Source organism: Miscanthus floridulus, chromosome 19 (assembly GCF_019320115.1).
Source record: "Miscanthus floridulus cultivar M001 chromosome 19, ASM1932011v1, whole genome shotgun sequence".
Taxonomy (NCBI): domain Eukaryota; kingdom Viridiplantae; phylum Streptophyta; class Magnoliopsida; order Poales; family Poaceae; genus Miscanthus; species Miscanthus floridulus.
The window spans coordinates 113,629,338-113,701,426 of NC_089598.1; positions in this window are offsets into that span (position 1 = coordinate 113,629,338).

The window sequence follows — 72,089 nt, forward strand, 5'->3', positions numbered from 1 at the left end:
ACACTTGTAAGACCATGGTAAGACGTTTGAGAGTTGAGTATCTTATTTTTTCTTGTCCACAACCTAAGTAGTTGATAGGAATAATACTATTTGTGTTGTCTTTTCCTTTGTACTAACCATGTCAGGAAAAGCCAGAGGCAGCGGCCAAGGAAACGAGGACGTACCTACAGATTTCAATGACTGTGTTTCTAAGAATGAACTTTGTGCCGTTCTTGATGACAAGTTCAATGAGATCCTTCAACAAATCACCAATTTAGCCAAGAGGATTGAAGATGTTGAACAATGACATCCTGAACCATGTCCTGAAGATGATGATGATGATCTCTCTGAGGAGGACGATGGCGACGCGGAGGCTAAAGCCGAAGCTCACCGACGTGCTGAGGATGCACGTAACCGTAATCGGTTGAACTTTAACTGACGTGGTATGGGAGGTAACAACCAAGGTAATAATAATCCTTTCTCTAAAACTAAGTTTAAGATACCTCCTTTTTCTGGTTCTGCTGATCCTAAAGCATATTTAGATTGGGAGATGGTTGTAGATCAAAAATTTAGCTCCCATCAAGTACCTGAAGAATATAGAGTTAGACTTGCTACTAGTGAGTTTACTAGTTTTGCTCTTTTCTGGTGGAATGATATTTGCAATAATGCTAATGCTAATGCTCAAATACCTCAAACCTGGACTATACTTAAACGACGAATGAAATCAAGATTTGTTCCTCCATACTATCAGCGTGATCTACGATTAAAACTGCAACGTTTAAATCAAGGTAGTAAAACTATTGAGGAATATTATTAGGAGCTTTTAATTGGTCTAGCACGTAGTAACATATAAGAGAATGATATGGATAAGTGTTCTAGATTTTTTGGAGGTTTACATCGTGAAATACATGATGTTCTTGACTATAAAGAATGGACTAGATTTTCCCAATTATATCATTATATTATTAAAGCTGAAAGGGAAGTACAGGGACGACAACCTAGGTGATCCATGACTCCATTCGCGACTCCATCCATTCCTTCACGTCCAACCGAGGTGAGTAAATTTTCCAATGTGCAGACACCACCAGCGCCTGTAAAGAAGAATTCTCCTATCACACCTTGTTCTAGTGGATCTGCTACACCTTCCTCTAGCAGCTCTTCTAAAGTTGTGTGCCACCGCTGCAAGGGCATGGGACATATTGCTAAAGAATGCCCCAGCAAACGCGCATATATTGCTACTGATGATGGTGGGTATGCTAGTGCTAGTGATGAAGAGAATAAATTTGCACTTGCAACTGATCTTTATGCAGATAAATTTGCAGATAGTGCTGAAGATCCTGATGAGGTAATTGATAGTGTGGCATGCAGTGCATACTACAAATCAATCCTTATTCAGCGTGTTTTGAGTACACAAGTTGAGCCAGTAGACAAACTACAACGCCATAATTTGTTTCAAATGTTCCTCATTGTCAATAATTTCTGTGTCCATGCTATAATTGATGGAGGGAGCAGCAATAACTTGGTAAGTTGTGAGCTTGTCAAGACTCTTAGTTTATCTACATGTGCTCTTCCATATTCATACCATGTTCAGTGGTTCAACAATAGTGGTAAGGCAAAGGTAACACAATCTGCTCGTGTGCAATTTTCTATCGGATCATACCATGATTATGCTAATTTTGATGTCATGCCTATGCAAGCTTATTCACTTTTGTTAGGCCACCTTTGGCAATATGATAATAATGTTGTACATCATGGCAGGCAAAATAGATATACTTTTATGTTTAAAGGAAAGACCATTGCTTTACTTTCTTTAACACCTGCTGAAATTGTGCAATATGAAAAGGAACTTGCTGAAAAGAAAAAGAAAGGCCATGATAAAGACTTTAGCAAACCAACAAATGAACCATCAAGTAACATGAAAGACGTTTTATTTGCTCTTAAATCTGTTCTTGCTGATCATGATGAACCTTGTTATGCTTTAACTTATACATCGCCTATATGTCCACTTGGTCCTACTCCTAGTGCTATGCCTCTTGTTGGTACTAACCTTTTGTAGGAGAAGGAGGATGAATTCCCAATAGGGAAGCCACCTTGGCCGCCACCTTTGCGAAGGATGGGGCGCCAAGATGAACGTCTTCTTTCGGAACCATCGTTGGTGTCATCCAATGGAGGAGACGATCTACTTCAGTCGAGGACAACTTCAATTCAAGAAAGGGAGGATGATGAGGACATCACTACTTCATCGCATACAAGCCAAGGAGAGGAGGAGGTCCAGCATGGGCGTCCAATTCATCTTTTTCATGGTGGAAGTCCAGTCCAACTCAAGTTCGAGTCTGGCTCGGGATCCAGGACCAGTCTGTCTTAAACTGGTCACCCAGGACGCATCCGGATTCCGTTTTCGACGATCCACATATGGTTGGAAAGATAATTTGATAAGGAAGCCAATCCAAGTGGTTTCACATGAAAAGACCTTCGGAATCAACAGGAATCGTCGAAACAAGTCAGCGTCCAGAATCTGTCAAGGTGCTGCGACACCCTCTTTTGGTCCGTTGGACCGTGTATCGTGTTTGGGCCCATTAGGGGGCACATCTAGGGGGGTGACGCCCAAGACTCTATAAATAGCAGCCATCGCTCTCCTTAGGGTTTGGGTTTTGTTTAGTTCTTGATTTCCTCATGAAACAGACGTCATTTTGCTGCAACTATCGTCGCTAAGGCCGCTTGCTGTGAACCAGGGCCCCAATTCTTGATCTTGTTCGCCTATGGCGATTAGTCCTTTTGAATAAAGACTTGAACTCCTTCTCGTTATCATAAACCTCATATTTATTTGCAATTTCAGATTGCGTTCATCCCGTTCTTGCTTGTGTTCTCGATTCGCTTGCAGGAAAGCCTTCTTGGCAAGGTTAATCGCGTTCGCGTGGTTGATAACCAACGGAGCAGTGGTGTAATGGTTGCGGGGGTCCGAATTAGTCTTGGTTCGAAGCCTAGATCGTGAACGTCGAGTCTCCACCAATCGACTCTATCATACATTTTGAAAGATCAGGCCTAGTCTACATCAGTATAGCCGCAACATGATAGTCCTAAGTGCACATCAAACCAGTGGTTCCCTAGAGTTGACTCCTAATCTTATGCCTATTCAATGCTTATCACTGTGTGGAACCAAAACTTCACTTCTAAAATAGCTACCTACTTCTTTCTGCAATTATTAACCTAACTTTAGTGGAGTACTTCTATATTGCATATTGAAGCAAATTAACTTTGTTTGGCCTGTTTTAAGTGACTAAACATTATTTCTGCCAAAGGTAAAAACATAGGTGCACATTTTTGTAACAACATGCCAAAACCTTCTTGAACAACTTTAACAAGGGTCCAAATCAGTTGGTGTGCGCGACTTTTGTTTTCTGATGAGATATTCATCTGTCCTCATCATATGCATTTGTCAACATAAATCACTTTCCTCCCGCAGGAATGCATGTTCTCTTCTCGAACCCGGCTCCGTGGATTGGAGCTAACACCTTTTCAGAGCATCTTCAATAGATTAAGCATCCTCAAAATACTAAAATTCTACCATACAGCAGATCGATGAGGCTGCAACAGATTTCTTATTCCATTACCAATATCCAAATTTTCTAGTTAATTAACTCACACCCCTCTCCTTCTGATGTAGGGGATGCCGAGCGCTCACCTGTCCAATGGTTAGTGCTGGCACCATGACACGAAGGGTAAGGCTGGGGCTAAGGGCCCATGGTCGTTGCTATGCTATCTCGGTGGAACGAAAGGGCTGCACGCGGCAGCATCAAATAAATAGAAGGTTGGCGCCAGATCTGGCCCACGGGGACTCGCCATTGCCGGCCATAGGGACCAACTGAGGAAGAAGGGCCCATGCACTCGATGAGGCCTCCTCCACCTTGCCTCGCCCACGATCTATGAACCGAGGAAGAAATGGATGGAGGCCAACTGGTTCAATCTTGTGACGGAGTGAGGAAGTCGCGGCCGATCAACGAGCGATGCCAAATAGAAGGTGAACCATCGGCAGCGGCGGCGGTTGATGGGCGTCGTGCGATACAAGAGAGAGCAAAGAAAGAGATGGGGTGGGACGGGTGTAAATAAAAATAGCGTGCCATTTACAGGTGGCCCATAGGACAGGAAATATATATATTTTCTAACGACTCTTGGTTTATTTCTTTTCTTTTTGAATTTTGAACCGAGTAAAAGGTATGTTATCCTGCTCCATGATGTTTTTCTCATCCAACAAACCTACGTTGAGAAGTAAAGTTAGCAGCAAAGATTACTATACCATATAGATTAGATTAGTATTTGAAATTGCATGTATATTTCCTATGCAATTTCATACTATGCCCTTATCAGTGGCGGATCTGCCACCGGGCCTGGGGGGCTCAAGCCCCCCTACCGTGGCCGCGCCTGTGGAGCCCCCCTCAGCCCCCAAAGAATTTTTGGTCAGTGGACTGGCAATGGAGGAAGGAAAGGAAGGGCTAGAGACCTAAAACACTCGAGAGGTCGACGGAGGTCGAAGACGACGTGTCGGGTGTTTCTCCATCACTTTGTTTCCCCCACCCAAATAGGTCCAGTAAGGTAGTAACGTCAATAGGCCAAGTGGGCCATGGGCCTTTCTCCTTTCCCAGTTTGTCATTTCAATTGTATTTTTTTACTTCTTGTGAAATATGATGCACTTTCAATTGTTTATCAAAGTTATCATGTTATAAAATGCTTAAAACTGCTATATGTTAGTTATGTATGGGACATAATTGAGTTATAAGTTGGTCTTGCTCTCTTCAGTCCAGCCCCCCTATATATTTTTTTCTAGATCCGCCACTGGCCCTTATCCTGGTTTATCGTGCCAATAGTTGTTTGTCATTTTCCGTTTGGAAAAAGTCTACTTCACCCCACCTTTCATACTTGGTTTACTTTACCCCCAACTATGAAATCGTCTGTTTTACCCCCTGAACTTTCCAAAATCGTCTATTTTACCCCCTGGGTGGGTTTGCTACAGTAACGGTGGTTTGCTACAGCGTCGTCAGTTTTGAATTTTCTTTTTTTATTTATTTTCGGTGAATTTTTGAAAAATCATAGTAAATCATAGAAAAATCATAAAATGAAAAATCTAATTTTATTGGACTCCACATGAGTAGATCTACACAATGAATATTTAATACAATATGCTTTAGTACAATTTTTTTTGTAGCTTTAGATTAATTGGAAAATCCAATTTTGTCTGTAATTAATTGGAATAATTCATAGCTGCAGCTTCTATGGTCTAATTGTGGTGAAATTTTTATGCTACGCTAATTATTGTATGTTTGAACTATAGTAAAAATTTCGTACTCATTAGACTATGTATAACTTAGTTATAGATAAATTCCAATTAATTACAGACAAAATTGGATTTTCCAATTAATCTAAAGCTACAAAAAAATTTGTACCAAAGCATACTGTATTAAATATTCATTGTGTAGATCTACTCATGTGGAGTCCAATAAAATTATATTTTTTATTTTATGATTTTTCTATGATTTACTATGATTTTTCAAAAATTCACCGAAAACAAATAAAAAAAGAAAAATTCAAAACCGCCGCTGAAAAACCGCCCAGGGGGTAAAATAGACGGTTTTAGAAAGTTCAGGGGGTAAAACAGACAGTTTCATAGTTGGGGGTAAAGTAGACCAAGTATGAAAGGTGGGGGGTGAAGTAGACTTTTTCCTTTTCCGTTTAGGTCATGAAAGTGTATATTAGAGCAGACTGGCTAATACTTCCTCCGTCCAGAAAAGAATACAACAACAGGTTGTGTGCCAGTAAAAGTAGTTCACGTTTGACCAAGTTTCTAGTGAATAGTATTCATATTTATGACTTCAAATCAATTTATTATCAAAATACATTTCGTAATTAATCTAATGGTATTTATTTGATATCATAAATATTGATATTTTTATCTATAATAAGTCAAACTTAAAATATAAAAACATAACACTGTGTTAGAATTGCATTCTTTCGTGGATAGACCGGAAAGGTTGCTGTGAAAAACCACTATCATCGAATTAGTCTCCCATTATTGCTAGCCAATGCTAGATTCTTTTACCTGCGTCACATAAACACGTGATTGGGTTTCTCCTTGTACACAACCTCTTAATCTAGTGCTTCTGCTATTTGTTAGAAGGCATCCGTGACCTTCTGACAATATATAGGCTAGCGTATGTGATGCATTTGTGCAATTTACATCTACTTTTTATTTTTGTACTTATGACTAGTGTATTTTAGATTTCTATGTTATTCCTCGATAAAGATAGCACTGAAATTTTTGAGAAAAGATAATTATATTAAATTTCTTTAATTCCTACCAGGACACATCATTATATACAAAACAACAACAACAAAAAGTTGCCAAGCGTTCATCATGTATTGCGCAGTGGCACGGTGCTTCCTTGTGTCGGGGGCTTTGGGCGATTGGCTTCCCAACGTGGAGCTCTAATACAGGTGGTGTTTAGTTCGTGAAATTTGAGAATTTGGTTACTGTAGCGCTTTCGTTTTTATTTAACAATTAGTGTTCAATCATGGACTAATTAGGCTCAAAACGTTCGTCTCGCGGTTGCCAACCAAACTGTGCAATTAATTTTTTTTCGTCTATATTTAATGCTCCATGCACATATCGTAAGATTCGATGTGATAACTACTGTGGTACTTTTTAGAAACTAAACACAGCTTAGAACGAAGAGCGCACTGTGCACATTGAATTGTCACCTCTTGTTTCAAAGGAGCAGAGCCCAAACGGTGACGTGCGTGGTACCGCCCATGCCCTGCTCCTGTGCCTGTTTTGGGCAAATGGTTAACTTAGTAGTAAGCGCGTGTTCACTTCCTCCTAAAATTTCAAAAAGTGTTAGTACCTATCACATTGAATATTTGCGGTCCATATATAGAGTATTAAATGTAGATGAAAAAAAACTAATTACACAGTTTGGTGGGAAATTACGAGACGAATGTTTTAAGCCTAATTAGTCCATGTTTAAACACTAATTGTTAAATAAAAACAAAAATGCTACGATAACCCAAAATTCTAACTTTCTGAAACTAAACATGCTCTGACAGCTCCAAAGGCCAAACACTAGCCATGCAACCGCGTGCTTGACCATTGACGTTTTTGACTGGTGGTGACCCGCCGGACCTTATGTGAACTAGAACACGGAAAGAATCCAACCAAGACCCGGCACGGAGCCACACGGAGACAAACGCAAGCAACATGCATGAAATAAAACTCTCCCCTGCTGTTGGTACAATGGTGTAGCATGTATATATGTATAGTCTTTTGAGATATATGACCTTCTTCTAAAGTTTACTTCATGTAACATCAGATATTTGGATACATGCATAGAATATTAAATATAGACTAAAAAATAACTAATTATGACTAATTTACAAGATGAATTTTTAAGCCTAATTAATCCATGATTTGACAACATGGTACTACAGTAAATATGTGCTAATGATGGATTAATTAGGCTAAATAAATTCGTCTCGCAAATTACTGAGAACTTCTGTAATTTGTTTTATTATTACTATCCAAACACTCACACGTGACACTCTGATATGACATTTCTAAACTTTACTCCATGAATTTAAACACCCCCTCACTAGTAACAGTATAAGGGAAGAAAGGGCTAAAAGGGAGACACATCCTAGAGCATGAGACGTGTGCGTCTACTGGACTGGGAGTGCGTGGCTAGAAGGCCATGTCAGTTCATATGGATGGAAAGTAGATGGTCATGCATGAACGCAGAACATGCACATCACACACTGATGCTTTCTGCGCCGCATGCAATATACCGAGTGGTGTCTTGGTTGAGTTGATCAGAAGCTGCCAAGAGTAAGGTGAGGAGATGACGACCCCCGGTTCAATCATGCATGGAGACCCCGGCTCCTGCAAGGGCAGCTTGAAGGCAAAAGCTTATTGGCTATATCCTATCCTACAAAGTTCACCTTGAAATATGATTACATATGATATGACATTATTTATATTTTCATATTATTACTTTGGGAATAAGAAAGAAAATACACCATGCATGGGTATTAAGAGGTTGCTGAAAAGATTGCAAATAATAGTAATAAAAAGAACACACAAAGAAACTACACTTGTAAAAAAAAGGTTCGGAGCCTGTCTGAAATTTCATTCATACCCAATCACGTAGTAGTAGTATGTTATATTTTTCTTTCAATTTCTAACAGGATGCTACCGGGTAATAAACATCTTATTTTTCTACAATGCAATGAGGGATTTCTTTGTGTTACCATTTCAAAGAAAGATGCTACCACAGAACTAAGGTCATGTCACGTCATCCATGCATGCAAAGTAGACTGTCACTTGATGGATCAGGAGGATCTAAAAGGTGGTGACAGAGAAAGAGAGGGAGGGGCCGGAGGGTAAACAGCAGTGGCGGATCTGCCGGGGGCTCAAGCCCCCCCTACCGTGGCCGCGTTGCTCTTGTCGACAGTCATCACCGGGCTCATCAACCTCGTGTCGCCGCATGCCCACTTCGGTTGCTATGCTGTGCGCGGACGATGGGTAGCTGGTTTCGTGTGGCTGCTCCTCGGCCTCGGAGAGGCTAACACTACTACAGAATGGACTTGTTCTCTTGAGCGGTAACAGTCTTTAGTTCCGGTTATCGCGCCGGGACAACGATCCCAGGACTAAAGGTGCCACCTTTAGTCCCGGGTCATCGAGCCAGGACTAAAGAGGAACCTTTAGTCCCGGTTGGTGTGTTACCAACCAGGACTAAAGGCCCTCCAGCCGAGCAAACGTGGCCGCACCCTTTAGTCCCGGTTGGTAACCCCAACCGGGACTAAAGGTTCATTTTCTTTTTCTTTTTTTTAATTTGTTTTCAGTTCAGTTACACGTATTTGTTTAATATATAATATGTTTTTATGTACGTATTCTACGCTGCTAATATAAATACACGCACGTATATAATTACATCTAATTCTCATCTCGAGCATTATTATATTCGAATAAAGTATGAACCTATATATATTATAGATATATATATGTATATATACAACACTTTTATAATTTTGTTCTCAAAAATAACGATATCAATAAACATTTAATTTACATCATTTATTCCTTAGGATCAAAGTAGAACTCGCCGTTGGGATTTAGCACTTTTTCTAGAAGATATCCTGCTATTGACTCTTAAACTGCTTTCAGATGGTCTTTTTGTATGACCCTTCGTTTCAACCATTCAGTCTTGCATTTGAAATAAAAGGAAAAGTATTAATACATATATATATATATATATTCATTTAAAAATAAATAAAAAATTGATATATACGTACTCTGAGGATATCTTTAGGAGTTCTTCTTATGTGCGCAGTGATAAATTCACAAACGTAGTATCCACACAAGTTATTACCTGGTTCCTGCCGCAAACATCACTGTATGAGAAGAAGATTATTCTCATCATCTCACACGTAAATTGAAGTACGATATAGTAATTAAACACGTGGGGAAGTGTATATAGTACAACTTACTGGTATTTCAACTACATTAAGTGGTGCCTTGCAATCCTTGCGATGTTACCGAATAAACTCTTTCCAAACCCTGTGCGACCAATAATGTACGATCATTAATAAATTATGGCAAAGTCTATTCAATAATAGTTGTGCGCGAGAGATCGAAATTACCCCTGGATAATGTCTATCATATCTTGGTATAGTGCCCGCTCTTTTCTCAACGAGTCAAAGATTACTAACCGACTTGAGTTTAACTCAATGACAATGAGTATCCAGTGAAACCTGCATTGGTTTATACACACATGTACATGCATATAAGTTGTATTGATATTACATAAAATGTGTAGACTACATTATTATTAACACTTACTCAAAGTTGTACGGGAAAAGTATTGTTGTCTTGTCGTGCTGCTTCACGAAGAACATCATGATATTCTCCTGTGCTTCAGATACCCACCGCTCCTTGACAATAATACCGGTTTTGAATACGATATAAGGATCAATGAAGCCAATACTGGTGTCTTGTATTCTTTGGAGCTCTGACATCTAGAATCTGTATATAAATATAAGTTACATGTGAGGATAATTATATACACGTACGCATGGAAGTGAGTTTATTAAATAAAAGTAAGAATCACTTACAAACAAAAGGAGCTAATGATTGATTTGTCCAGAGCGTCCAAGTGGAATAATTGATGCAATTCTTCGAAACTAATATGTAAGATGTCATCGCCACGGAAGTAATGATGTTCTCTAAATCTGATAAAGATCCACTGCTTACCCCTGCCACACGCCTGCATGTACCACTTGTTGAGCAAGTACATTTGTGTACCCAATTCATTCAGAGCCACAGGGTTGTACAGACTTTTGCCATATTTATAAGTCTTCCAGGTATCAACTTCTAAGTTCTGGATTGGAGCTTTGCCCGTCAATTGATCCAAGGTTAAACCAGTATCTTTAAAAAAAGCATTAAGGGCTTGAACCGACACTTCTCCAGAGTTGTCTGGTTGATAGACTTCTATGTTAGAACCATATTTATTAGCAACAACAAGATTTTGCATTGGTTACTTCTGTTGTCCGAGCTGTGGAACATCCTTCCCTGATGCTCTTTTCCTTTTCTTACCTGCATCATGTGACTTCACGAGGGAGCGGTCATAGTCTGATAGTGACGAAGGCTTACGAAGTTCAATCATCTTTTTCTTGTGAGCATCGACCTTCTGCCTCAGCACCTCTCGTGGTAGGTAAAAGTACGGCTTCTCCTTAAGCTTCGCTTGACTCTTGTTTTTTGTATCTATAAAAAAAATCTTTCACTTTTTTGTCTTCTTCAGCTGCTATTTGCTCATCAGTCTTTTCAGGAAGTATTTCTTGAGAAATAACTCTTTTTCTCGGGGTCTTCTTTGCCACCGGGACCTTAGACGTCTTTGTAGTGCATCACTGTGGAGGGGGTGGGGGCGGTGTTGGAGACCGGCGTGGAGGCGATGTGGTCGGTGTTGGTGGAGATTGGCGTGGAGGCGTTGGAGATCGTTGTGGAGGCGATGAGGCCGGTGTAGGAGTTGGAGATCGTTGTGGAGGTGATGGGGCCGGTGTAGGAGTTGGCGATCGCCGTGGGGATGAAGTCGTCTCGCCCCCCGTGATGCTGTGATGAGATGGGAAATGAATGATTAGGCTAGGCTAGGGGGAGACCCTGCTACAAAAACAAGTTGTGTGTCAATTATTTTTGAAGCCAATAGAAAATTAATGGAAAATAATATTTTATTCACTTTCATTCATACCTAGGGTGAGGTAGGGGAAGCGGTGGCGCCCCAGGAATGATGATGAAGCGTTTGCGCCATTGAATAAATGTCTTCTCTACTTCTCCTAGTGTCTTCTCCCCATCACCGCCTTCAATGTCAAGAGGAACATTGCTATAACCTTTGAGCACTCTATCGACCGAGACGCTGGCATATCCAGGTTGAATAACTAACCCATGGATTCTTGGTGTCTTCATTTGGTCTATTGGAGATACAACCCCGACAGCCACCATGATTGATGCATTATTACCATCTGGAATGTGCAGCTCACATGTTGTAAGAGGCTCGGTAATGTCATCAACAGGGAAGCACAACCCAGCGTCGTCTTGAATAACTGGCAGCTCTATAGAAGCATAACTGGTTTTCATCTGACCAACGGGGCTAATGGTGACTCTCGGCGTTGATTGCGATTGCATTTGACTCATTGCTAGCTGCACTTGCCTCTTGATCTCCTCCTACATTCTTGCCTCAAGAGATTTTTCTCGTTCACGTGATTCAAGCAATGCTTGTCGTGACTCATCAACAAATTGCTCCAATGCACGGATTCATTCTGCCTCCTCATTCTTCTTTCTCTGGCGGCTTCTGTAGGTATCCTTGTCTGCTAGGAATGCGTGTAGCCACAGAACTGCCCCATAGCCTCTTGTTCAACCACCGTGTTCGGGATTCTCTAGGGCATATGTCAATTCATCCTTCTCTTTGTTGGGCTTGAAAACACCACTATCAGCTTCTTCCCTAGCACGAGCTAGTCTCTGTGTTGCTCTCTCAATTTTTTGGCCAAAAATTAGCTTGCCAGTGTCTGGGTCTAGGCTTCCCCCATGAGCATAGAACCAATTCTTTGCGCGTTGAGGCCAGTTCTTCTCTATTGTTTCAGATATGATTCCCTTGGCAGTAATCTCTGCTTCTAGGTTCTGCCACTTAGGAATAGCACTCCTATAACCACCTGATCCCATGCGATGATGGTATTGCTTCTGTCGGGCATTCTGCTGATTTCTCATCACACGTTCCTCACTGTCTTGAGATGTCTTGTATTCTACGAAGGCATCCCAATGGGACTCCAACTTGACAAACGCCTTAGCATTGAAATTCAGCGTAGCATTCTTCAAGATAAACTTTTTATACAATGTCTTCTTCCAACTCTGGAACAATGTTGCCATCTTCTTCATTGTCCAATCCCTCACTAGATCCTTCAAAGCATCATCTCCTTGTAATGTGAAATGCTGAGTGATATCTCTCCAAGCTAGGTTCTTGTCACGATCAGATACAAAACTAACATTATGAGCGGATATCTTTTGCTTCCATTCACGAGCACTAACTAGGATCCTATCCCTTACAATGAACCCACATTGATTGACATATATCTGAGCATATGGTCCCAATGGTTTGCTGGTGTCGGTGTCGAATTCTGATATTATGAAACGGCCTCTAATGACTTTTTTGGCCCTCGGACTTTCCTACTTTTGTCAGTGGTTGATGTAGATCTAGAGATCGGCTACATGAGTAGAAACACAATGATTAACAACAAATATACGTACGCATGCATCTATAAGAGATAATAGATAATCGAATATACCTCGCTAGTATTTTCTTGCGCGACAATTTGTTGATCTTCAATCACCGGCATATTCAGGATATCCTCATAATCAGCAAAGTACTGACTCGTGTCATCTACATCCACATTAGTGCCGGCGTTGATAATATCCGCCATTATGTCATCACTCAAGTTATCATCCGAAGCAGCCATTTGTATCTTTAAGATAACACATAGATAGAATTACTATGGTACATAACATAAGTACATGTGATAACACATATAGAATTACTAAATCCAATTAAATATAATAACACATAATATTTCATAAGGATAAACAATAATAAGGTATAGGCTTTGGAATCGAATCAAAAACACTTTCGATCCAAAAACATGGAAATAAGTACATGTATATATATATACACATAGAATGATACAATATATTTTCTCTCTCTCTCAACACATAGAAATAAGTGCATATGTCTATATCTCTAGATATGCATGTGATACACATAGAATGTCTCTCTAGATACAATTTTCTCTCTCTCTCAACACATGAAAATAAGTACATGTATATATACATATAGAAATAATTAAGTATATATGTATACATATAGAATCTCTCTCTAGATATAATATATATAGAGAGATAGAATATATAATTACTAAATCCAATTAAATAAATCTAACATGAAATTAGATAAACTAGTAATAGATAAAACATTTTAATCTAACATATATCAAAAACTATAATAAAAAACTATCTAAATAAAATACTAATTAAATTTTAATACATTTAATCTAATATATCAAAAACTACCTAAAAATAACTAAAAAACTAACAATAATAAACTACTAATTAAAATTTAATACATTTTAATCTAACATACAGCCGAGACTTTGTAAAAAAAATCTAAAAAACATGGCCGATCGAGAGCATGCAGCAGATCAAGCAGAGTACTCGACGGAGGTCGTACGGTGGGCGCGCGGGAAGCGTCGGCGACGGAGGGTGTGGTCGGGTGCGGCAGCGGAGACGGGATGCGGCGTTGCGGGCCGGGAGAATGGCGCGTCCGGGCGGGGGTAGACGACGGCGGCGCAGCAGAGACGAGCTCGACGACGGCGGATGGCACGGCCGGGCGGGGCTGAGCGACGGAGGCGAGATCAAAGATGAACAGAACAGACGTTCGATATATATAGGCCGGGACCCTTTAGTCCCGACTGGTAGGTAAGACCAACCGGGACTAAAGGGTTGGACTTTTAGTCCTGGTTGGTCTTACCAGCCAGGACTAAATGTCCTTTAGTCTCGGCTGGTGTTACCAGCCGGGACTAAAGGTATTTTTGGGCGGGCACCGAAATTGCCGCCCACCCTTTAGTCCCGGTTCTTGGTCTGGGCCGGGACTGAAGGCCTGAAAATTTTAGCAACCCGCCAGCGTAATTGGAAAGGCCTGGGATTTTGATTTTGTTTAATACTAGGTTAATCAATTAATTCCATAGCAACTTCAATACTTTGCAATATTTATTTTAAAAAATACTATTGATTAACTAATTATTTATTGTAAATAGGAAAATTTTGTAACCTAAAGTTTTTAATTTCTTTTATGAATATAGAATATAAATGTTACTAATACTTAGTATTTTGTTAATGCAAAAATATATTTGTAACTTAAAATTAATAAAACTGATATTGTTCGATAGAAAATTTATTATCACATTATTGTAACGTCAATGTTTCAATTTTGTCTCGGTTTTTGACCAAAATTGACAGGAAATTTTTGTTGAACCTATAAAAATAAAGAAAATATAGTATTTTTTATTTTACAACTTTTTCAAATGAAAAAATAGCCTATGTAAGGATTGTATATATTGATGGGCTTAACAAACTCGGTATTCAAAACTTTTCAATTTGAGACAATCTAGGGTTCCGAAAACTAGTTTGTAGGCATCGAAATTTAAAAATCACAAATTTAAACCGTCCAAACTTTCTCCAATGGAAAGTTGACCAAAACAACAATTGTAGATCTTTTTGAGTTTAACAAACTTGGTATTCAAAACTTTTCAATTTGAAGTCATTTAGAGTTCATAATGCTAGAGTCAAAGTGTTGTTTTTTTATTTGACCAAATTTGACTTGGTCAAACTTGCTCAAATGAGACACTAAATGACCTCAGATGAAAAAACTCTGAATACCAAGTTTGATCATCTCAGCAAGATCTACAGTTGTTACATAGCTCATTTTTCCCATTTGAGAAATTTTTATCAAACACTAGTCACAACTTCTTGAATCTCATATAGACTTTCTAAAACTATATCACACACTTGTGAAATTTAAACTACATTTTGTTCAAGCTTTCTCAAATGAAAAAATGGCTTATATAAGGATTGTAGATATTGATGAGCTTAACAAACTTGGTATTCAAAACTTTACAATTTGAGACAATCTAGGGTTCCGAAAACTAGTTTGTAGGCGTCAAAATTTAAAAATCACAAATTTGAACCATCCAAACTTTCTCAGATGGAAAGTTGACCAAATCAACAATTGTAGATATTTTTGAGTTTAACAAACTTGGTATTCAAAACTTTTCAATTTGAAGTCATTTAGAGTTCATAATACTAGAGTCAAAGTATTGTTTTTTTATTTGACCAAATTTGACTTGGTCAAACTTGCTCAAATGAGACACTAAATGACCTCAGATGAAAAAACTCTGAATAGCAGGTTTGATCATCTCAGCAAGATCTACAATTGTTACATAGCTCATTTTCCTATTTGAGAAATTTTTATCAAATACTAGTCACAACTTCTTGAATCTCATATAGACTTTCTAAAACTATGTCACACACTTGTGAAATTTGAACTACATTTTGTTCAAGCTTTCTCAAATGAAAAAATGGCCTATATAAGGATTGTAGATATTAATGAGCTTAACAAACTTTATATTCAAAACTTTTCAATTTGAGACAATCTAGGGTCCCGAAAACTAGTTTGTAGGCGTCGAAATTTAAAAATCACAAATTTGAACTGTCCAAACTTTCTCAGATGGAAAGTTGACCAAAACAACAATTGTAGATATTTTTGATTTTAACAAACTTGGTATTCAAAATTTTTCAATTTGAAGTCATTTAGAGTTCATAATACTAGAGTCAAAGTGTTGTTTTTTCATTTGACCAAATTTGACTTGGTCAAACTTGCTCAAATAAGACACTAAATGACCTCAGATGAAAAAACTCTGAATACCAAGTTTGATCATCTCAGCAAGATCTACAATTGTTACATAGCTCATTTTCCCATTTGAGAATTTTTTATCAAACACTAGTCACAACTTCTTGAATCTCATATAGACTTTCTAAAACTATGTCACACACTTGTGAAATTTGAACTACATTTTGTTTAAGCTTTCTCAAATGAAAAAATGGCCTATATAAGGATTGTATATATTGATGAGCTTAACAAACTTGGTATTCAAAACTTTTTAATTTGAGACAATCTAGGGTCCCGAAAACTAGTTTGTAGGCATTGAAATTTAAAAATCACAAATTTGAACCATCCAAACTTTCTCAAATGGAAAGTTGACCAAAACAACAATTGTAGATCTTTTTGAGTTTAACAAACTTGGTATTCAAAACTTTTCAATTTGAAGTCATTTAGAGTTCATAATACTAAAGTCAAAGTGTTGTTTTTTCATTTGACCAAATTTAACTTGGTCAAACTTGCTCAAATGAGACACTAAATGACCTCAGATGAAAAGACTCTGAATACCAAGTTTGATCATATCAGCAAGATCTACAATTGTTACATAGCTCATTTTCCCATTTGAGAATTTTTTATCAAACACTAGTCACAACTTCTTGAATCTCATATAGACTTTCTAAAACTATGTCACACACTTATGAAATTTGAACTACATTTTGTTCAAGCTTTCTCAGATGAAAAAATGGCCTATATAAGGATTGTAGATATTGATGAGCTTAATAAACTTGGTATTCAAAACTTTTCAATTTGAGACAATCTAGGGCCCCGAAAACTAGTTTGTAGGCGTCGAAATTTAAAAATCACAAATTTGAACCGTCCAAACTTTCTCAAATAGAAAGTTGACCAAAACAACAATTGTAGATCTTTTTGAGTTTAACAAACTTGCTCAAATGAGACACTAAATGACCTCAGATGAAAAAACAATTGTGAAGTCATAACATATTACATAATATCCGTCTCTAAAACATAATATATTAAACATGCATCGTTGTATCATGCGGGCACAACAGCGAATTTCTTCTTGACGTATGACCCTTGGTTATGATCTTGTCGTAACCATGGAGTGTCTTCATCATTTAACATGATGCTTGGATCTTTCTTCACTATGAAGGGTGGAATTCGGACATTTCTTTCGTAATCTTCTGACATGTCTGACTTGTCTTCAATTCCCACTATATTTATTTTCCCAGAAAGAACTATGTGGCGCTTTGCCTCATTGATCATTGAGTTGATGTCTTTGTTTTTTCCTCTCTTTGATTTTGTAGACATGTCTTTCACATAGAACACCTGACTCACATCGGCAGCAAGGACGAATGGTTTATCTTTGTACCCAATATTGTTGAGGTCCACTGTTGTCATTCCATACTCTTTGTCGACTATTACCCCTCCTTCGGTCAGCTTCACCCATTGGCACCGGAACAAAGGGACTTTAAAATTAGGTGCGTAGTCTAGTTCTCATATATCTTCTATGCGGTCATAATATGTTTGTATATTCCCATTTGGATCTGTGCCATCTATGCGAACACCACTATTTTGATTGGTGCTCCTTTTATCTTGGGCAACTATATAAAATGTATTCCCATTTATCTCGTACCCTTGGTACATGAGGATATGCCATGATGGTTGCCTAGCCAATAAATACAGTTGCTCATCAATATTGTCATCGCCTTGACATTCTTTTCGCAACCAACCACTGAAACTTTCCATGTGCTGACGCCTAATCCAAGCTTCAGTCTTCCCTAGAAACTTGGATCATAAGAACTCCTTATGTATCTCGATGTACGGATGCACCAATAATGAGTTCTGAAGAACTGTGTAGTGTGCTTTATTGAAATAATCATCTTCCAAGCCAATATATGTTTTCTTCCCTAAAGTTCCTTTACCACTGAGTCTCCCCTCGTGTCGTGATTCGGGAACGCCAATCGAGACAAGGTCAGGAATAAAGTTAACACAGAACTCAATGACCTCCTCTGTTCCATAGCCCTGGGTGATGCTTCCTTCAGGCTTAGAACGGACTTTCACATATTTCTTCAAGACTCCCATAAACCTCTCGAAGGGGAACATGTTATGTAAGACACACAGGTCCAAGAATACTAATCTCCTTCACCAAATGAACTAGGAGGTGTGTCATGATATTAAAAAAGGATGGAGAGAACACCAACTCAAAGCTGACAAGACATTGAACCATATCATTCTGTAGAGTAGCTAGTTCCACTGGATTGATTGCCTTATGAGAAATTGCATTGAGGAATGCACATAGCTTCACGGTGGCTAGACATACATGTGGAGGTAGAATTCCTCTTAAAGCAACTGGAAGCAATTGCGTCATAAGCACGTGGCAGTCGTGGGACTTTAAGTTTAGGAATTTCTTATCTGGCACATTTATTATACCCTTTATATTAGAGGAGAATCCCAATGGGACCTTGATGCTGCTTAGACATTCGAACATGTTGTCCCTCTCTTCTTTGCTAAGCATGTAGCTAGCAGGACTTAAGTAATGACGTCCATCATCTGTCTTCTCTGGATGAAGGTTGTCTCGTTCTTTCATGCCCTGCAAGTCCTGGCGTGCTTCAAGTGAATCCTTTGGCTTCCCGTACACACTCATGAATCCTAATAGGTTCACACAAAGATTCTTTGTCAGGTGCATCACGTCGATTGCGTTGCGGACCTCTAGGACTTGCCAATAGGGTAGCTCCCAAAAGATGGACTTCTTCTTCCACATGGGTGCGTGCCCCTTAGCATCTTTGGGAATAGATTCGCTGCCTTGTCCCTTTCCAAATACTACTTTCATATCCTTGACCATTGCGAGTACATCTTCCCCGGTTCGGTTATAAGGCTTCTTCCGGTGGTCTGGCTTACCTTTAAAATGCTTACCTTTCTTTCTTACTTGGTGATTCAAAGGAAGGAATCGACGATGGCCAAGGTACACGACCTTTCGACATCTTTTCAAATATATACTGTCAAGGTCATCTAAACAAGTGTGCATGCATTATATCCTTTGTTTGTCTGACCTAAAAGATTACTTAAAGCAGGCCAATCATTGATTGTTATGAACAACATTGCTTGTAGGTCAAAGTGTTCTTGTTTGTACTCATCCCAGACACGTACACCTGGTTTGTTCCATAAAACTAGAAGTTCTTCAACTAATGGCTTCAGATAGACATCAATGTCGTTGCCAGGTTGCCTCGGACCTTGGATGAGGATCGGCATCATAATGAACTTCCGCTTCATGCATAACCATGGAGGAAGGTTGTAGATACATAGAGTAACTGGCCAAGTGCTATGACTAGTGCTCTGCTCCCCAAAAGGATTCATACCATCTGTACTTAAGGCGAACCTTAAGTTTCTAGCCTCATTTGCAAACTCTGGAAATTCCCTGTCTATCGCTCTCCACTGGGACCCATCAGCTGGGTGTCTCAGCATATTGTCTACCTTATGGTCTTCTTTATGCCACCGCAACAACTTTGCATGGTCTTTATTTCTGAACAAACGTTTTAAGCGTGGTATTATAAGAGCATACCACATAACCTTGGCAGGGATTTTCTTTCTAGGACGTTGTTCACCCTCGACATCACCAAGATCATCGCACCTGATCTTATACCACGATGCTTTACATACCAGGCATTCATCCAAATTCTTGTATTCATTGCCATGGTAGAGGATGCAGTCATTAGGACATGCATGTATCTTCTGGATTTTTAATCCCAATGGGCAGACAACCTTTTTTGCTTCGTACGTAGTGGTGGGCAATTCATTTGGCTTCGGAAGCATCTTCTTTATGAGGTTCAATAAATTCCCAAATGCCTTGTCGAATATACCATTCTTTGCCTTCCACTGTAGCAATTCCAGTGTTGTACCCAGCTTTTTTTGCCCCTCTTCGGCCGTCGGGTATAACAACTTCCTATGATCCTCAAGCATGCGCTCGAACTTAACTTTCTCTTTTTCACTTTCCAATTCTTGTTGTGCATCACGAATGGCATCGCCAAGAGCATCACCGAGATCATCTTCTACTGCTACCTCTTCTTCATCTTCCCCCATTGTAGTATCATCAAAGGCACCATACTGAGCAATAATGTCATCAATATCTAAATCTTCTCCTTCACCTTCTTCCATCATTACCCCATTTTCTCCATGCTTAGTCCAACATATATAGTTTGATATGAAACCTGACTTAAGCAAATGTGAATGAAGACTCATTGAGCTTAAATATTCCTTTAAATTCTTACATAGGGCACATGGACAGCACATGAAACCATCCCGCTTATTTGCCTCGGCCACACCTAAGAAATAGTGCAAGCCCTCAATAAAGTCTTAGGAGCGGTGATTGGCATTGTACATCCAATGGCGTGACATAATCTGTATTACACGATAAATTATGAAAACCTTGAATATAATTAAGTATTTTATTACACAACATAAATGACACACACACGGTTGATTAATTAACTAAGCCTAGCTACAACGTAAGCAATCCCAACTATCACTAAACAAACTAAAACTACAATGCACTTTAGTAACATAATTATTGCGTGATCGTACGCAACTAAAACAGATAAATCATTCTTCTGTTGAATATCAATAAGCTTCTCCTGCTGGCTCATTGACTCATCAGCAGCAGCCGCTACCTCAAGTGCACCCAAATTCTGCACATATGTAGCATAATCTTCCTCGCAGTACCAACCATCGCATCCATTGCCCTCCCACTGAAATTAAAGCCAAAAAATATTTAGTCAAAAATATTCAAGAAAAGCAGGTCAATTAGCCATAATTATAAAATGCGTAAGAAACTCACATCGCGATCCGGGCACTTGTAGAAAATACGACCCTTGTTAGGTCCCTGTCTCTTGACTCGGTACTCCATCATAATATTCTGCTTACACTTGCCGTAGATAATGAGAGGGAGTTCTGGCCTCAGTCGTTTTACAATCGAACGAGAGGCCGAGGATCCGGTACCAGTTGTCATCTACTTTCTATACTTATTTTTGCAAACTAGTGTAAATTTCATATTTTCTAAAATGATATATTTAAATAAAACTAGTACGGATTTCACATGTTTCAATAAATAACCATCCGTACTAGTTGACCTTGCTTACGTGATCATTTTGGCCAACATTTCTCCACCGGACGGCACCGTACTTGGTCAAGGAAGAGCTCCGATTCTACAAGAAAGGGAACACGGTCTTCCACGACCGTTGCCGCTCTCCCTCGTAGAATCAAAGTTCCTCCTTGATGTCCATTACCGCTCGGCAGAGAACATGTTGGCCGAGCTAAACACGGTCCGCAAGTTCAACTAGTACTGATTTTCTATAATTTTCTAACTATTTACTAAGTTTTTCATTTCATGGAAAATTTAATTCTAAAAAAAGGCATGATTTCTAAGTAGTTCATTTCATGGAAAAATAATTCTAAGTGACCTACTCGATATCGGCGAGCTCACGAACGTTTAGGTTGCCAAGGATAGTAACATTTGTAGATGACATTTATAGGTCTGAAGTTATCAAATATCCATCAAATTATAGCTCAAAAACATGTTTCAATAAATAACCATCCATACTAGTTGACCTTGCTTACGTGATCAACTCGGCGAGCATTTCTCCATCGGACGGCACCGTACTTGGTCAAGGAAGAGCTCCGATTCTACGAGAAAGGGAACACGGTCTTCCACGACCGTTGCCGCTCTCCCTCGTAGAATCAAAGCTCCTCCTTGACGTCCGTTACCGCTCGGCAGAGAACATGCTCGCCGACCTGAACACGGTCCGCAAGTTCAACTAGTACGGATTTTCTACAATTTTCTAACTATTTTCTAAGTTTTTCATTTCATAGAAAATTTAATTCTAAAAAATAAAAGGCATGATTTCTAAGTATTTCATTTCATGAAAAAAATAATTCTAAGTGACCTGCTCGATATCGGTGAGCTCGTGGGTGTTTAGGTTGCCGATGATAGTAACATTTGTAGATGATATTTGTAGGTCTGAAGTTATCAAATATCCATCAAATTATAGCTCAAAAACATGTTTCAATAAATAACCATCCGTACTAGTTGACCTTGCTTACGTGATCATCTCGGCGAGCATTTCTCCACCGGATGGCACCGTACTTGGCCAAGGAAGAGCTCCGATTCTATGAGAAAGGGAACACGGTCTTTCACGACCGTTGCCGCTCTCCCTCGTAGAATCAAAGCTCCTCCTTAACGTCCGTTACCGCTCGACAGAGAACATGCTCGCCGAGATGAACACGGTCCGCAAGTTCAACTAGTACGGATTTTCTACAATTTTCTAACTATTTTCTAAGTTTTTCATTTCATGGAAAATTTAATTCTAAGATCACGTAAGCCACCGGGGACGAGGATGGCGCGTGCTCCAGCGAGGACGAGCGAGGTGTGATTTTGATGAACTAATTTAACTTTTGTTTATCCAAACATATATGCAAATCATCATGTGATTTTGAGCTAAAAATAACATATAAAATCATAATAAAGTCCAACATATAAAGTTACACATGCATCTACATCGCAAAATGAGATAAGCTATTGATAAAACATAAGAGGATTAAGTTTGTTACCTCCAAAATCGAAGAGCAACACCAATGGAGGAGGAGAGAGCAAGAACAACAGCAAGCTGAAGAACAGAGGCAGTGAGTTTGAATGGAATGGCTCGGGCTCGGGGAGGAAGAAATGAGCTGAGTTATAGGCCGGGATGATTAGTCCCGGTTAGGGGTCCAAACCAGGACTAAAGATTAATCTTTATTCCCGGGGCATACCCAAACCGGGACTAAAAGCTTTAGTCCCGGTTGGTAATACCAGCCGGGACTAAAGATCCCTGCCCCGCGGACGACCGTTGGGCAGGGACCTTTAGTCCCGGGGGTAAAAAATGCCGAGGCTAATGCCAAATTGGGACATCGTTCTAAAGTCTGTTCTCTAGTAGTGTGACGCGCTCTGGAGTCCGACCACGGGGATAACGGCTTCTCCAACGGCACCACCACCGCCACAACCCTACATGCGCCCATCAGAGGTACTAACAGTGTCATTTGAATCCAAGAAGTCGAAGTCGTTCCAAGAGAAGGATGCAGCACTATTTGAATTTGGTCCGATATTTCTGATAGCAGTGTCATCCAGTTGATCTTTATGATATAACCAGGATCTGGCTTATTTTTCAAAACAAATTGTTTTTTAATTTGATCCGATATATCCTGTTTATCCTATTTATCCATGACCTCCGATAAATTTTTATTTCCGATAATGAAAACCTTGCTTAGGCCACACTTGCACTTCCTCCATCCCCATCCTAGGTTTCTTTTTCATTAGCTCGGTAACCTCCACAGCATACATTCCACCGATCTAGCAATGATAAAACTGGTCTTTTCTTCCCCTCTTCTCTAATAGATGTTGTTTCTCTCCACCCACCACTAGTGGCGCTGGGGCTGGGGGGCTCAAGCCCCCCTATCGTGGCCACGCCTGTGGAGCCCCCTCAGCCTGGCAATGGAGGAAGGAAAGGAAGGGCTAGAGACCTGAAACACCCGAAAGGTCGACGGAGGTTGAAGACGACCCATCGGGTGTTTCTCCATCTCTTTGTTTCCCCCCACCCAAATAGGCCCAGTAAAGCAGTAACGTCAATAGGCGAAGTGGGCCGTGGGCCTTTCTCCTTTCTCCGTTTGTCGTTTTCAATTGTATTTTTTTACTTCTTGTGAAATATGATACACTTTCAATTGTTTATCAAAGTTATCGTGTTATAAAATGCTTAAAACTGCTATATGTTAGTTATGTATGGGACATAATTGAGTTATAAGTTGGTCTTGCTCTCTTCAGTCTAGCCCCCTATATATTTTTTCTGAATCCGCCACAGTACAACAGTATGGGCCAGCACGCAGGCAGGCAGGCACTGGGCCAATGGAGAGTGATGAACGGGCGGTCGATGTCGAGTTGCCGAGTTTGGGAGGGCAGCACCTGATCCCGCGCCACAAGCCTTCCCCGAACCAGACACCCACTTCGGTGCTACACATCCGCTCGCTTTCTTCTCCGTTGTGCAGCCAGCTACCCAGCTGCAATCAACCACCACTACGCCCTCTGCATCTGCCTCTCCTCGGCCTAGCTGCCTGCCTACCTGCCTGCGCTGGTGCTGGATGACATGGCCCGCGTGCCCGGCTGCCTGCCATGCACTTTGATGGCCGGATCATGGACTACCGGATGGGACTGGCTCATCGATCTCATGCACTGCAGGTCTGCTGCTGGTCGCTAGCTACTAGCTGCTGGCTGCTGCAACGTACGCACCAGCTAGCTCTAGCATCTCACGCACCTAGCAGCTAGACCACACGATACCACTGTTGATGATAATATTTGATAATGATGAGCCGCTGCTTAATTCTCCATCTTCCTTCCATCAGAGACCATGTGGAAGCAGCTCGTGTTTGTGTATTTGGCGTCACGTCATCCATGCAAAGTAGCATGTCATGCACGAATGTGGTAATGAGGGCATCTAGCCTACTCCCTCATCCGTCCAACAAAGAACCCCACCTGTAGGAGGATTTGCTAAATTTCAGTGTCTGAATTTTAGTTTTTTTTTCAGAGGACGATTATTGTTTATATTTTATATTAAAATTATAGTTTTAGTTCATTACAATTTCTGTAGACATAATTTGCAAATTTTAGTTCCGAGAATAAAAAACCATTAGACAAAACCACAAATCTGACAAAATCTGATATGTGTTGACACAAAGACAATTTAACAATTTATAATTATTTCTATAGTCAGACAAAGACAAAAATTTGATATGTTATGACATAAAGACAAATAACAAATCACAAAAGTGACAAATTTATTTATACTAATTGGTAGTACAAAAGTGTTGCTTAAAATCATCTTAAAATTTAGGCACATGAGAAGTGCTAATTTATATAACCTTTGATGAGCCGGAATGATTTCTAGGTGAAATTCTGGCTAATCGAACAAGCCCCAAGACTGGCACGAAGCCACATTGGACCACTATGGAACATCGGGTTTTTTTTCTCCACAGAAAATACTCGACCTGCTCACATGTATGAAACCATTCAAAAAAATGCAATGCGCACATGTCATGGTTTCTCCTCAGGAAACATTTGATGTAGTAGAAGGAACCATGCATGAAAAGCCAGTGACAAAAGAAAATTGTCTCGATCTGATGAAGGTGGTGTTTAGTCCCTGTCAAATTGAATGTTTGGATGTTAATTAGCAGGACTAAACATGAGGTAATTATAACACTAATTGCATAAGCCATGTCTAATTCGCGAGACGAATTTATTAAGCCTAATTAATCTATGATTAGCATATATTTACTGTAGCATCAAATTCGCTAATCATGGACTCACGAATTAGACTATATTTAATACTCTTAATTAGTATTAAACATCTGATGCGACAGGAACTAAAGTTTAGTCATAGGTATCAAAACACTCTAAAGTTTCTTTTGTTCTCTACCATCCACTCTTTTGTCCTCGTCATCGAGTCACACGCAAGACCCAAGATAGTTCTGTTCCATGACGTCGAGACATCTTGCTGGGAATGGGACTAGTTCTCCTTCAAAACGCTAAATTTTTAAGATTCTTCGTCACATCGAATTTTTGACGCATACATGAAATATTAAATATAAATAAAAAATAAAACTAATTACACAGTTTAGACGAAATCCACGAGACGAATCTTTTAAGCATAATTAGACTATGATTGGACACTAATTGCTAAATAACAACGAAAACGCTACCGTGCTCATTTTGTCATATTTTTTTTTATCTAAACTGAGCCCTAGTACGATGTTGGCGAGGGGTCTCAGTGGGAGAAACGACGACACAGGAGGACAAAACTACTTTTGTGTGCGCTGCAACAGGCATAGCTGTGGTGCATGGTACACAGATAGGGGGTCAGCTAGTACAGTATTTGCCGAGGAATATGATCAGCTAGAGGCAGCAGCGTTGTACTTGTTCCTGTGTAAACCAAAGCAAAGACCTGGTCAACGGTGATGCTGGCACGAGAATGAACTGGATCAACTCCGTTTAGCCGGTCCAAGAAAAAGCCTGCGAGCATCCGCGTCGAACCATGCGCTGTTGACGACGCTGTTAAATAATTTTGCACTGATATATTGTGGTCTGTGGAGTGATTAGAGTGATTAATGTAATGACGGTAGGATCATAGATCTAGACTTTGACTGTTCTATTCGGTATAACATGTAAAACGGTAGATCCTAGGACATATAGAACGGTCTACAGAGAGACAGGGAGAGAAAGGGAAGGGTACCGAATCTGAGACCGCAGGGGTGGAGGATCCAGTAGCCTCCATCAGGTTAGTCGATGTAGGCTGCGCACGGGCAGCGACGGTCGGTGAAGAGAGGCGACGCAGTGGAGACGGTGATGCAGTGCAGTGACGTTGGGATGACGGTGATGACGGTGGCGGCTTTCCGTCGCTGGCTGCGCGCCCTCTTCGAGATCGGAATTAGGGTTTGTCGGTGGGGTTTGCGGCTCACGGCGAACCTCGTACTTTGAGCCGCTGGCCCCCATCTCTTTATATAGCGCAGTGCGACGGGGGCCCACCAACTATGTAGGGTTAGGCGCCCCCGATCAGGGCGCGTGACCAAGGCCTAATAAGCCGTTGGGCTTATTGGTTAGGAGATCAAACTAACATTCTCCCCCTTGATCTCACTATTACTTTTATCTTTAAACTTTAAAACTTTAATCCTTTTATCCTTACTCATTTCTTCACAGATGATGCATAGAGCATGTCTCATCGTCACAGTCAATCGCCGATAGATTTAACAGCTACAATGCACGTCTCTGATCTGAAATAGTTACTTTAACTTTTGGGCCCTTTATAGTCCAGAAATCATAGGCTTTCCCTTAAACCCATGCCGGCTACATGTTCTCTGAACACGTTGGGTGGTAAGCCTTTTGTAAGCGGATCCGCGAGCATCTTTTCAGTACTTATATGCTCAAGACTTATCATTTGATCCCGGACTTTATCCTTCACAACATAATACTTTATGTCAATGTGTTTGGCAGCACCACTTGACCTATTGTTGTGAGCATACTGTACTGCTGGATTATTATCGCAGTATAATTTCAGTGGTCTATTGATGTCGTCAACCACCTTCAAACCGGGTATGAACTTCTTTAGCCAGTTCACCTGCCCCGTTGCCTCATAACACGCTACAAACTCGGCATACATTGTGGACGATGTAGTGACGGTTTGTTTTGAGCTTTTCCATGAAATAGCTCCCCCTGCGAGAGTAAACACATATCTAGACGTGGATTTTCTATTATCTCCCGCATAATCAGAATCTGAATATCCCACTATATGGAGTGAATCAGATCTTCTATACGTCATCATGAGGCCTTTCGTTCCTTGCAAATAACGCAAGACTTTCTTTACCAATTTCCAGTGTTCTATTCCAGGATTGCTCTGGAATCTACCAAGTAACCCGGTAACAAATGCCAAGTAAGGGCGCGTACACACTTGAGCATATTGAAGCTTCCAACAGCTGAAGCATATGGAACCACTTTCATTTGATCGATCTCATATTGGTTCCTGGGGCATTGAAAATCCCCATATCTGTCGCCCTTGACTATAGGAGCAGGTGAGGGACTATATTTGTGCATACTGAATTTCTTTAAGACTTTTTCTATGTATGCCTTTTGTGACAGTCCTAATACCCCTTTACTTCTATCTCGGTGAATCTCAATCCCTAGAACGAACGAAGCTTCACCAAGATCTTTCATATCAAACTTTGAGGACAAAAACTTCTTTGTTTCCAGTAGTAGACTGACATCACTACTAGCAAGTAAGATATTATCCACATACAGGATAAGGAAGATAAACTTCCCATTCTTAAACTTTACGTAGACACAATTGTCCTCAACATTATCTTTAAACCCAAAATTCTTTATTGTCTGATCAAACTTCAAGTACCACTGTCTTGAAGCTTGTTTTAATCCATAAATGGATTTCTTTAGGCGGCATCCCAAACGTTCTTTTCCTTCCATGACAAAACCTTTCGGTTGTGCCATGTAAACATTTTCTTCTAAGTCTCCATTGAGAAATGCCGTCTTTACATCCATCTGATGTAATTCCAAATCGTAATGTGCCACTAATGCCATTATGATTCTGAAGGAATCCTTACATGAGACTGGAGAAAAGGTCTCATTGTAATCAATCCCTTCTCTTTGTGTAAAGCCTTTTGCCACAAGTCGGGCTTTATATCTCTCTATATTCCCTTGAGAGTCAAGTTTTGTTTTGTAGACCCATTTACAGCCTACTATTTTGGCTCCTTTAGGAATTATCTCTAAATCCCAAACTTTATTTGCATTCATTGATTTCATCTCATCTTCCATGGCCTCAAGCCACTTTGATGAATGATCACTTTTCATGGCTTCTTCAAATGAGGTGGGATCATCCTTCATTTGAAATTCTTCAGTGTTGTACACTTCATAATCAGCAGGAATAGCTGATTTTCTAACTCTTTGAGACCTTCTAGGGCCTCCTCAATTGGCACATTTTCTATTTGAGGCTGTTGTTGCTTCCCCTCATGTGTGGCAATAGGTTCTATAGGGTCCTGAGCCACAGGTTCCTCATCATTCATTGTTGCCACAGGCGGGATAACAACAGGTGCTGGCACCACAGTGTCTTGTACTGTTGGTGCAGCAACAGCAGGTAGTGAGAAAAATAGCTCATGAATGATCGGAGTGGGTGCATACACCTGCTTCTCTTCAAGGTCAATTTCTCGAGCTACCATGCTCCCCCTAATCATTTTATCCTCTAGGAAGACAGCGTGTCTTGTTTCCACAAACTTTGTATGTCTGTTAGGACAGTAGAAACGAAAACCTTTTGACTTTTCTGGGTAGCCAATGAAATGGCAACTCACTGTTTTGGGATCTAGCTTCCCAATATTTGGGTTAAAAACTTTAGCCTCAGCAGGGCTCCCCCACACACGCAAGTGGTTAAGTGAGGGTACTCTTCCTGTCCACAACTCATACGGTGTTTTGGGCACCGACTTACTTGGTACTCTATTGAGAATATGAATGGCGGTTTTTAACGCCTCCATCTACAGATTCTTGGGTAAAGTGGAGTAACTTATCATACTACGCACCATATCTATCAGGGTACGGTTACGCCTTTCAGCTACTCAATTCTGCTGAGGTTCGCCCGGTGTTGAATACTGGGCGACTATACCATTCTCCTATAAGAACCTTGCAAAAGGTCCAGGAACTTGTCCATATGGGATATGCCGACCGTAGTACTCTCCCCCATGGTCAGACCTGACTATCTTAATTTTTAAATCATGCTGATTTTCAACTTCTGCTTTAAATGTTTTGAATTTATCCAATGCTTCTGTTCTTTCTTTAATTGGATAAATGTAGCTAAACCGAGAGTAATCGTCTGTGAATGTTATGAATGAATCATAACCATCCACACTTTTCACAGGAAAAGGACCACATATGTCTGTGTGAATAATCTATAGAATTCCTACGCTTCGTTTGGCATCTTTCTTAATTTTCTTTACATACTTTCCTTTTATGCAATCTCTACATTGTTCTAACTCTGAGAGCTCTAATGGAGGAAGAATATCATTCTTAACTAGTCTTTCTATTCTCCCCCTCGAAATATGGCCTAAACGATAGTGCCATAATTTTGAAAATGTATCGTGAGCTCTCTTTCATTTTCTTTTTCCATTGTTCGATGAGGATACATTTTCATTCACATCACATACGGAATTCACATTTTCACGAAGTGATAACAAATAAAGCTCGTCTTGTCGGAAGGCAAGACCAACACATTTATTATTAAACAATATCCGACATTTGCCATTTCCAAAATGGCAATCATAACCATCATGGTCCAACTTTGATACACTAATCAGGTTTCTTTGCAAAGAAGGTACATAAAGAACATCTCTAAGAAAAAGTATGAAGCCATCTGGAAGCTCTAGAGGAAGATCTCCAACGGCCTCAACATCTGCTTGTACTCCATTTGCGACTTTAATGAAACTTTCGCTTCTTTGCAAAGTTTTCATCGAACGGAATCCCTGTAATGAATTAGCAACATGAATAGTTGCACCTGAATCAATCCACCAAGTAGATTTTGAAAACTTTACATACAAGGATTCATTTACGAATGTAATAATGTTCTCACCTTTATTCTTCATAATCATCTTTAAGAAATCAGGACAATTCTTTTTATAATGTCCCGTCTTCTTGTAGTGGAGACACTGGTCTTTAGCCACTGGGAATTGCTGGTTCTGAGACTGTTGCATGGGACTTTTTCCAGATGACTTGGAGGAAGAGCTGTTATTATAGTTCTTTTTCTTATCTTTTAGGTAGTTGACAGAACCACCTTGTGAAACTTTTATTCTTTCCTCCTCCTACACACACATGGCTATGAGCTTTTCTAAATCCCATTTTTCAGGCTGTATGTTGTAATTAACAACAAAGGTGTCAAATTCTTTGGGCAAAGAAGCAAAAATCAAATGAATAAGAAACTCATCCTTGAGTGCCAAATCCATTGGTTTGAGCTTAGATGCCAGATTGCTCATTCTCAGTATGTGCTCTCTAATGCCACTGCCGCCACCAGAGTACCTTTCTGTAACCAGCTGCTTGATCAGCTGGGTTGCATATGTCTTTGAAGAGCTAGTGAACTGACTCTTTATTCTATCTAGGTACTCTGTGACCGTGTCACAGTCTGGAATTGAGCCCACAATAGCAGGCTCAATCGTGTTCTTTATCACTGCCAAACACTTCTTGTTGGCAGTGACCCATTTCCTATGTTCAAGGTCATAGGACATCTTTACGGGAGCAAAATCCCGCTCTCTGTTGTGCCATGCCGCATCAGTCTCATCTGTCTCCCTCACCGGTGCCACAGGCTCTCTAGGACACGGTGTGGTGACAACCCAGTCCACCTCAGCAAGGATGAAAGCTAGGTCTATCCTTTTCTTCCACTCAATATAGTTATCACCTTTTAGAGTGGGGATCTCTTTGATACAACTCATCAAGTTGTATCCTCCTGAAAACACAATTCAAATAGTGTGAGAACACAAATAACAACAATAATTGCATGCCTTAGTTTAACGTTGGTCAAAATTAAAACATACAATTATTTTATACATTAAATCTACATCACCGTTGGGCAGAAATAGAAATAATGCATAATCATTAAAATTATAATATTGCTATTAACAACGTTGGTCAGAAAATAACAATATCATAATCAACTCAAAACATATTCATTTTCAAAAAATTAAATTCTCCCGTTGGTTCGAATTTAATAATGAAAATTGCATCTTTAAATACGCAGCGGAAAAATATTCAATTTGATGAATTTTACCCACAGGGAAAATTACTTTTTCTATTTCTTTTGAGCCAATTTCCATTTTTCAATTTTCTGGAAAAAGAAAATGCAAAAACCAGACTCAATCCACTCTGTTTTGGCCCAAAACCGCAGAAAACGGCTCGGCCCTTTTCTTTTCGCGCGCACAGGCCGCACCTAGGCCGCAACCTGGGCCTGGGCCGGCAATGTCCCACGCGTCCGCGCGCCCACCTGGGCCGCGACTTGGCCCACTCCATCTCGGCCGTTCCTCTCCATCTGACGGCTGCGCGCGTGCATCGGAGGATCAAAACGGCGACCGCCGCGGCGCCCTTGAACCCTAGCGCCATTCGGCCTTCTCCACTCTCTGTCTTCGCTGCTCTCTTTCCTCAGTGCAGCCAACGCAGCACCGAGCGGCGAATCGGTGGAGCCTTGACGCCGTTGCCAGCCCCCTCGCCGGCGTGCGCGCTCCCCAGCGGGTGAGCGCGCCGCCGTCGAGCGGCCTGGCCGCGGCGCCCCTATGGCTTGTTCCGGCAAGGAGTGCCCCGAGCCGGCCTTTTCCTTCCCCGCGCGCCGGCGTGACTGTAGTGCCGCGCAACGGCGAGGTAGGCCACCCTCTTACCTTTCTTCCCCTTTCTTTTGATTCTTTTGTTCAGATTTCATCCGTTTTCATGATTAGAGTTAGGGTTGGGGTTTGGGATGGCCACTGTTTTGCTTTTCCCGAATCGATTTCGGGTTTTAGGGTTCGGTTTTGTCATGAAAACGAGCCCTCAATTTTCCTTTAACCCAGTTAGGGTTAGGGTTCATCCGAACCCACTGCTTTTCTCAGATCCAAAAGGACCGAGTTTTTTAGGGTTCAACCGAACCCTTTGTCAGCCGAAACCCCTTCTACTTTCTAGATCCGCACTGGATCTCTTCATCTTTTCCTTTTCTAATCGATTTATCCATTCTAGATCAAAACCCTAGCCATATCTATACCTAAACCATGGCTCTGATACCATTGTAATGACTGTAGGATCATAGATCTAGACTTTGATTGTTCTATTCGGTATAACATGTAAAACGGTAGATCCTAGGATATGTAGAACGGTCTACAGAGAGACAGGGAGAGAAAGGGAAGGGTACCGAACCTGAGACCGCAGGGGTGGAGGATCCAGTAGCCTCCATCAGGTTAGTCGATGTAGGCTACGCACGGGCAGCGACGGTCGGTGAAGAGAGGCGACGCAGTGGAGACGGTGATGCAGTGTAGTGACGTTGGGATGACGGTGATGACGGTGGCGGCTTCTCGTCGCTGGCTGCGCGCCCTCTTCGAGATCAGAATTAGGGTTTGTCGGTGGGGTTTGTGGCTCACGGCGAACCTCGTACTTTGAGCCGCTGGCCCCCACCTCTTTATATAGCGCAGTACGATGGGGGCCCACCAACCATGTAGGGTTGGGCGCCCCCGATCAGGGCGCGTGACCAAGGCCTAATAAGCCGTTGGGCTTATTGGTTAGGAGATCAAACTAACAATTAAATCCTCCAAGTCGCTTTTTTCTGTTTCTTCTTTCGGAGACGCGCGCGTTACACTGAAGCTGCTCTGCGCAAGGGATATATAGATGCAACGCAAGCAATATGCATGGAATTAAAACTCTCCCCTGCTGTTGGTGCAATGGTAGGTGTAGCAAGTAAAGCACGTTTAGTCTTTTGAGACAAAGTAATACAGTAGTGAGCGAAGAAAGGGCTAAAAGGGAGACACGTCCACAGCAGGAGATGTACTACTCCACTAGGAGTGCGTGGCCAAAAGGCCATGTCAGTTCATGGATGCAAAGTAGATGGCCAGGAACGCAGAACATGCACATCACACACTCATGCTCTCTGCGCCGCATGCAATATACAGAGTGGTGTCTTGGTTGAGTTCATCAGAAGCTGCCAAGGAAAGTGAGAAGACTCCCGCTCTCTTCCCTTAGCTAATAAGCCATGGCTGAAAATAATATTAGCTGATTTATTGTGAGAGAAAAATACTATTCATTAATTGAAAAAGTATAGTTTATAAGCCAAACAAACAGAGCACATGGATGGAGACCCCTCGGCTCCCGCGAGGGCAGCTTGAAGGCAAAGGTTATTTTTCCATGTGCTTCTCTTTTGGGTGTTCCACCCGTTCGAAACTTGGCTATATCCTATCCTACAAAAGGACCGCTCCTACTCCCACTCCTGTTCATCCACTATTTTATGCTAACAAAGGCTACAGCTGCAGCCGAGGCAGCACTACCTTGAAGTGCAGCTATGAGTTGCGTACATATTAAGCTAGTTTAACTTTGATTGAGTTTATAGGATATATTATTAATATTTATGTCTCTAACTAGATTTATTTTAAAAATAAAATTTATAATCAATTTAATGATATTTACTTTGTATAATAAATGTCTGTATATTTTTATATAATTTTGACCAAATTTCAAATCATTTAATTTCTCAAAAATGGGTATTATTTTATAGACGGAGAGAGTATATAGGAGTAGGAGTAACCATGGTCCTTTGGACCAATGATTTGATGTCACATGTTGTCCGTGCCCTGGTGCACAAAATTAGATATTTATATAAAAAACGAACCTCACACCAACGTGGAATTTTCACGTGCCCATGTAGACACCAGGCTTATCCTGGTCGGATGAGGGCGTCGAAATTCGTGCTCAAAACAGGCGTCTCCGCGCGGGGGGGGGGGGGGGGGGGGGGGGGGGGCAGTGACTTGGGGCGGGCGTCGGTGGCCGAGGTTGTAGCTACCGTGGTTATGACGGAGGCTAGGGCTGGCACGGTGGCAGCGGAGGCCAAGGCTGGAAATGGAGCTAGGGCGGTGGAGGTGGCCGGGGCCGGAGCCGGCGTGGTGGCGGCGGCGAAGGCCGAGGCGATGTCGACACGGCGAAGGCTGGGGCCGAAGCCAGAGCTAGGAGCGGCGGAGGTCCAGACGACGTAGATGTGGTAGAGGAGGGGCCAGAGCTGGGAGTGGTGGAGGAAGGGCCGTAGCCGAAGCTGGGGGACGGCAGGGGTGGACAAGGTTGCTGCAGCAATGGTGAGCGGCGCCATGCGAAATGCTGGAGAGAGAAAGATGGAAAAATCTATTCACTAGTGGGACCCGCAAACAACCAATGGTCATGATAAGGCCGGTGGTCACAAGTGCGTGCGGTGTTGCATTTTCTAACGTCACATGTAGGACAAAGATGGCATCCACCGTGGCTATGGATGAATGGGAGGTGATAGATCTAGAACAGGATCACTAGCCATAGATCTAGCGTGTCTACTTGCTTTTGAAATAAACAGTGAGTCCTAAAACATCTACTAGTACATGATTAATAGATAGAGTGAGAGAGAGGGGGTGAAGGGGATGCAAACCATCGGCCGCCTTCGAGGAAGACGGGCTCGCCATCGCGGTGCTTGGTGAAGACCCGGTGGCGGTGCTGTGTCGAAGGGCGGCGATGCAGTGGCGGCATTGGCCGGTGGCGGTGCTTCCCGTCACTGGCTGCGCACCCTCTCTTAGATCGGATTAGGGTTGTGTCGGTGGGGCGACTGTAGCTCAGGTAAACTTCGTTATTTGAGCCGTCGGCCCCCCACCTTTCTTTTATAGTGTAGTGTGACGGGGCCCACCAACCATGTAGGGTTGGGCGCCCTCGATCAGTGCACGGATCCAAGGGCCCAATTGGCCGAGATCATCTAACATTCTCGCCTTGATCTCACCTTACTACTTAAACTCAACTTACTTACTTTATCTTGTTCCCATTCCATTACAGATCAGTGTATAGAGCTTGCCTCATCGTCACATTCAGTTGCCATTAGATTAAACAGCTACAATGCACATCTCTATTTTAAAACAGATTCTTAACTAGGCCCTTATTGTACAGGAATCATAGGCTTTCCCTTAAACCCATGCCGGGTAGTAAGCCTTTTGTAAGTGGATCCACGAGCATCTTTTTTGTTCTTATATGCTTAAGACTAATTATATGATCCTGGACTTTATCTTTCACAACATAATACTTTATATCAATGTGTTTGGCAGCACCACTTGACTTATTGTTGTGAGCATAAGATACTGTTGGATTATTATCGCAGTATAACTTAAGTAGTTTATGTATGCCGTCTACCACTTTCAACCCGGGTATAAATTTCTTTAGCCAATTCACCTGCCCTGTGGCCTCATAACATGCTACAAACTCGGTATACATTGTGAACGATGTAGTGATGATTTGCTTTGAGCTTTTTCATGATATAGCTCCTCCTGCGAGAGTGAATATGTATCTTGACGTGGATTTTCTTTCATCTCCCGCATAATCAGAATCTGTATACCCCTCTATGTACAGGGAATCAGATCTTCTGTACGTTAGCATGAGACCCTTCATACCTTGCAGGTAACGTAAAACTTTCTTTACTAATTTCTAGTGTTCTATTCCTGGATTACTCTGATATATGCCAAGCAACCCGGTAACAAATGCTAAGTCAGGGCGAGTACACACTTGAGCATACTGTAAACTTCCGACAACTGAACTATATGGAACCGCTTTATTTGATCGATCTCATATTGGTTCCTAGGACATTGAAATTCCCTATATCTGTTGCCCTTGACTATGGGAGCAAGTGATGACTTACAATTTTGCATACTGTATTTCTTTAGAACTTTTTCTAAGTATGTCTTTTATGATAATCCTAAAACCCCCTTTTCTCTATCTTGGTGAATCTCTATTCCTAGGACGAATGAAGCTTCATCGAGATCCTTTATATCAAACTTTGAGGACAAGAACTTCTTTGTTTCTAGTAGTAGATTAACATCACTGCTAGCGAGCAAGATGTCATCCACATACAAGACTAAGAAAATGTATTTCCCATTCTTGAACTTTGCGTAAACGCAATTGTCCTCTATATTTTCTTAAAACCCAAACTTTCTTATTGTACTATCAAACTTCAAATACCACTGTCTTGAAGCTTGTTTTAATCCGTAAATAGATTTCTTTAGGTGGCATCCCATATGTTCCTTTCCTTCCACAACAAAACCTTTCGGTTGTGCCATGTATATGTTTTCTTCCAAATCCCCGTATAGGAACGCCATCTTTATATCCATCTGATGTAATTCTAAGTCATAATGTGCTACAAGCGCCATTATGATTCTAAAAGAATCCTTACATGAGACTGGAGAAAATGTCTCATTGTAATGTATGCCTTCTCTTTGCGTGAAACCTTTCGCAACAAGTCATGCTTTAAACATTTGTATATTCCCTTTGGAGTCATGTTTAGTTTTATAGACCCATTTACAACCTACTGTCTTAGCTCCTTTAGAAATTGTTTCTAAGTTCCAAACTCAGTTGGTTTTCATTGATTTCATTTCATCTTCCATGGCTTCAAGCCACTTGGATGAGTGAGCGCTTCTCATGGCTTCTTCAAATGAGGTGGGATCACCCTCCATTTGAAATTCCTCACTTTCATAAACTTCATAATCATTAGGAATGGCTTATCTCTTGACTCTTTGAGACTTTCTAGAGGCCTCATTAGATGACGATTGTTCTATATGAGGCTGTTGTTGTTCTTCCTTATGTGTGACAATGGGTTCTAAGGGATCCTGAAGGATAGGTTCCTCAGGTTCATTCATTGTTGCCACAGGAGAAATAACAAAATGTGTTGTTACTATAGTGTCTTACACCGTTGGTACAGCAACAACAGGTAGCGTTAAGAATGGCTCCTGAACCATAGGAGTGGGCACGTATACCCGTTTCTCTTCAAAACTAATTTCTCGTGCTACCATGCTCCCCCTATTCATATCATCCTCCAAGAAAATAGCATGTCTTGTTTCTATAAACTTCGTTTGTCTGTTAGGACAATAGAAGTGATAACCTTTTGACTTTTCTTGATAGCCAATGAAATGACAGCTGACTGTCTTAGAGTCTAGCTTCCCTATGTTTGAGTTAAATACTTTTGCCTTAGCTGGACAACCCCACACACATAAATAGTTTAGTGGGGGTTCCTTTCCTGTCCTTAACTCATACGGTGTTTTGGTCACTGACTTACTTGACACTCGATTAAGAATATGAATGGTGGTTTTTAACGCCTCCATCTATAAACTTATCAGTAGGGTAGAGTCACTTATCATGCTTCTCACCATATCCAATAAGGTATGGTTGTGTCTTTTAGCTACTCCATTCTGCTGAGGCTCGCTGGGTGTAGAATACTAGGCTACTATGCCATTTTCCTATAAGTACCTTGTAAAGGGTCCAGGAATTTGGCCATATGGGGTGTGTCGACCATAAGTACCTCTAGCTTGGCTTCCATGGCAGTGTTGGGTCGAAGTAGAACTCACCCTTAGAATCGATGACCTGGTCATTAAAAAATCCAGCTATAGACTCTTGAATTGCTTTGAACTGGTCTTGCCGTATGACCTTTTCCTCCAACCATTGAGCCTATAGTTTGAATTAAAGGAAAATAAATTAATATATGTATATATATATATAAAGACACAGTAACACAATCAATAATAATAATTAAATGAATATATAGTGTATTTTAACGTACTTTGAGTCTCTCTGTAGGAGTTCTTTGGGAGACCTGCTTGATAAACTCGCAAACATAGTAACCACAGTAGTTGTTCCCCTATTCCTGCCTCAGACACCACTTTATGAGAAAAAGATTTGTCATCCAATCTGGTGATCCGGTGAAAGCTATATGTTTAATTAATAAAGATGATGCGATTTAGGGGACTTACTTTTAAAGGGATTACATTCAGTGGCGCTTTGCATTTTCCCATGTGTTGCTTCTCAATAAAGGTTTTCCAAACACTGCCCAATAAAAAAATTGCCACGTCATCAAATATAGTTAATCATCATGTTTGTGTGTATATATAGTTGCTAGAGATACCGAAATTACCTTTGGATAATATCTATCATATCTTGGTAGTCTTGTTGTGGTTTTCTCATCGAGTCATAGATTATCAAGTGACTTTTCACTAGATCGGTGTCCATCAATATCCAGTGATTGCTGCATGTGTTTATAGGATATAACACATGACACTCATTAATTAACTAGAATCAACATATGAGCCATTAAGGACGATCGACATTATTAACACTCACTTGAAGTTGTAGGGGAAGAGTATATCCTTCTTGTGGCGTTGGTTCACTAAGAAGTTCATGAGTTTACTCTCTAACTCAGACTTCCAATTAGGCTTTGGAGTAACTAGGTCTCTGAATACTATATGGCGATCAACAAAACCAATTTCATTGCAGCCTTTCTTTCTGCGCTCTGTCATTGTAAATCTACATATATATAGTACTTGTTAGGATAATTTATATGCATATACACATATATGATGAGTTTAATAATAGATCGAAAGAATTATTACTTATAGGCAATAGCAGCTAATGATAACTTTGTCCAGAGAGGTCAGATGGCATAGTTGATGAAATTCTACAAAGTCAACATACATAACATCATCGCCACGGAACCAATGTTCGTCTCTAATTCTGACACCAACGCAGAAGTATCCATCGGTAGACGCCTGCATGTACCACTTGTTTAGCAGGTACATTTGCATCCCCAGGTCACCTAAGGTTTGAGGGTTGTATAGACTCTGGCCTAGTACAAATTTTTTCTTCCAAATATCAACCTCCGCCGCACTCTCAATGTTTCTATCACCAAACATCTGGTAAAGGTCGAGACCAGTCTCTTCAATAAATTCACCAAGGTGATCCAAATCGACATCCGGAGGTATGTTTGCCTGATGCATTAATCCTAAATTCAAACCATATTCATTACCAACAACTAGCGGGGGGACTGATTGGTGCGATTGTTGTCCGAGTTGTGCAACTCCTTTCCCTACCCGCTTTTTTCTGTGCCGCCTCAATTGACTTGGTGAGAGTGCAGTCATAGTCCGTTAACGTTGCTTTGGACGGCTTATGAGATTCCCGCTGTTGTTGCTGGTAAGAAGCCACATTTTTTCTTAGAATATCTGGAGCTACGAAGAAGTATGGTTTCTTCGAGTTTCTCCTTACTTCTTGATCCTTTTTAAATTTGTCATAGAATCTGGACATATCTTTTTTATATACATCAGTTACTTCTTCCTTCTCTTTAGATATTATTTTAGGAATAGCCCTTGGTTTCACAGTGGCTTTCTTTGCCGGCGGGGGCTGGTTCTTTGTTTGTGGGGCTGGCCTCTTGCTAGTACTTGGCTTCTTGGTAGGCGGGGGCAGGGGAGGCATTGGAGACCTCCTTGGAGGTGGTGGCAGTGGCGTTGGAGACCTCCTTGGAGGTGGCGGCTGCGGTGTTGGAGACCTCCTTAGAGATGGTGTGGATGCAGCCTCACCTTCCAACACATTGTCATCGTACAGAGCACTATGATGATCTGGCGATTGAACAATTGGACTTAGGTTGGGGGAGGATCTGCTACAAAAAAGGAATGACATATTATTATGGGCAGATTGTTAATTATTTAAGCCAATATAAATTAATGATGTAGTGTTTTCATCCGCACCTATGGTGGGGTAGTTCAGGAGGAGGTGGAGGCGACATCCCGGGAATGATGATGTAGCGCTTGCGCCATAGAATGAATGTCTTCTCTGCTTCTCCTAGAGTCTTCTCGCCATCACCTCTAGGAATGTCAAGAGGCAAATCACTAAAACCTTTTTTAGCTTTATCTACCGAGATGGTAGCATATCCGTCTTGGATTATATTCCCATGAATCCTTGGTGTCTTGGTTCGGTCGATAGGATTAACAAGACCGATAGCCACCTTGATTGTGGAATTCCCCTTCGGAATGTGTAGCTCACATGATGTACAAGGTTCATTGACGTCATCCACAGGGAAGCGCAGTCCTGTGTCCCCTTGATTTGGTATCTCCGTGGAAGCACAGCTGCTTTTCAACTAAGCAGGGGGGCTAATGTTGATTCCTAGCTCTGATGCCTGCTTACTTACACTCACTGCTATTTGCACTTGCCTTCTGATTTCCTCCTGCATTCTCGCTTCAAGGTTTTTTTCTCGCTCTTGTGCTTCACGCACCGCTTCCTCCAACCTCTGGAGCCGCTGTGCCTCTTCTTCCTTCTTTCTCTGGCGCCTTCTGTAGGAAGGTCTGTCCTGAGGGAATCCATGCTCCCACGAGACACTTCCTTTGCCTCTAGTTCGGCCACCGTGTTCAATAGTCCCGATGGCGTATGTTAGTTCATTCTTCTCTCTGTTGGGCCTGAATGCACCACTAGCAGTAGCTCTCTGAGCATAAAACAATCTTTCTACTGCTTCTTGCAGTCTTGCGCCATAAATGCACTTCCCTGTCTCCTGGTCTAGTGTTCCCCCATGAGCGAAAAACCAATTCTTTGCACGCTCTCCCCACTCGAGTGATTCTGGTGTGATACCCTTGGTAAGAAGGTCTGCTTCCATTTTGTTCTACTTCTTAATGGTAGTCGGGTAGCCACCTGATCCTAAGTTATGGTGGTATGTCTTTTGTTGGGCATTACGTTGGTTCTTTATATATATGGACTTCTTCTTCCACATGGGTGTGTGACCGTTAGCGTCGTTCAGAACAGGTTGGCTGCCATGTCCTTTTCCAAAGACGACTTTCACACCATTGACCATATCGAGTACATCCTCACCGGTTCGATTGCGAGGCTTGGTCAGGTGGTCTGCCTTCCCTTTAAAATGCTTGCCTTTCTTTCTTACGGAATGATTTGCAGGAAGAAATCGATGATTGCCAAGGTACACAACCTTTCGACATTTTTTTTCAAGAATACACCTCTAATATCACCGAAGCTGAAATGACTTGATTTCCGCGATGGGAAATCCACAGAGCTAAAGTGTAATAAGACCGTTGTAGATCATATTACCCAAATTTCCAGTTGAATACCACATCCATACAATGATAATATCAGAGTACGAATAGTGCGGAATTACATAATTTATTACATCGCCACATTGGCGGAATCAAAAGGAGCATTCATTCAGAACAGCTTGAAGATAAGATCGCCAAACTCGAGCATAGGCATGAACCCCTCAACCGTCAAACTCCTCGGAGCTATATTCCTCAGCAGAACCTATGTGCCAAAATTTATCAGTATGATTTGTACTGGCCAATCCCACCCTATGAGCATTGCTTTGTGGAAACTAGATGCAAGTTGGATATAATCAAAAGGAACCTATAAGGCTGGGGTTTCCTATGTTTTAGCATATCAAGTATATAATAATAGTTGGTCAAGTTTTAACACCATTCCCACACACATTCCACCCCATTCCCTTTCTAGAGCCAGGTTTTGATCCTAGGATCGATATACCACCATCTCCATGTCATCACCACATCACCACAATACCATCGTTCAGTCAACAGGCCAACTCCCTCTCGGCACTGTCTCAAGGCCCGTAGCCCCTAGCTACAACTGACACTCTCTCACGGGGGAAGAAGAGAAGGACTCATCTCACTATCTAGTTTAAGCGAAACCTAGGAAAGGTCCAAAGCCGACAAGTCGACACATGTATCGATCGATCAACCATACACTCTGTAGAGATTTTACATAACCACAAGATCTGCCTTCCTCGCTGACCGTTGTCAACTGGGCTGATTCCGGCCGCTTGCTAGCCTAGGATAATGCCACTCTACCATTCAGCCCTGGTACACCCCAAGTCCAGTCTGGGGTGGCTAAAACTATGAGTCATGAGCCGGGTCCACAAGGTCTCCATGACGTCTCAGAAGGGTGTGAGGGAATCCTCTGCGCCTCGTACCTCCTTACACTGTCCACTATCAACCTAGTAGTAGTGGCAATATCCTACCAAGTAGTCCAGCCGTCCCGCACCATATAGGGCGAGTGGTACGTAAGGCTTCCCGGTGAATTTGAGTACTAGTAAGTCCTTAGGGATAACCAAGCCAGAATGTCTTCATCAGGATTTCCATCTACCGTGCCACCACAGCACCTCCACCCTAGGCTCCTCCCATCATAGGTTCACACCCAAGGCCTCCTTATGCCATCTACCCACCACAGGTATCCATTCCAGGGGTGCCCAGGTAGCACCCCATGGCAAGACTTGCCCCAGGCTTGTCGTATACTCCAACTTGGTTGACACAACCCTCACCCTCCACACACCCAAGTTACACATGCAACACTCTCCCCATAGTCTAGATAACACCAGTTTCCATCACGCATTAATGTAGTATAAGCATAGTAGAAGTGTAAGCAATGAAATATAGCAGTAAGCGTGTGTCTAGCATAATAGCAGGGTATGCAGGGGTAAGGTTGTGTCAAGGTAAAGGCCATCAAGTAAGCATACTACCATGCAAGTCCTATCATAGTATGATTATAGCAGTAAAGTAAAGCAATAACAGTTCTATATTAGCCATGCATAATAGGTGCTACGAAATTGGGTGGGATGTGGCACCTTCAGTGTAGTCGTCTCCGTTCTCCTCATGGTACTCACGATCCTCGTCCATCTAGTTCTCCTCCGATTCTACAACGATCGTTTTATAGTCGCGTTAGCGACGTCTATAGAATAGCACAAAGAAGCAATGAAAATTCAAAAGAGCCAAATGCACTCTAACATGGGTTCATTATGTAAAGCTCGATTTTAGATGAATTTTGGTCCTAGTTTCGTATTTTTTTGAGGTTGTATGAATTAGTTATGAATTTCCGAAGTTTAAATCATTTTTGAAAATGGAAAAAGGCTGAATTAATCCTGGGCTGACATGTGTCATGCTGTGACTGGTCCACGTGGCGTGCTAACGTTAGCATGATGTCAGCGTGACGTCATTGGCTTGGCTCTGAGCTGACAAGTGGGGGTCCTGCTGACGTCATCTTGATGTCAGCATGACGTCATCAACGTCATCGTTCTGACAGGTGGGCCAGGGTCTCTTGGGTCACTGACCTGTGGGTCCGGTCAGAGTCAACGTTAAGTCAACGGTTCATAGTCACTGACGTGTGGGGCCAGGGCTGCTGACGTCAGCAGCTGATGTCATCGTGACGTCAGCATGATGTCACCTTAGCTGTGTTGTTACTGATAGGTGGGACCCATGTGACATCGTCATGACGTCAGCATGACATCATTTACTGACGAGTGGGTGCGGAGTCTCTGTGCCGTTGACATGTGGGGCTAGGTCAACCGTCAACGTTGATCGGTCAATGGTCAACGCGGACCGGGTCCGAACTGGGCCGGTTGGGCCTGGATATGGGCTGGATTTGGGCCGAGCCGGCCTGGACATGTGGCAAGCTGTGGCGCTGCCATGTCGTAGCCATGGGCCTCCATTGGGCTTCGTCTACCATTTGGCCCGCACTGCGTGGCACACGGTGGACTCAGGTTCATGGTCCATGGACCGTTGGCAGGTCTACAGTGGACCGAGTCCACCCACTTTCCCTTTTTGCTTGGCTCACGTGCACCGAGTGTAGGCGCGTGCGGTCGGCGAGGAGAGGCCTCTACTTCCATCCCCGGCGTGCTCCTACCGGTGGTGTGCTCATCGGCGTGATCCTACGGCGGCGCTGGCGTCTAATTAAGGTGGGGAAAAGATTCCCCAGGCCATGACGAACACGATGGTGGTGTCTAGGTGGCGGCCGAGGCTCTTCAGGGCATTGGCCACGGCGGTCGGTGGCTTGGTCATGGCGATGCTCGCCGGTGGGGCAGCTAGGGGCCGTTCCAAGGGTCTTGGTGCCCCATTACCTTTCATACGGCCAGTGGGCGACCGGGACAAGTGACGATAGTGACCAAAAGACGAGGCGGAGTCCGCGTGCGGTGATGGTGCACGGTGGAGCTCCGGCCGAGGTTCGGTGCTCGTGGCTAGGGTGCTGTGGTCGGCTAACAGGGTCTCGAGCTACGCGGCTACCCTCCGGGCGTCCTAGTGGTGCTACGGCTACGTCCTAGTACGGTGAGGCGGCCGGGTGCGCAAGCGGTGGCTGTGCCATGACGGTGGCGTCGGGAGCGTGGCGTGCGCATGCTCTGCTATGGCGTCCAGGGGCTAGGAGGGGTCTTAGCAGCGAGGGCTCACCGTTGGTGTCAAAGGCGATAGGATGGCAGTGCAGTGGAGGGTCATGGCCGTGAAGATGGAGGCCGTGCAGTGTCGACCCACGACTGTGATGAAGACAACGGCGTCGTCTTTAGCTCCGGCGACTTCGGCAGCATGCGGGTGGCTCCAATCCTCCTCTCCTAAACTCCTTCTTGGCCCTCTATTCTCGGTGCGGTGTGGCTGCTGGGCCACCAAGCGGCGGCGGTGGCTGAGGGAGAGGCTAAGGCTCTGGCATGGCTTTATAGCTAAGCTCCATGCCTCCAATGGCGTTCAGCATCGTGCGATGGAAAGGCGTGGGATGCATCCGACGGTGGTGTGAGATTGTGTGAGCGTGGCGCAAGAGGGAGCAAGGCCATGCCTTGGGCATGACCCCTTGGCCCGCTCCTACCAATGATGTCGGCCTCCGGTCGCGTGGGCAGTTGAGGCGTGGGCGTGGAGAAGATGAACAAGAAAGCTGACAGGTGGGGTCCAGTGGCAGCGGCAGCAAGGGGAGCGGGGAGGCGCGTGGGCGTGGGCGACGTGCTGGGCTGGCCACACGAGTTGGGCCGGCCTGCTACTGCGCGTGCTAGCGGGGCTGGCCAGCTACTGCGCGCTGGCAGGCCGAGCAGGCCAAGCCTTCTATGGGCCTTCTTTCCTTCTTTTCCTTTTTCTGTTTTATTTTTCCTTCTCCTTTGTTTAAATTTCAAATTGATTTGAAATTTGAATTCAAAATTGGTGTACCTTATTCATTGGAGTTTTGTAGATATGAGGCCCACAACATTCTCTTTTATATTAGGAATTCTATTTAGCTATTTTGTATAACAAAAATAGGTGTAGTTTTGTTATACAAAAATGGAAATGGTTTTCTCTTTAAACATTTATTCTTTGGTTTGAATAATAATTACTTTATGGTTTATTTCTCTAAGGGAGTTGTTAGGCATTACATAAAACAAATGAAAATCCAAATCACCATGTGAGTTAACAATGTATGCTATGTTTCATTTGTCAGTGTTTAGATAAACATGATTAACAAATGGCATGCCATGCTTTTGTGTTGACTTAGGTTGGGGTTAGACCTAATGCATCTCTTAGGTTGGGTTTCTATTTATGACATTCATCAACACATGGGAGTTTTAAGAAAAATTTTGTAGTTAGTATTTTTGGTGTATGGATTTTTGGGTTATTACAGTCCTACCCCCTTAATAGAATCTCATCCCCGAGATTAAAGCGTAACGTACTCTTCGAAGAGGTAAGGATATCGTAGCCGGAGGTCAGACTCTTTCTCCCATGTTGTTTCTCTCTCAGTGTGATTGCTCCATTGGATCTTGCACATAGGAATGGTTTTGCTTTGGGTCTCTTTAATATCTCTTCCCAGAATTCTGATAGGATGTTCTTTATACTCAAGTGTGTCTTGAATGTCAAGTGTATCAGTTGGAACTACTTCATCAGGCACTCTCAAACACTTGCGTAGCTGTGAGACATGGAATATGGGATGTACACCCACCAATTCCTTAGGTAGCTCAAGTTTGTAGGCGAGCTTTTCAATCCTCTTGCAAATCTTGTATGGGCCAACAAATCTAGGGGCAAGCTTTGTTTTCACATGGAATCTGACAGTTCCACGTAGCGGGGATACCTTGAGATAGATGAAGTCTCCCACATTGAACTCAAGTTCTCTTCTTCTTTTGTCAGCATAGCTCTTGTATCGACTTTGGGCAATTCTCAAATTCTCCTTCACTTGAGCAACTCCTTCTTCGGCATCTTGAATCTTAGCGGAGTCAAAGAACGATCTTTCTCCTAGTTGGGACCACATCAAAGGTGTCTTACAAGTTCTGCCATACAAAGCTTCAAATGGCGACATCTTGATACTAGCTTGGTAGCTGTTGTTGTAAGAGAACTCTGCATAGGGTAAGTATTTCTCCCAATCAGAGCCATAATTTAGCACACTAGTGCGAAGCATGTCTTCTAAGATCTAATTTACTCATTCTGTCTGTCCATCTATCTATGGGTGATAAGCGGTACTGAAATCAAGTTTGGTTCCAATGGACTTGTGCAGGGCTTCCCAGAATTAGGACACAAACTGAGGACCATGATCAAATACAATACTAGAGGGAGCTCCATGCAGTCTAAGAATATGCTCAACATATAGATCTGCTAATTTTTCAGCATCGGTCTTGGTCTTAACTGGTACAAAGTGAGCAATCTTGGTCAAACGATCAACAATAACCCAGATGGAATCATTGCCTTTTTGTGATCGGGGCAATCCAACTATGAAATCCATGGATATGCTCTCCCATTTCCACTTGGAAACGTCAAGAGGCTTAAGCAATCCTGTAGGCCTTTGATGTTCAACCTTGACTCTATTGCAAGTGTCACATTGTGCCACATGTCCTGCAATGTCTGTCTTCATGCCTTTCCACCAGAAGTGTTTCTTCAAGTCTTGATACATCTTTGAACCTCTAGGGTGAATATAGTACTTGGAATCGTGAGCTTCTGATAGAATTTCCTCTCATAGTACTGGGTTAGATGGAACACATATTTTGTTCTTGAACCAGATGGTTCCTTGTTCATCTTCCTAGTGGTTGGTCTTGTAGCCTAGTTTCATCAGACCACAGAGATATTCGATCTCTTCACAACTTTTCTGAGCTTGACGGATGCGATCTATGAGATCATACTATATGCGGAGCTCATTCAGCAAGCCATGCGGTAGTATCTCTAGTTAGAAATCATCAATCTCTTCCTTGAGCTCATGTGGTATGGATTTAGTGATCAAAATGTGACAGTAACTCTTGCGGCTGAGGGCATATGCGACTACATTAGCTTTTCCTGGATGATAGTGAATTTCTAGATCATAGTCCTTGATCAACTCTAGCCATCGATGTTGCCTCATATTCAAATCTTCTTGAGTGAAAAAGTACTTCAAGCTCTTATGATCCGTATATATATCACACTTGTTGCCTATCAAGTAGTGTCTCTAGATCTTCAAGGCATGCACAACTGCTGCTAACTCAAGATCATGGGTTGGGTAATGGTTCTCGTGTTCTTTCAACTATCGGGAAGCATAAGCTATCACTCTTCCTCCTTGCAACAACACACAACCAAGTCCTTGATGGGATGCATCACAATAGACCATGAAATCTTTGCTGATATTAGGCAATGCTAGCACAGGAGTTGTGGTAAGCTTTTGCTTCAATTTTTGGAAGCTTTGTTCGCACGCGGGCGTCCATTTAAACTCCTTAGTCTTCTTTAGAAGGTTGGTCATTGGATGGGCTATCTTGGAGAAGTTTTCAATGAATCGGCGATAGTATCCAGCCAATCATAAGAAACTTCTGATTTCTGTCACATTACGGGGTTGATCCCACTCTTTCACAACTTCAATCTTGGCCGGGTCAACTACGACACCTTCAGCTAACAGTACATGGCCTAAGAAGGCAACTTCCTGTAGCCAAAATTCACATTTGCTGAACTTTGCGTAGAGCTAATGTTGGGCTAGTTTCTCAAGCATAGTTCTTAGATGATGTTTGTGTTCTTCAGCGGTGGGTGAATAGACAAGGATGTCATCAATGAATACTACCATGAACTTTTCTAGTTCATTCATGAAAACCTTATTCATCATGTTCATGAAGTATGCGGGAGCATTCATGAGTCTAAAGGACACCACGATGAACTCAAACTGCCCATACCTAGTCACAAAAGCTGTTTTCAGAATGTCACTCTCTCGAATCTTCATCTGATGATAACTAGATCTGAGATCAATCTTGGAGAAATACTTGGCACCTCTAAGCTGATCAAGCAGATCATCAATTCTTGGCAAGGGGTACTTGTTCTTGATGGTGACTGCGTTCAAGTTCCGGTAATCAATGCACATTCTCATTGAGCCATCCTTCTTCTTAACAAATAGATCAGGGGATCCCTAGGGTGAAGCATTGGGTCTGATATATCCCTTCGAGATGAGCTTGTCAAGCTATTTCTTAAGCTCGGCCAGTTCATCAACTGACATGCGATAGGGTCTCTTGGCAATAGGTCCTATTCCCGGCAAAAGATCAATGATGAACTCTATATCACGGTCTGGTGGCATACCCAGTAATTCTTTGGGGAATACATCGGGACAGTCTCTGACCATAGGCACATCATGAACTGTCTTCTCCTCTTTCTATGATTCTGAACTGGCTTTAAGGGCACATAGGATAGAGGTGGAGTTTCTAGACTGGGTTTCACATCTAATGACTTGGCCTGATAGGTGGGTCACTTGGACATATCTAGGTGAACATGATATGATACCTCGGTGAATGGTTAACCAATCCATACCTAATATGACATCTAGGTTTGTGGAAGGTAACAGGGTTAGGTCAGCTTTAAAGATAAGACCCTCAATGGTAAGACTCACTCCCTTACAGATGTGGGTGCATTTTAGGTCTCCTAAGGGTGAACTGGTGATGATAGGCTTTTCACGTGGGGTTATAAGCAGGTTATGTTCTCATGCAAACTTGGATGATATGTCAGAACAAGTTGCTGTAGAGTCAAATAGAACTGATGCAGTATTGCCATTAACTAAAAACATACTGTACACAACGTTAGGGGCAGCCTGTGCTTCCTCGGTGTCCAGATGGTTGAGATGTCCATGGGTAGCAGATCCCTTGAACTGAGACTTCTGAGCAGCTAAGTTCTACGAGCACTCAGCGGCTTTGTGACCCGGTTGGCCACAAGCAAAGCAGGTGAAAGGCATACTGCCTATAGGGGTTGGCGCGGGTGCCTTCTAGTTTCTAGTGCTTGGTGCAGGGCAGTTCTGTGCTGGGCGTTCATTCGCTGAGCGGGGACGGTTGAAATGGTCCTGAGTGTTGTGGTCCTGGGTGTAACGATCCTGAGCAGGGTGGGAGTATTTGATGGTGTAGCCTCCACTACCCCTACTCGATCCAGGGTTGTCATCCCTGTTGTGGCGAGAGCGTTCCTGGGGTGGTGCATCTCTATGGAACCTCTTGCGATCACAGCCATGGAAGGACTCCTCAGGCTTATGCTTCCTCTCCCTGTACTCCTCTCTAGCTTCAGCACGGTCTTTCTTAATCTGGATGCAGCGATCCACGAGAGCATGCAATGTGTTACTCTCAATACCGCCAAACTTTAGCTTGATGTGTGGGTTAAGTCCCTTGTGGTAATAGTACAGTTTCTCCTTCTCAGAGTTCACAACATAGGAAGGTGCATCACGAAGAAGATTGGTGAAACAAGTAGTGTACTCAGTCACCCTGTCCTTTCCCATCTTGATGTTGCGGAACTCCTCAGCTTTGGCCTCCATGATACCCTTAGGAACATGGTACTCGGTGAATGCTTCGGCAAACTCATCCCATGATATGTTGGTAGGGTCCTCATGGGAATCACTGAAATTGTCCCACCAGGTGCGTGCTGCACCTATGAGCTGGTGTGTGGTAGCTCCAACACACTCATCGCCGGTGAAAGTAGTGAGGTCAAGATTCTTCTCCATCTCCTTGAGCCAGTCATCGGCTACAAGTGGGTCAGGGTCGGTGCCATCATAGGTAGGTGGCCTTAGCTTCAGAAATCCTTCTAGCTTCCTTTGGAAGTCATTCTGCTGACCTCCCTGGCGATGGTTTGCTCCATTAACAAGGGCTACAAGAAGTTGGGTCTATTGTGCCATCACTTTTGCCAGGTTCGGTGGTGGTGGTGGTGGAATATTCTCCTCAGGCGGCAGGGTATTCTCTAGGTTGAAGGGTATCCCTCCACCTCCACGCCCTCGGCCATGGCCACGGTTGTTGCCACCATGCCCCCCATTTGGTTTGACTGGTTCAGGGGTGGGCGCATGTCCATGGTTCATTAGACGATTAGATCGGCGGTTCGACATCTACAACACGGATCATAGGAATTTTAGTGATCGTGCCATAAGTGCTTATAATTTAGTATGATTACATGATTTTGATGATTTAAAGAAAAATATTTATACTATCCAACGCTCATTACAAAGAAGCAATAAGATCCATAAGATGCAATAAGATCCAAAAACATCCATTACATGGGTTTTATTACATAGCATCATCTCCAGTAGCTACACTTGAAGACTTGTGAGAATCGTACTACACATAGTGTCTCATATTACATCTTATAAGGGGTACATCATGGGGTACAACTTATGGAAGCTACTGACATGACTCATGACCACGCAGGGTCATTCTACTCTAACTCGTACACCGTAGCTGGGATACAACTGTTCTCGATCTTGATCTCCTCGTCAGACTTGTGAAGTCAGGACACATACTTCAAGGCCTCGGCGAGCTCCTCAGTAGGCTTGGCTCTAGGTAGGGTAGGGCAGGCGTCTAGGTTGAGGCGAGTCGGGGCTAACTCAAACTCCTCTATCCTAGGCTTCATCTTGCTGTGAATCTCCTTGGGTAGCTGATCCCACATACCCTTCATCTCCCTGAGGTGCTTCCTATCAGACATCTGCCAAGCCTGCCAAGTCCTCTCACACTTGTCCTGAAGGTACTTGTTCTACCTGAGTGCCTCGATCAAGTGACCCTGGTTGTGAATGGCCTTCTTCCTGAACTCCTCTAGCTCTTGAGTCATGGTCTTGTTCTGAGATTGGATTTCCAGCATATCAATCCCCTTGGTCCTTTCTCTGTCTCCTCTGCGGTTGAACTCGGCCTTCTTGTCGTCCAAGTCTCTCTGCAACTCCAAGACCTTGCTATCGAGGTAGCAGTTTTTGTTGCCTAGGTTGGCTACTTTGTCCTGTAAGTCTGTGACCTCGATTCTATGGACTTCTTCATGACGATTGAGCTCATCCTGTAGCTTGGCAACTGTCTCTAGTAGACTAGCTTGCTTCTATGCTCCTTGTGAGTCTCGCTCCTGGTACTCCCACTGAAGGGCCTAGTCCTGACGTCTCCTCTGCTCTAGCTGGGTCACGTACCTGTCCTGCTCCAGTAGGTGGATAGCTGAGACGCGAAGGCATCTATCCTCCTCGGCAAGGATAACTCTACCAGCTGCAAAACTCTACTCACTGGGGGTAAGGCTGAGGTCGAGGGCCTGGGGAAGTAGACGGAACTCTGTCATCTTTAGGCGCTCGTAGTGGTCCCTCATCACTCTGCGAAGTGCCTTGTGTGAGATAGCTTGCAGTCCCTCCTCGACCGTGTCCTCTATAGTCAATTTGGTGAAAGCTAGGACAGAAAGTAAGGTAGTGCTAGCTGGGAACTCGACTAAGGTGACAATCGATCCTTCGATTCCTTCTTCCTGAGCTAGCTTCCTGGTGCAGGTGACCTTGACAAGCTCGTTGGGGACTCCTAACGTGATGAGAACTTGGCAGAGGGTCTGTGCAAAACCCCCAAGCTCACATAGGTCGAAGGTAAGCTTGGCATGGTCCAGAGGTAGCGGTCCTAGAGGTGGCCAGTCGACGTTCGTTGACATCTGCATGTTTTAAGGAACAGGTGTTAGCAGGTCAATAATAGATAAGCCTTGCATAAAAGTAAATGCAGGGTCAGTATATAACCGAAAGAAGGGTTGTCCATGTCCTATTCTATCGTCCATTTCTGAGGGTTTCGTCCTATGGTCAAGTATGGCTCTGATACCAACTGAAACGACCTGATTTTCGCGATGGGAAATCCATAGAGCCAAAGTGTAATAAGACCGTTGTAGATCATATTACCCAAATTTCTAGTTGAATACCACATCCATACAACGATAATATCAGAGTACGAATAGTGCAGAATTACATAATTTATTACATCGCTGCATTGGTGGAATCAAAAGGAGCATTCATTTAGAATAGCTTGAAGATAAGATTGCCAAACTCGAGCATAGGCACGAACCCCTCAACCGTCAAACTCCTCAGAGCTATACTGCTCAGCAGAACCTATGTGCCAAAATTTATCAGTACGATTTGTACTGGCCAATCCCACCCTATGAGCATTGCTTTGTGGAAACTAGATGCAAGTTGGATATAATCAAAAGGAACCTATAAGGCTGGGGTTTCCTATGTTGTAGCATATCAAGTATATAATAATAGTTGGTCAAGTTTTAACACCATTCCCACACACATTCCACCCCATTCCCTTTCCAGAGCCAGGTTTTGATCCTAGGATCGATATACCATCGTCTCCATGTCATCACCACATCACCACAATACCATCACTCAGTCAACAGGCCAATTCCCTCTCAGCACTGTCTCAAGGCCCATAGCCCCTGGCTACGACCGACACTCTCTCACGGGGGAAGAAGAGAAGGACTCATCTCACTATCTAGTTTAAGCAAAACCCAGGAAAGGTCCATAGCCGATAAGTCGGCACATGTATCGATCGATCAACCATACACTCTATAGAGGTTTTACATAACCACAAGATCCACCTTCCTCGCTGACTGTCATCAACTAGGCTGATTCCAGCCGCTTGCTAGCCTAGGATAATGCCACTCTACCATTCAGCCCTGGTACACCCCAAGTCCAGTGTGGGGTGGCTGAAACTGTGAGTCATGAGCTAGGTCTACAAGGTCTCTATGAAGTCTCGGAAGGGTGTGGGGGAATCCTCCGCACCCCATACCTCCTTACACTATCCGCTATCAACCTAGCAGTAGTGGCAATATCTTACCAAGTAGTTCGGTCGGCCCGCACCATATAGGGCGAGTGGTACGTAAGGCTTTCTGGTGAATCTGAGTACTAGTAAGTCCTTAGGGATGACCAAGCCAGAATATCTTCATTAGGGTTTCCATCTACCATGCCACCACAGCACCTCCACCCTAGGCTCCTCCCATCATAGGTTCACACCCAAGGCCTCCTTATGCCATCTACCCACCACAGGTATCCATTCTAGGGGTGCCCAGGTAGCACCCCATGGCAAGACTTGCCCCAGGCTCATCGTATACTCCAACTTGGTCAACATAACCCTCACCCTCCACACACCCAAGTCACACACGCAGCACTCTCCCTATAGTCTAGATAACATCAGTTTTGACCACGCATTAATGTAGTATAAGCATAGTAGAAGTGTAAGCAATGAAATATAGCAGTAAGCGTGTGTCTATCCTAAAAGCAGGGTATGCAGGGGTAAGGTTGTGTCAAGGTAAAGTCCATCAAGTAAGCATACTACGATGCAAGTCCTATCATAGTATGATTATAGAAGTAAAGTAAAGCAATAGCAGTTCTATATTAGCCATGCGTAATAGGTGCTATGAGATTGGGTGGGATGTGACACCTTTAGTGTAGTCGTCTCCATTCTCCTCACGGTACTCATGATCCTCGTCCGTCTGGTTCTCCTCCGATTCTGCAACGATCATTTTATAGTCGCGTTAGTGACGTCTATAGAATAGCACAAAGAAGCAATGAAAATTCAAAAGAGCCAAATGCACTCTAACATGGGTTCATTGCGTAAATCTCGATTTTAGATGAATTTTGGTCCTTGTTTCGTATTTTTCTGAGGTCGTATGAATTAGTTATGATTTTTCAAAGTTTAAATCATTTTTGAAAATGGAAAAAGGCTAAATTAATCCTGGGCTGACACGTGTCACGCTGTGACTGGTCCATGTGGCGTGCTGATGTCAGCATGACGTGAGCGTGACATCATCGGCTCGTCTCTGAGCTGACAAGTGGGGTCCTGCTGACGTCATCTTGATGTCAGCATGACGTCATCAACGTCATCGTTCTGACAGGTGGGCCAGGGTCTCTTGGGTCACTAACCTATGGGTCTGGTCAGAGTCAACATCAAGTCAACGGGTGAGTCAACGGTCAACGATTCATAGTCACTGACATGTGGGGCTAGGGCTGCTGACATCAGCAGCTGACGTCATCGTGACGTCATCATGATGTCACCTTGGCTGTGTTGTTACTAACAGGTGGGACCCATGTGATGTCGTCATGACGTCAGCATGACATCATTTACTGATGAGTGGGTCTGGAGTCTCTGTGCCGCTAACATGTGGGGCTAGGTCAATCGTCAACGCTGACCGGTCAACGGTCAACGTGGACTGGGTCCGAACTGGGCCGGTTGGGCCTGAATATGGGCTGGATTTGGGCTGGGCCGGCCCAGACACGTGGCAAGCTGTGGCGCTACCATGTCATAGCCATGGGCCTCCACTAGGCTTCGTCTACCATTTGGCCCGCACTGCGTGGCTCATGGTGGACTCAGGTTCATGGTCCATGGATCGTTGGCAGGTCTACGGTGGACAGAGTCCACCCTCTTTCCCTTTTGGCTTGGCTCACGTGCACCGAGTGTAGGCATGTGTGGCCGGCGAGGGGAGGCCTCTGCTTCCGTCCCTGGTGTGCTCCCGCCGGTGGTGTACTCACCGGCGTGATCCTACGGCGGCGCTGGTGTCTAATTAAGGTGGGGAAAAGATTCCCCAGGCCATGACGAACATGATGGTGGTGTCTAGGTGGCGGCTGGGACTCTCCAGGGCGTTGGCCATGGCGGTCGGTGGCTTGGTCATGGCAGTGCTCATCGGTGGGGTAGCTAGGGGCCGTTCCAAGGGTCTTGGTGCCCCGTTACCTTTCATACGGCCAGCGGGCGACCAGGACAAGTGACGACAGTGACCAAAAGACGTGGCGGAGTCCGCGCGCGGTGATGGTGCACGGTGGAGCTCTGGCCAAGGTTTGGTGCTCGTGGTCGGGGTGCTATGGTCGGCTAACAGGGTCTCGGGCTACGTGGCTACCCTCCGAGCGTCCTAGTGGTGCTATGGCTGCGTCCTAGTACGGTGAGGCGGCCGGGTGCGCAAGCGGTGGCCATGCCATGACGGTGGCATCGGGAGCGCGGCGTGCGCATGCTCTGCTATGGCGTCTAGGGGCTAGGAGGGGTCTTAGCAGCGAGGGCTCACCATTGGTGTCGAAGGAGATAGGATGGCGATGCAGTGGAGGGTCGTGGCCATGAAGACGGAGGCAGTGCAGTGCCGACCCGCGACCGTGATGAAGACGACGGTGTCGTCTTTGGCTCCGACGACTTTGGCAGCACGCGGGTGGCTGCGATCCTCCTCTCCTGAACTCCTTCTTGGCCCTCTATTCTCGGTGCAGTGCGGCTGCTGGGCCACCAAGCGACGGTGGTGGCTGAGGGAGAGGCTAAGGCTCTGGGCGTGGCTTTATAGTCGAGCTCCATGCCTCCAATGGCGTTCGGCATCCGACGGTGGCGTGAGATTGCGTGAGCGCGGTGCAAGGGGGAGCAAGGCCATGCCCTGGGCGTGACCCCCTAGCCTGCTCCTGCGAACGCTGTCGGCCTCCAGTCGTGCGAGCAGTTGAGGCATGGGCGTGGAGAAGATGAATAGGAAAGCTGACAGGTGGGGTCCAGTGGTAGCGGCAGCAAGGGGAGCGGGGAGGCGCGCGGGCGTGGGCGACACGTTGGGCTGGCCGCGCGAGTTGGGCCGGCCTACTGCTGCGCACGCTAGCGGGGCTGGTCGGCTGTTGCACGCTAGCGGGCCGAGCAGGCCGAGCCTACTGCGGGCCTTCTTTCCTTCTTTTCCTTTTTCTGTTTTATTTTCCTTCTCCTTTGTTTAAATTTCAAATTGATTTGAAATTTGAATTCAAAATTGGTGTACCTTATTCATTGGAGTTTTGTAGATATGAGGCCCACAACATTCTCTTTTATATTAGGAATTCTATTTAGCTATTTTGTATAACAAAAATAGGTGTAGTTTTGTTATACAAAAATGGAAATGGTTTTCTCTTTAAATATTTATTCTTTGGTTTGAATAATAATTACTTTATAGTTTATTTCTTTAAGGGAGTTGTTAGGCATTACATAAAACAAATGAAAATCCAAATCACCATGTGAGTTAACAACGTATGCTATGTTTCATTTGTCAGTGTTTAGATAAACATGATTAACAAATGGCATGCCATGCTTATGTGTTGACTTAGGTTGGGGTTAGACCTAATACATTTCTTAGGTTGGGTTTCTATTCATGACATTCATCAACACATGGGAGTTTTAAGAAAATTTTTGTAGTTGGTATTTTTGGTGTATAGATTTTTGGGTTGTTACAGAAGTAGTGTGTGCATGCATTATATCCCTTGTTTGACTGTCTTGAAAGATTACTTAGAGCAGGCCAATCATTGATTATTACAAAAAAAATTGTAGTTGGTATTTTTGGTGTATGGATTTTTGGGTTGTTATAGAAGCAGTGTGTGCATGCATTATATCCCTTGTTTGACTATCCTAAAAGATTACTTAGAGCAGGCCAATCATTGATTGTTATGAACAACAATGCTCCCACACACGTACACCTTCTTTATTACACAAAATGAGAAGTTCATCAATAAGTGGTCTCACGTACATATCGATGTCATTGCTAGGTTGCTTCGGGCCTTGGATGAGCACAGACATCATAATAAACTTTCGCTTCATGCATAACCAAGGAGGAATGTTGTAGATACTTAGAGTAACAGGCCAAGTGCTATGACTATTGTTCTGCTCTCCAAAAGGATTGATACCATCTGTACTTGAAGCAAACCTTAAGTTTTTTGCGTCATTTGCAAACTCCGGGAATTCTCTGTCGATTGCTCTCCACTGGGACCTATCAGCAGGGTGTCTCAACATATTTTCTACCTTATGGTCTTCTTTGTGCCATCGCAACAATTTTGCATGTTCTTTATTTTTGAACAGACGTTTCAAGCGTGGTATTATAGGAGCATACCACATAACCTTGGCAGGGATTTTCTTCCATGGACGTTCGCCCTCAACATCACCAGGGTCATCTCGCCTGATCTTATACCATGATGCATGGTATACCGGGCATGCATCCAATTTCTCGTACTCTTTGCCACGGTAGAGGATGTAGTCATTAGGACATGCATGTATCTTCTCTATTTCTAGCCCCATAGGACAGACAACTTGTTTTGCTTCATACGTAGTGGCGGGCAATTCATTGTCCTTTGAAAGCATCTTCTTTTGGATTTTTAGTAATTCTCCAAATCCTTTGTCAGATACACCATTCTTTGCCTTCCATTGCAGCAATTCTAGTGTGGTTCCCAACATTTTCTGCCCTGCATCACAAGTTGGGTACAATAATTTCTTGTGATCTTCTAGCATCCGCTCGAACTTGATATTCTCCTTTTCACTTTCACATTCTCTTTGTGTGTCACGAATGACCTGACAAAGATCATCAGCAGGCTCATCTTCTGCGGCTACCTCTTCTTCAGCTTCTCCCATTGCAGTATCATTGAAGCACGCACCATCGGGAATAATATCATTGTCGTCCCATTGTTCTTCACCTTCTTCCATTACAACGCTGGTTTCTCAGTGCGTTGTCCAACAAATATAGTTTGGCATAAAACCCAACTTGAACAAGTGTGAATGAAGAGTCCTTGAGCAAGGATATTCCACCGTATTCTTACATATGGCACATGGGCAGCACATGAAACCGTCGTGTTTGTTTGCCTCGACTGCACGTAACAAAGAATACACGCCGTCAATGAACTCTTGGGAGCGGCGATCAGCATTGTACATCCAATGCCGGCTCATCTGCATTACATGACATAAATACCATATTAAAACCTAGATCATAATTAATTATTTATACAATATGCGTGCCACCACAAAAGGTACAAATTTATGAAAGCATCGCTACAATGTAGACAATCCCAACTACCACTAAAAGAACTAAAGCTAAAATACATTTCAGGAGCACAAGGATTTCACGACCAATCTCAACTAAAACAGACAGATCCCCCGATTGTGCAACATCTTTGGGCTTCTTTGGCTGGATCACTGCCTCATTAGCCACCGTATCTACCTGTTGTGCAAGATATTTTTGTACGAGTTCAACATACTCTTCCTCCCAGTAGAAGCCTAAACATCGTCCACTGCCATCCCACTGAAATTAAAACAAAAAATTAGAACTTTAATCACAACCATCATGAAAATAGGTATAAACTAACCATAATCATAAAATACAATAAAATAACTCACATTGCGATCCGGACACTTGTAGAAGATACGACCCTTGTTGGGACCCTCCTTCTTCATTCGGTACTCCATCACAATCTTCGTCTCATCACGACACTTGCCGCATGGAATGAGAGGGAGGCCCGGCCTAAGACGCTTTGGAAACCCATGAGAGGCCGAGGACCCGGAAGCAGTTGCCATCTACTCTCTATACTCATTTTTTAATACACTATAAATTTCTCATTTTATAAACAAATAAAATTAAGAAACTATAAAATTATCTATATCTCTAAACAATGAAGTGTGCTATGCATGCTAGAAATAAAAAGTGAATACTAATTTTAAATACCTACTTTAACCTTTCTTCATCCAAATATGCAAACTATAAGTTATTTTGAGCTCAAATTGTTTACAAATAAAAAAAACACCATAAAAACAATATATATATAGTGAACAATATGAGATAAGCCAATGATGAAAAATGAGAGTATGAGATTGGTAACCTTTACAACTGAAGAATCGACGAAGGAATCGAAGAAATCGACGGAGGAATCGAAGAATGGATGGAGGAACAATGGAGGGAGGAAGCAAGAACACTAGTGCAGTGAGCTTCAAAATGTGCTGAGCTCGGGCTCGGAGAGGAAGAAGAAGACGGCCGGAATATAAAGGGGGGACCTTTAGTCCCGGTTGGTGGCTCCAACCGGGACTAAAGGTAACTTTCCAACCCTCGACGCAGCCATGGCCCGGGAGTAGACCTTTACTTCCGGTTGGAGCCACCAACCAGGAGTAAAAGTCTACCTTTAGTCCCGGTTGGTGATTCCAACCGGGACTAAAGGTCCCTGCCACCTCTATCTGGCGCAGTAGCCATTAGGCAGGGACCTTTAGTCCCGGTTGGAGCCACCAACCGGGACTAAAGGTCTCTCTAGTCCCGGGCGTAAAAAAATGCCGGGACTAGAGCCCATTTTAACCGAGGATCAAATGTCTGTTCTCTACTAATGTTTAGACCTAACTCTTCCCTTGTTCAGCCTATTCTAACGTAGTCTAATGGCTTAAATTTAAAACAAACAGCAAATTCGTGAACTGGGTGGCCCTATTGGGCTTGACCCAGTAACAAATTCGCTTGGCAAAAAAAAATTAAGAAGAGAGAGGAGATGAGTTTTGTCTTGATGATCCTAGTCGGCACTATTTCAAGCGAAAAAAAATTACAACGAAACTGTGTTGATGAGAGCGCACGGTTTCATCCCAACATGTTTTGGTCAATATCTTGCAACATTTGACCACAACATCATATGATAATTAAATGTTATTGCTCCTTATGAAACCGTGGCATGAAACTTTGCATACTGTTTTGGAGCTTAAGCACTTATACTCCCTGAAATGGTGATTTTTTCTCTCATTTTTTAACTTTGTGATTTTACACCTGCTTTTTCAAAACGAAGGAAGAGTTTGCCCCTTCTCTGTGAAGTCCTCTTAACGGTGTTAAGTTTTGAACAAAAAGGACAAAATTGCCAATAATGTGATTTTCCCCTATTTTATTTTGCTCTTTTTTTTGTCCCTATTATCAGATAAACAGATCCTTGAAATTGAATTCATTTTAATAATTATAATTTAGACACATATTAATTAAGCTAATATGGTTGTATATGGATTATATTTGTATATTATTGTTGGCTATACGAAAAAGAAAATGTGTCGCATTTCTACTGAGGGTGGGCGAGTTGAAGAAAATGTGTTATAAGTTGTAAAGGAGAAACATGCAATGGTGATCAATAAAATCAATTTTCATCTTTCACTCTATGAATTTGAGATAGTCTTATATGTGAACTTTGGAAGTGGTAGAATATCAAATTCCAAGCAAAATAGCCTAATTTATTAAGGTTGTGTTCGTTTGAAGGGGAATGACCGCCGGGAAATATTCTAGGCCGGATTCATTATGTAATTTGAATAAGCTTTAGTCAACCGGAATGGTTCCTAGCCCGGGTTCAGTTGAACCGAACAAGCCCCGAGTAGAGTTCAATTTCTCTAAATGAAAGAATCCAAACAGCCCTTGCTCACGTTAACTGAGTTCTAACAATCCATTCAGATTCACATATACATGTGAACATTACAAACTGAAACAAAGAACAGTACAAAACTGGGGTCCATTAGTATTCATCTTCCATTGCCTTAGTATTCGTACGAACGTTTCTACCCTCGATTAGCAGCAGCAACATCGTGTTTGTACTGCAGGCCAATACATGGGAATCACTACGAACAGAGGAGCCAAGGAATAGCGGAACCGAGCAGTGATCTCCCAGCTAGTCCAGCATCATCTGGACGCACCCTGGCCACACCGGCAGGTTCCCATGCATGTCGTATATCGCCTGTACCGGATTCCTAAGTATGGGGATCTCCATAGAAAGTTGCCCTGTTGTCTACAGCAGTAGCAGCAATCTCCGAAGCTAAAGATCACCTGGGAGTTGGGAGCTGGGACTACTTTACTAGTACTCCTCGTCATTGGGGCAGTGGCTCTTTATTCTTGCCGAACGGCGTCAGTACTCTATACTGTCTTCCTGTGTCTTTTTAGCTTTTGCTCTTAATAAAATGGATCATATTGCATGTCCGTTCCAAGTCGGTACCATTGCAAGATTTATTTAGACTAGCAAATAGTATTTCCATACATTACAACCGTAGAAAAAAAACTTTGCATATCCAAACCCAATAAACATGTTCTAAACTTTTTTTTACAGGAACTGATATCATTCTTGGGTAATAATATTTAGTTCCCATATTTAAAATAATTCTCCCAAAAAAACAGAATTAGACCTATAATTTTAAAAACTTAGTTTAGACCTAACTCTTCCCTAGTTTACTACGTGAAAAAATGGTTTGTAGCAACGGGATAATTTTTTTGTAGGTGCGGCAGGTGATGGAGCCGTCCCTACAGTGACGTGCTCGGAAGCCCAGAGACCAGCCGCCCCAACAAATGAAACAGCAGGGGCAGCTGGTGATACGAGCCGCCCCTACAAATAGGTCTGATTTGTAGGGGCGGCTCACTTACCAGCCGTCTCTAGTATTATGATTTGTACAGGCGGCTCAATCACCAGCCGCCTCTACAAACGCTGCACGTACAAAAGGCCGCAAACTCCTTTCTCCTCCTTGGGTCGCTCACTCGCACGGTCGCACCCCGCCTCCACCTGCTCCCTCCCTCCGTCCCTCCCACACCGCGACGCCCTCCTCGACTCCGCCGCCGTGGCAGAACCTCCTAAGAAATCGGGCCCACGTGCATCTATCGTTGTCTCAACAGACTTCTGATAGCGTACACGAGTTCCCAACAACTTAACAGGTCTATCGGGTGTCCTCGGGAAACCCGAATCATCCACGAATCTTTTCCAAATAGGATCCCAATCACAGACATTGCAGATTACAACAGTTTATTCAAATATATACATCAGAGTAAAATATAGCGGAAGTCTTATGATAACATAGTTTACAAACCAGTTGTTTCAACTTACAATACCATAAGTGTCTTACAACCATAGTAGCGGGATAATATTACATTAATATTATTTATCATACAAACTAGTGCCTTGTCCAAGGGCCATTCATCATTCCCAATCGTCATCGACTTCAAACACTGACATGCAGCAGGGACAAAAACAAGCCTGCGCATGCGACTCTCCTGCAACAAGGGTTAACAAACCCTGAGTACAAAAGTACTCAACAAGACTAACCCGACGTAAAGGGAAGTGAAAGACTTTAGAGATGTAGGTGTTGGGGCAAGGTAAGGATGTAGCAAGATTCAAAAGTTCTTTGCCAAAAGCTTACTATTCTTGATCCTATTTTCAAGTTTTTCCCTTAAGTCTTCTTAGTTCATTATCTCAAACTAAGTGTTCATATCTCATGTTCTAATCCTTTTCATTCCATTCTTTTTTCTCAAATTTTAGTAATTCACCAGTCCTGCATTGCTTCTGCAATGAATCGAGTCTCTATATCCGTGGAGCACTGGCAATTCGAATTGATTCAAGTCCCAGCTAGGGATTCCTTATCACACGACATATGTAGAACTTAATCTTGCATATATCAACCTCGCTACCGGATCCTCCTATACTAAGCCGTCTCCACGCCCCCGAGAGCACATCACACCTCAAATCCGGCCATATTCCAACCACGAGAGTACACGCTACTCCCACCATCTCTCCACTCCCAATGCGTGGGCATTCGTCTTAGTATCGGATTAGCCGAAGTAGGCTTATTGGAGTATGTGACCAGTACTACAAAGTGTCTCGTTCAGAAGATCCACAATGAGTGGCCTTTAAGCGATATAGTCAGCAACATTACCCAAAATTCAAGATAAGCCACCCGACTAGTCTCTAGTTCATTCTATCTTCTTTTTTTCTTTGGCCAGTATGCCATCTTTGATTGTATCGAAACTTTTACTTTGAAAGCCTACCATAAAGCATACTAAGCATTCTACGCCTTTGTACATGAAAACATCTTCAAGAATGGTGAACAATTAACAAGCTAGGCAATGCATCAAGTAGGTAACATTTGATTAAATCAACTTAATGCAATAGGTAACATAGGTGATAAGCTTTTCAAAGTAAACAAGGTAATGGTTTAATGCATAAACCAGAGCTTGCCTTCGTTGATGATCTCGGGTTCTGGATCAGTACCACAGATATCAAATCCCGAGACAACCGGGGATTCTTCCACAACTTGCTCAACTAGAATCGGTTCACTCTCGAATTCTACACGAAATAATAGTATATGCTTCAACATGATGATAATGTAAATATGATGCTTTCATGGTGCATGAAATGTAATAACACCTTGAATACAACTTTCTTTCACGGTATAGTTGCAAGCCAACAAAACCAATTGACACTAACATTTAGGGTTTCGACAAGTTAACTTACTAATGACCTTTGTTATCACATGAAATGTCATTAAGATTTACTAATTATAAGTTAGGTATGAGCTCAAATAACTAATTAATGTGCCAAGAATCATCATATGTTACTGACCCAAGGTCAACAATCAATTCCAAAGTCAAACAAAACCTAAATGATTAAGCATTAACTAAGTAAATAATTAAGCCTAAATTAGGTATAAAATCAACTTTGTTCAATTAAGCTCAAAATTTTATGCAAGCTTCCTTATGACAAATTAGTGTACCAAAATAAATTTCATAATTTTTAGAGTTATACAGTGGCCTACAAAAATTATGGAAATTGCATTTATCAATTAATTGACTGAATTTTTGAACATTAAAAATTTATTCAAATTTCAAGTTTCATATTTTCAAACCATAACAGAACATGTATAGAAGCTACACATAAATTTTTAGAATTTTAGAGCTGCAATTATTTTCCTATAAATTTTCAAAGTTACAGCACTATTCAAAATCTAGAAAATATCAAAACTCACTGTTCTCTCCCTTCTCTCACTGACAGCCTGGGCCCGTTCGTCAGCGACACAAACAGAGGATACGGTGGCGCTGCCATCACCGGTCGGCCAAAACGCGCCGACGGCGAGTCTCCGGCAAGACGGATAGCACCAACATGATCTACAACGTCCCGTGAACCTAACCCGACCCTTAGAACAGTTTTAGATACACCGGAGGAAGCTCTATGTCAGTCATGGCGGCCACGGTGGCGCGGGCACGGCGGTGCATGGTACAACGTCGGCTACAACGCGGTAGAGAGTAAGACGGGGGGAGCATCATGCTCAGGAGCTCACCGTGAACACGACGGTGTGCTTGGTGAAGGCGGAGACGGGCTGGAGCGTCCTGGCCACGGTGAGGTCGATGGTGGAGGTGCTTCGGCCGGCTTCGAGGAAGAAGGCGTCGTGCGGTGGCGCTGGACTGCTAGAGGCGAGGCGAGTGGACCTGGAAGGAGCGGCAGGGCGAGGCGGATGTACTGGTAAGCGCAATTGGCATGAGGTGCTACGGTGAGGATGAATTTCGCGAGCGCAGCAGAGTCACCGGCGGCGAACCGATGGGAGGAAAAGAAGGACGACGGCGGCGGTGCTCCTATTTATAGAAGGAGAAGGGCGCGTCCAGCTTCGCCAGCTCCCGACCGAAGTCGCCATGGAGACAAGGACGTGTCGCCGTGCGAGGAAGCGGTGAAGACGATCAGCGGTGACAGCTCGGTGGTGAGCAGGCGGTGGCGCTCTGCTGTGAACGAAAATTTTGAAATATTTATAGAATTGCCACTGAGTCCATTTTGCAAATTACTCACAAATTTGTATAACAACTCAAAAATCTCCAAAAATAAAAATTGTTCAAAATCAAAAGTTCTACAACTTTGCTTAAATGAACATTTTCAAATTCTGTCTCCATTTTGAAATTTGAATTTGGGGTGCATTTGAATCATTTCAAAATTACTCCAAATTTTATATGTAAACTTTAAAAACTTTGAATACCAAAGTTGATCCTTATAAAATAAGCTTCAACTTTGCTTTTTGTCACACCCCCAAATTTCAAATGGATTTTGAATTAGACAAAAGGGGCAAAAAGGACTTTTATGGTTTGAATTTGAATTCAAATTTGATTTATTTACCTTTTTACTTAACTTTGATTTTTGACCAGTAACATGGCCCATTAGGGTTATTTGAGTCAATTGACACATGGTCTCACATGATCACATGAAATTTGACCCTTGTGGTCATGATCTTTATTTAGAGTTTTGAATCACATCACATAAAATAACAACTTATGAAATAAAGCTTATTTAGTGAATGCATTCAAAATTTTCTACTTTATGAATGCTTTGCAATGCATATGATGACATGTCAAGTTTTAGTGCTAGGTCCAAACACCAGAGGTGTTACAGCCGCCCTCCTCCTCGCCTTCCCCGCATAGATCCAACCTCCTCCTCACCTCCGCCGCCCTCCTCCTTGCCTTCCCCGCGTAGATCCGGCCTCCTCCTCACCTCCCTCGCCCTCCTCCTGGTCTCCACTATGGCGGCGCAGAGCCCCGACCGAGGTAGCGCACGGGTGCTGGCTGGTGGCCATCGGTAGATCCGTCCTCCTCCTCACCTCCCCCGCCCTCCTCGCCTTCCCCGCGCAGATCCGGCCTCCTCCTCACCTCCCCTGCCCTCCTCCTTGCCTCCACTACGGCAGCGTGGAGCCCCGGCCGAGGCAGTGCACAGGTGCTAGCTGGTGACCGGCGGTAGATCCAGCCCCATGCAGCGAGCGGAGGCTCGGAGAGGGGCCTACCCAGAGCGACGGGAAGCTGTCGAGGCCCAGAGCGGAATGCCCGGAGAGAGGCAGCCGCACCAACATAGGCGGGACCCGGCGGCTGCCGGTGGCCACTGGTGCGGTGCGAGCGCGGCGCACCCGCGTGGGTAGGACCCGGCGTTGGGCGCGGGTGCAGGGCGAGCACCCACACTCCCCTGGCGTGTCGTCGCAGCGGTGCAGATGGATGTCGCTCTGGTGAATCCCTGTCCTTGGCCGGATCCGTCTGCTGGGTGGCCGGATCTGTCGCCTGGTTGGCCAGATCCGTCGCCTTCTGGGCCCCTCCGTCCGCCTCAGTCGTGGACAGCGACACGCGTGGGAGCGCTAGGGTTACTGCTTCCACGCCATCTCCAGTACCCACCGCCGCTGCTCTCCCTGTTCGTCCTCTTTCGCTTATCTTTTCCGCTCGTCCACTCCCGATACTTGCTGGTGAGGCTCCATTCCTCTCCCTCCCCTCGTCCTCTTCCCACCTCTGTCCATTTTCCTCTTTGGTTTTGGGGGATTCGAGTTCAATCCTGTTAGATTTTGGTTTTGAATACATCTAGATGATTGATTTATTTTTCATGGAGGCTATTCTAATCCACCGGCCTGATGATTAGTATTGTTTGCACAAAGAACGAAGATCTTAATGCACTTTCCGTCGAACCCTGCTTGACCGCTATGGTGGATCATGTGATCCGTGGTACACAAACTGGCTTGAGCTCAGCTCGTTGGCAGACATATTACCCCCCTGTTCTAAAATATTTGAGTAGTTCTCTCTGTGAGAGGGAAACTAAAACCGCACACACATTTATCTATTTATTTATCTATGTGTGTGTATCATCTATGTGAGAGGGAAACTAAAACCGCACACACTTAGGTGGCTGAGCAGGCTCCAGAAAATGCGTCTGTACATGCAAAGGTTATGAAGGCTACCCCAAATTAGAAGAATGCCCTGCCAAATTTCACAGCTTATTTATCGAGTTCTTTAGCACTATTTTTTTAGAACTTCAATTCTTTATCACTAAAGGAAAAGTTGTTCCTGTTATAAAGCACTGCATTGCAACCTAGGCTGCTTGTGATGTGGTCAGCGTCATGTTAATTATTTCGCTTTAGCTTAACTAATATTTGAGTTACAAACATGCAGACATTTTGTCTTTTCTACATAAATTACTTTTGTCATGTATCTACTATCTATGTATCTAAAAAGCCAAAACGTCTTATAATTTGCAATGGAGAGAGTAGCTTACAAGGTGGATACGCTGATTTCCAAATTATTTTTACATATCTCTCTCTATTGAAATCAGCATGCCTGATCACTTAGAACAGGACATGGCTATTATCCTATTGATGATTTGCTATTTATGCTATGTACAGTTCTGCTTGCAGGTGTACGATGAGGCTAAAGGTATGCTAATTATTGTTCTCCTCGTTGAAAGTGAAAATATGGATATTGTGTTGTTACACAAATGCACAATGTCAATTGCTACTATGAACATTGCTTTTATGGGCAGCTATGCTCTTCTAAAAGTGACTTTACTTTTAGTCAATTGTATTGTTGTCTGCTATTGCATAATCTTTTCCTTTTTCCGGGTTGTCAGCTTGCTCCTGCACAATGCAGTTGTAAATCCTATTTCTATAGCGCTCTCCACAGTGTCCCAAACTCAACTAATTTAGTTAGGTTAGTGTTGCACCTGATCTATTTATTATGTGCAGTTTACTTGCCTTTTTTTCCCATAGATCCACCCCTCATTACATTTGTAGAACAAGGTAAACATATGTAGCTTCTACCAATTTTTGCCTTCCCATTTATCGGTTCGTTCGCTTCACATTAGCTTATGATATCATGCTCCAACACCTCCACTTGCTCTAACAGTTGCTTCGCATCATACTACAGAAAACCTAACCAGTGGGTCCATTCATGAGACCATCGACTCTGCTAGTCTTTTGGTAAGTCATCTAGCCTTTTTATTTATACATGTCTATATTAGGACATGTACAATTGATTAGGCAACAATAAATACTCATAAGTTTCCAGTCTCTTTATCAAGTTGGTTCAGATCTGGCTTGCTAGAATTCTTCTTCGGTTACGATCAGCATTATAAAGGTTGTCTGTAGGCCTTAATTCCCTCTGTGCTATATTTTTAGCTTTTTTCCCGGTACTGTGTAATAACAAATTGTTTATTTTGTGGCGGTCATTGATTGGCCATTTTGATTCGGACCCAAATCGTGTATTTGATATTGTGAGTCTTCGTTTGCTATGCTACTGTATTTGACAGCCGCGTGCACGCCAGGGTACGCCCGCGCACCGCCGTCGTGTCGCCGTGAACCCGCCGAGCACAGCCGCACGCACGCCAGGGTCCACCCGCGTGCCGCCGCGAGCTCGTCGGGGTCGCCCGAGCACATGCTGGGGACAGCCGGCGCGCCTCTATCCGCCGCCGCCTCTCGTGCGCCACTCGGCCGCTGATTGCTCGGCGGTGCTAACCCTAACCCGCCGCGTGTTTTCGTGACCGATCGAGAAGAGAACGGGCGATTGCGCGAAGCCAGGATGAAATGATAACGCGAGGGATTTCTTGTCTTCTTGCGTGGGTGTCTTTTGTTTTCATTGAGCAAATTGTTTTCGATTTTTTATGTCATTTAATCCACTTAATTTAATGGTGTTAGAAAATAAGGGTAAATGGATGTGCTTAGGATAAAATCACAAAGTTTAAAAAGTAGGAGCAAAATCACACTTGCAATCTAGAATGGGGTAACAAAACCCCATTTAGATGATGAAGTTACTGCCTTGGAAATCACCCCTATGAAACCACTTAGAATGGTCTTACCTAGCTCCACGATATCTATATCTATAATCTTATATAATACTAAACGCTACTAACATCCCCTCTCAACATGCAAGCTGCCCACATTAGCAATCCTCTGTCGCATGTAATTACAGCCCATCAGCACATGCAATTATTATATCGATATTGGCGAGACACATCATCCACTAATAAGCATGTAGTTCTCCACATCAGCATACCATGCTATCCACTAATATTGATTTATAATAGGTATTCTTTCATGTAAGTAATTATATATAGTCTAATTTGATTACAAATCGTCTGTAATTCCTACAACGATGTATGGGGTATGCTTGTAGCTGAAAAACAATTATGTATTTGAGAAATCACACGCAAACAACAATTGGTGAAGCAACTTTCATTTATCTAAAAGTACTATAACGTGACGTTCTGTGGCACGGTTTTTATCTAAATAATACTACAATAAAAGCTTGGTTTTTCTAGCATTTTAATTTAACTTGAATACTACGAGCTTGTTTAGATGCATACGGCTAATTGTTTAAGAACCAGCTAACTTTTAGTCTGAGTGCATCCAAATATGATCTAATAGATGAGCTAATTTGTTATCCAGACCTACGACTAGTTGATAACCAACTAACTAACCTACCCCACCTAATTTGGACTAATCTTTAGCCCTAACTGGTCAAAACCGATCCGTAGACTGTAGTAGTACTCCAATAAGTCATTGCACAAAAATAATTTCACATAGATATAGGTAAAAAGGACATTGGTTGATCAACACCGTTTTTCAACCACCCGCTCCCTTTGCCGCATATTAGTTGTTCTTCTGGCTCTGGCACGAGGATTAATTAAGGAGGAGTAAAAAGGGTGTAGTGCACATGAAACGAGAAGAAATGAAATGTATTAGGAAAAGAAAAAGTCAATATTTTTGCAGATGTAAAGAAGGAGGAGAGAGAGAGAGAGGGAGAGGGGGGGGGGGGGGGGGGGGGGGGAGCTTAGCTTTTATGTAAGCAATATGCAGCCTTGGTGGGTTCGGTTGGCTGGTTCGTATCGTTGCTGGTTCGTTTATGTGAGAGAGAAGTACTGCTGGCTGGTTCAGATGAACATTACTCATGTAAGGGGGCTGGCCAGCCCAGCCAGCCCCAGCGATCAGGCTGATGTTGGACACGCAAAGCTCTTGGTGGGTTCGGATATCAAGTGAAAGGTGATGTGAAATAGAAAAGAGAAGGTGGAACGTGCTATTATATGAAACTTTGGAAAGCATACCGTGGAATATTGAACATTGTGCCATTTGTCCTAGAGGAAGGAGCGCACAACTGTGCACATGGTAACAAAGGGTAGAAAGCGGAAATTATACGTTGCTGCTTAATTTGACATGACGTTGAAGAAGCCGGGAAGATCGAGAGGAAACCTTCAAATCTTTTACTTTCGTGATCCTCTTTTCAATCATTTCCCATTTTGCCCTTTGTATTCCGAAGGCAAAATATTTTTTTTTTCTGAAACACTAGCTACAAAGAATAACAAACACTGCCCCAAAACTGATAATCTCGCTATGTTAATACTATCAGCTTGTCATGGGTGAAAGGTGATGAATCAACCCATTTCATACCAAAAACGAAACTAAAAATTTGAGTGAAGAGGTGCTGCATATATCACTCCTCGTGGATTGTTCCTCAACGCACGCGTAATGAAATAGCACTGATTGGATGCCGGCGTGGATTCTGAGCGTGCTCGAGGTGTGCCCCCAACAACTAATGCCCGCCTCGCCCATCATAGCTTCCTCTGGTTGGCTCGCTTGTGATGGACCTCACCGATCTGTGGGTTCCATTTTGACTGATTCCTCGACCGATGACCGCCTGGCCCACGCCCAAAAAAAAAAGTGCCACAATCTTGTGCAAACAAATCAGCCTGGCGGACCTCTCGAGGACAGCTCTCCATTCTCGCCCTCTCCGTCGTCGCCTCCTCCGCTCCGGCTCCGGCGCCGTTGCGCGCGCCCCGCTCAACCACATCCCGGCCCTCCGCTTCGTCGCTCTGTTGGAACCCTCTGGTGCTCTACTCGCCGTGCGCCGGAAACACCATCGTCCATTGGCCATGTTCTTCAACACGTAACAGCTGTCTCACAGTGATTTTACTACTACTCCTCTCCTACAGACGAGACGAAACGACGACGACGACCCTAGCTCGGATGAGCTGTATATAAATTCCACACGCTCTCATCCTCTCTCTCTCTGTCTATCTCCCTGTGCAGAGGCTCTCATCGTCCCTCCTACGGATGACCCCGCTGTGGCGGCCTCCCCACTGATGATGCGTTAAAACTGAGGTGTGCGACGACCCCTCGATCATCAACTACGCCAGCGCCATCATCACCACAAGGTACTGCGCGCTTGCGTGGTACAACCTGTGGGAGGACGATGCCTACGAGGTGCGCCATTGCAGCCTGCTCAGCCATGCCTTGGTCTCTCAAATGGTGGAGCCTCTGAGATACGACCTGTGGGCTGTGGCAGGTCTAGGTACAATACAAGCAACCCCTTCTCTCTCTTTCCTCTCTCTCAAATTGTAGACCAAAGGATTGAAACCTTTTCCGTGCCCTCACTTCTTTCCCAAAATTTAACTGGACATCCTAACTCTAGCCATTTGTGTGGTCATGATTCGTCAGGCTGGTGTGCTCGACCAGCAATCCCCAATGAGGCTGCTAGGGCTCAAGGTGCGAATTTGTGTGCTCACATTTCCAGTTATTTATCACTAAATTCAGCACATATTTTACACTTGCGGATAGCTCATGTACATTCCCTTTTGTGCTTCATGCGCTATATATACAGGAGGGAAAGCATCTTGGTTTTTAGGTTCACAAAAGGAAACAAGCGTTGGTTCATCAGATTCTTAATGCTCTTTTTCTTCACCTTACATCAACCTGTTGATATTAGCTTTCTTTTTTGTATTAGGTTCATGTTTCACAAGTCCGAGAAGACAATGCAAGTCCAATTGAACAGGTATATGTTTTTTTTTTTGAGGTCAACGACAGTGGATCAAAGCCGATCCCCAACTGATTTCATTCCACTGATTCCGGCAATGCCGGTGGGTGGAAGGGGCGAAGCCCTCCAGTACACACAGGATTACATGTCAAAGCAAGAGAGGAGGGGCGTTTACATGTCAAAGATAGCAGGTATATGTTCAATGGTATTTAAACATGAGAAAATAATTCTTTTTTAGAAAGGCGGCAAAAGCTTTGCCGGATTTTTATTATACGAAGAAAAGGAAAAAACGGTAATTACAAAAAGGTTTCTTTGGAGATCAAACTCCAAACTACCATGGCGCAAAGGCCAGGCACTACTAAGCTACTGAACTGAACTAACAAAACAAAAGACAGAGCAAACTTCCAGGGGACAAGCAGACTTAAGGGTTCGTTTGGTTGGGCTTTTGGCTTTGGCTTTTGGTCCTGAAAGCCAAAAGCCCAACCAAAGGGGCTACTTTTAGAGGCTGCTTTTTCAGAAGCAGCTGCTTTTCTGTAGTACATTTTTTAAAGCTAATTTGATCTTACTTTTAGCTTTTGGCTTTCTGCTTTTCGAAATTGGTGGAATAAAAAACTCTTCCATAGTTGTTTAAAGAGAGATAAAGATAGAAGGTATATTTTATACTTGTTTAACCAAACAGCTTACAGCCCACAGTAGCTTTCCCACAGCTCACAACCCACAACAACTTTTTTCTACAGCCACAGCTCAACCAAACACACCCTTAAACAAAGAAAGCTACTCCTCTGAGCAAATAATTCTTGAAAATCTATTTACTATTTTTGTTTTTCTTTTGAAAAAAAAATGTACCACTAGATGTTATGTTACTTCGCTTGATCACTGTTGGTGTAGGACTAGCTCTGTTCCACTGCTGACAAGCACCGTACCTCCACACAAATGCTCCCATCTACA